Here is a 61,461-nt window from a genome sequence, read left to right as displayed (position 1 = left end):
TTCGAGCAGACTTTGACTGTGCTCTGCAGACGGTTTCTGTTCTGGACGCTGGCTGGAGTGGAACCAGCAGGTGATAGAGAATGTCATGATGCTCTCGATGAGGGAGTAGAAAGTCAGGAGGATGTTTTCTTGCTGACTCCAAAGGAATTGAGTTTACTGAGGTGGTATTTTGCAGCTTTCTTACGCTTCCCTTTTTTACGCTTATCATTCACCACTCTCTCTCTCTCTCCCCAAATGTAGAGTATCCACTGTCTCATTTCTAATTAAAGCCAAAATAAACCTTTGAAAAACCCAGCAATTTATGAGCAACAGAGAGAGCTAAAGGACGACAGACAGGGAGGCAGCGTGTGACTTTATTTGAACATTGTTTACCAGTGAAGTGTGTGAACGACGACTGCCGACTGCAGTAACTGATGAGGTCTAAATAATGCACAACAGTCAGGATCAAACAACTGCAAGAGATAAGCGCGCAAATCATTTATTTTTCTTTTCAAGGAGCAACAAGTGATTTCCTATTTTTAGTCCATGTGCAAATCGATGGCTTGTGCGCAGCAAGCAAACACATGACAATCACATGAAACATTCGTATGTACACAAATTATGAAAACCACATGGCCGCCTGGATTATAGCTCTCTGAGCGTGTGTTTCTCGTAGAAGTCTGCCACAGTAATTTATGTACATTAAGGGAGCTCCAAGCTACTAAAATTGCTTGCTGGCATCCAGCCAGTGTCCTGGTTTAAACTCTGCACCCTGTCAAACCGAGAGGGGGTGAACATCCACTGTGGGTGTTTGTACGAGGAACATTTCAAAAAGGATCTTGTTCGTTCTGACTCAACATTTGGCCAGTTGTGGACTATTCCTACACATCTGGTAGACTTCATCTCAGGACATTTGTGACTAATAAACGATAAACAGTCATAAGCACCTTATAGGCAGAGCCTTGTACATCATCTTGATAGTGTACAAATAAGGTTGGATGGGTCATTCATCAAAACATGAATCATTTAGCAATTAATGAAATATGCTGCTTTAATAAATATTTAAATGAAAAATAATGACATCTTCGGTATGTCCTCTGACACATATGGTGGTAGTGGCACTGCCGTGATTTCAACTTGAGAGATGTGAGGTGGGTTCAAGAAAGAACTATCAATTTGTACAGTCATATAATTACATGTTTCTGTGGCATAATCTTAGATTATTCAGGGGCAGCAAGAGCCGCTCGTTCATGTCGCTGTAGGAAGCAACATGTGGAAATTTGGATTATTACTGCCTGGAGCGGTGCCAGTTGGCGCCATATTCCCTTGAGCAAGGCACCTAACCTCAACTGCTTGGGGCGCTCATTTGTTTGCAGCCCCTTAATTCTGACATTTTTTTCCATTAGTGCATGCCACAGGATCCTGTTAGTGCATGTGCATTTATATCTGGCCTATAGGCCTAAGCCTGCAAAGCATGTTCAATAACAGAGAGAACTTTTGAATTTCCGTCCAGGGGTTATTGAGGTATCTAATCTTCTTTGTTTCATTCTAACCTGCAGCCCACTGAAAATTCACATCTTAAAAACATCACAAGAGTAAGATAAGGCATGTATAAAGTAAGGTATGTGAGGTGTGTTCCTTTCATTTTAGTGTCTTTACTTGAGGGCCTCTAATAGAGTTTGAGCTATTTGAATCAGTGGAGAGGAGGTGCATCAGAATATTTTCTTGAGTCCTTAAAATAATAGATGTATTCATTTTGCATGTAAGGGGTCATGTGACTTTACCATGTCGTTGTTTGTAATCCTAGATTACACCCTATGTCCTAGAGCATCATCTTTGGCCCTTTAATACAGGCTTCCGGTATAGATTTTCAAATTAAAATTCTCTGATGCTTCTTTGGATTATGATTTGAAGAAATTCAAAACTACAAGGCGTTTGAGGTAATACATATGTATATGTATTACCTCATATATATGTGCTGGCATCATTGGGAAACATGTTGTTGGTTAACATTTGCGGCATCGCCTTTAAGAATGTGCGGCATGCTTTTATTCTGAAGTCCGTCCTCCTTCGGTCTACTTCAGGTTGAGTGTTTCTAATTTGACGCACCGCCCTGCAGGACCACAGCATCCTGCATCCAGAAGGGTTTGACAGGAAAAGGAGAACTGGTGAGTAAATAGAACATTGAAATGTTTGAACACGTTGTTTCGTAGTTTTACGCGGTGTTAATTGAGTGGAAAAATTAACCTTAGTAGTGGACACGATATTTTTTTATATACGGGGGGGCTGTGTAATATGACACCGACACCTGCTTCTGTCACGATTTGAAAAGGTTGAATGAATTATGAACCAAATTAGAAATGTGTTCGACAAATATTCAGTTGTTCGTATGTGTTACATAAAGCGGACATGTTGGGTGTGATAGAGGAGGAGACAGATGCTCGCAGGGAGCTGCAGGCCGGACTCCGGCAGCATCATGGCGTCCTTGAGCAGTGAAGGGCAGAGCTGCAGCAGCAGGAAGGATGCTGCGACATCAGCGATGCTCCAACCTCTTACTCACACTTTCACAACTGGGGAATTAAAGTATCCTCCATTATGTACACACAGTTGATATTGGGGCGTTGAGGTCGTTGAGCTTGTATTTTGAAGGCTCGTCCATCCTTAGCCAATAGCCGTCATCCTCTTCTGTATTCATCTGCAGCATATTGCCGCCTACAGTAGCCTGAAGAAGGACTGAAGGATTATCCAACCAGACAGCTGTGTAGTGAGAATAGCCTTGACACCTTTGAATGGATTGATCACGATTTCATGACTAATCTTTACGTCCCAGGGCTCTTATTCTGAAGTGTCAGAATCCCACTGTTGTTTACATGGCTCTCACACTCATGCTTCTTATTCTGCTTATTAAGGTTAGATGTCAGATGTGTGAAAAGATCTCATGTAATGACATATATCACTGTTGGTCTGATCAATTTGAACCTAATGTTGTGTATCGTCTTTTCTCATGATCTGAGTGTGTCGTCGTCACACCCCGAGTAAGGATGTTTGGAAACTAATCTGAGCACTTTTACCCTCCTATCCTAGGTGCAGCATTTCTTTTGTAGTAGCTGAGACCGACTGCGGTTCTCATCATGGGGGAACTGTTCAGGAGCGAGGAGATGACCCTGGCCCAGCTCTTTCTCCAGTCTGAGGCAGCCTACTGCTGCGTCAGCGAGCTGGGAGAACTGGGCATGGTCCAGTTCAGAGATGTGAGTATGAATGTTTCAACTCCCTAAAAAGCCTCGATCTTAAAAACTAAAGCCTCGGGATAAAGGTGGGACGTCTGATAGTACATGTGGTATGGCTAAATAAAATCATAAATGGATAACTGGAGGTGTTTGGTTTTCTATTTCTTGTAAGTCTGAAAATCTTAGTCATTGTTTTAAAAATACTTGTTTCTTTCCCTCCACAGCTAAATCCAGATGTAAACGTGTTCCAGCGCAAGTTTGTGAATGAAGTGAGGAGATGTGAGGAGATGGACAGGAAACTGAGTAAGTCAAAAAAAATACTGTTATTAATCTCAGCCAAAGGCACCTTGCACTTTCTCCCCATGATCTGTGCAGCTGCAGTTTTTAAAATACTTCAAACAGATTCTATCACAGATCCACTTTGGTTCAGATTTGTAATTTGAGTTTTTGTAATCATATTTGTGTTCTTGTTGTTTTTTGTATCATTCGAATGCTTTATTGAAAGTACAAAAATGTGAAAAAAAAGTCAAAATTAAAATGATTCCAAAGAAATTAATTTGTACTGTAATTGTACTTTTTGTTCCATCTTGTTTGAACGTCGTCATGGAGATGATTTGTGGGCTCTTATAGTTCAATCTGAACGTCCTCAAAGAGAGTTGGGAATGTAACCATCTTTCTTGATCGCCGCCATCCGGCCGATATCCGATAGATAAATATTGTCATAATCAGACCTGATGTTGATATTTGATCATATCTTTCCCATCTCTGGATTCAAGGGGATACTAATCCAGTTTCTTATTTTGCCTTGTAAGACTCTGAAACGTATTCTCCGTTCTGAACAGGGTTTGTGGAGAAGGAAATAAAGAAAGCGAGCATCCCAACTGTGGACACTGGAGAGAACCCAGAGGTGCCTTTTCCTCGAGACATGATCGATCTAGAGGTGAGAGATCTGCAATCATTAAGACCCTCAACATCACAATGCTTCCTGTACATGGACCTTTCATTCTGTGTGAAGATGAGTCATTGGCTGAATGTCAAAGCCTTGGTGTTCAGCACAATCTCAAACAGTCTGCTCAGAGTAAAGTGTGTGCGGTGAATGTGACCGACAGGCCACCTTTGAGAAGCTGGAGAACGAACTGAAGGAGATCAACACCAACCAGGAAGCGCTGAAAAAGAACTTCCTGGAGCTGACGGAGCTCAAACACATCCTCCGACGAACACAGCAGTTCTTTGATGAGGTTTGCTTATTTTGGCTTCTCAGACAGACACACACACGCACACACACGCACACACACACGCATGCAACCACAATGGATAGTTGATGTATGTTTTTTCTGTAAATAATGTAACAAAAGTCTTTGTTTCTTTCTCGGACAGATGGAGGATCCCAACCTGCTGGAGGAGTCATCAGCCCTCATGGAGGGCAATGAGGGGGGCCGGGGAGCCCCTCTCAGACTGGGGTTAGAAACTCTCATCATTGGCTTGTTTGTTTGTGCCTTCTCATAAAGACAGAGCTCTACATACGTCTAACGTCTGTCTTTAATATCTCTGTGTCTTCTTGAAACTGTTGATTTTGCTGCTGCATAGAGTTGGGCTCTTCATGCGTTCGTGTTTTTTTGTGACCATCAACCTATGAAATCACCCCAGAGACCGACTGTACCGTCTTGGATCAGTGTTTTTGTTCTCGTTGCGATCTGCTCTGAGCTTCATGAGCTTGGTGCCGCCCGTTGCAGGTTTGTGGCGGGGGTGATCGGCAGGGAGAGGATCCCCACCTTTGAGAGGATGCTGTGGAGGGTGTGTCGCGGTAACGTCTTCTTAAGGAAGGCGGAGATCGAGGACCCTCTGGAGGACCCCGCCACGGTCAGCCAACGCAACAAACACAGAACACAGAGAACACAAAGCGACTGTTTTCACGTGCCGGAGAAAAAAGATGCACCATGTTCTTTTTCTCTTCCAACAGGGAGACCAGGTCCACAAATCAGTGTTCATTATCTTCTTCCAAGGTGACCAACTGAAGAACAGGGTGAAGAAGATCTGTGAGGGGTGGGTGTCAAAACATCAAATGAATAAATACATACATTGATTGTTTTTCTGCTTTTCCTGTCGCACATTATTGTTCAGTCTAATGCATGGAGTAACCTCTTTAAAACTGGAAAAAAAACAAAGCCAAGATGAGAAGAAATAGAGTTATGTTTGTTTGTGATGTGTTAGTGATTGTTGTTTCTTTCCAGGTTCCGCGCCTCTCTCTACCCGTGCCCAGAGACCCCACAGGAGAGGAAGGAGATGCTGGCTGGAGTCAACAGCCGCATCGATGATCTCCAGATGGTACGTTTGTCACAGTAATGCATGTTCACCCTCCAAGTACATGCACACACGTTTAATAAATACAGATCGGGGGCGCTGGTGGCAGCGTGCGCGGACCCATGTATCGAGGTTACAGTGCTCACGTCCGGCCTGTGGCTCCCTTCCCGAATATCGTTCCTCACTCTCTCCCTGATTTCCACCTCTGTCCACTGTCCTTCCTCTCTAATAAAGACAAACGTGCCAAAAATAAATCTTTAAAAAAAATAAATACAGATAGTTTAATGATGTCAAAAGAGAGTAAAGAGTGATTCTGATTTCACTCTTATTCATAAAAAAAACAAAACACTTTATGCACACTTTGCACAGGCGCCTTTCAAATCACTCCAGGTCATCTCATAAAGCGGCGATGAAAATGAACACCAAAATACATCAAATCAAAAAGAAAGTGTATAAAAATCATTGTGACAGGACAGATCATCGTCAGAATGTGCGAGATTAAAAAGATGTGTTTGAGACGGATTTAAAAAAGGAGAGAGAGAGTGGGTGTTACTGATGTTTTGAGCCCATGGTGTTCGACCTGTGGTGCACTGAGGTGAATGGAAGAAGAATTTCCACTCAACAAAATGGATCCTTCACGCCTGGGAAAGGAGGAAGTCGGGTGCATTTGAAATGTTTCCTCGAGGTCCAGCTGTGACACAACAACTTGTCCTGAATACACTCTTTGAAAGCTGCAACCCACCTGAACTGGGACGTGGTTATGGCGTTTGTATCTGCTCAATTTCTGGGCACATAATCAGTGCACTTCAGTTTTGATTGGATTTGATTAAAAAGGCCGTTGTGCTCTTTGTTAAGACAGAAACTTTGCACAACAGGAAGTTTAGTTGAGGCGGATTTTTCCTCCATATAATATATTTCCAATCAAATACAATAGTTCCAATACAGCGTGCAGGCAGCGGTTCTTATCTGTGACCTTTGTGCAGGCTCATGGTGTTTTGGTTTGCCCTTATTAAGCCTGGAAAAAAAAAGGTTCAGCTTGAGAGGTCTGAGCCTGCCAAGCAGATGTAATGAATTACTCTGGACTACAATGGAGTATTTTACTCAGGTTTACAAAGACAATCCAGTTCTGGGGATAAACATGCCTAGTACAGCACGCTGCACAATAAATGCATTGATCACGTTTGTGAACATGTTTACACACCAAATACTGCTCATTCTATTTGTTGAGCTTTTTTTATATTCCTAGAACAAAAAGGCACGAGCAGAAAAAAACAAATCATCCACAGAGAGAGAGAGAGAGAGAGAGAGAGAGAGAGAGAGAACAAAGAAGGGAGGAAAGAGCTTTTGAATAAACGGAATAAACGACTCTTTTCTCCGCTGCTCTAGGTGCTGAATCAAACGGAGGACCACCGTCAGCGAGTGCTGCAGGCCGCCTCAAAGACCATGAGGGTGTGGTTCATCAAGGTGAGGAAGATGAAGGCCATCTACCACACGCTCAACCTCTGCAACATCGACGTCACCCAGAAGTGTCTGATCGCCGAGGTGTGGTGTCCCGTGTCGGACCTGGACTCCATCCAGTTCGCTCTGCGCAGAGGGACGGTGAGCTTTTCTTCTTCTTCTTTGTCTGGTAATGTTTGTAGTCTTTCTAGCTGATCGGGGATGTTTACATCTTATATTCATTTTGTATGGTGACAGTGTGATGTGTTGTGCTTCACATCTGGAATTGGAATTTGTTTCAGCGTACAAACGTTCTTTGTCATTTCACTCAGTGCATTTTGATTGGTCAGCAACGAGCAAAGCCCAACAAACCACCAAAATGTTCAGAGTACAGAGTTCAACCTTAGAGACAGGCTGAGGAGGCCTCTGATTAGGATTCCTCCTGGACGCCTCCCTTTGGAGGTTTTCCAGGCAAAGCAATAGCGGTCAATAATATATGGTAACCTAACTGTGCTAAGCTAACAGTTTGAAAAATGAAGGAAGATCATTTTGCCTCAGGCTGGGGTTTATGTTTAACATATAAAACCTATTCTACAATAATGTAATCTTCATCAAACCAACAGACACCGTTTCATGTCTTATGTTTAATATTTGTCGAGGCATTATTTATGTTAAACATAAAAGATGACACGAGCGTCGTCTGGATGTTAAAATGATCAATGTGGTTAACATGCGGAACGTTTCATTGGACAGGAGAGGAGCGGCTCCACGGTGCCATCCATCCTCAACAGGATGCAGACCAAGCAGACTCCTCCGACCTTCAACAAAACCAACAAGTTCACGTCAGGCTTCCAGAACATCGTTGACGCCTACGGCATTGGGAACTATCGGGAAATTAATCCAGGTAATATTCAAATGAATAACTCTAAAGCTGTTATTTTGTCCCTCTTAGGCTGACTTCATGGCATGAGAGCTGTGTGAGTTTGGATCGTTGTTTGACATCCTGAATTGTGTGTGTTACAGCGCCATACACCATCATCACTTTCCCCTTCCTGTTTGCTGTGATGTTCGGCGACATGGGTCACGGCCTGCTGATGACCTGTGCTGCCCTCTACCTGGTCCTCCGGGAGAGTCGCCTCGTGGCCCAGAAGAGCGACAACGAGGTGCAGTGTGACACATAAGTGACCTCCCGGTTTACAAATTTAAAAACCAGGCAACATGTGACGTAAGGTGTTGTGTCTCCCCGCAGATGTTCAACATGGTGTTTGCTGGTCGCTACATCATATTGCTGATGGGGATCTTCTCCATGTACACAGGCGTCATTTACAACGACTGCTTCTCCAAGTCGCTCAACATGTTCGGTTCTGGGTGGAGCGTCAGGCCCATGTTCGGCCCCAAAGGAGCCAACTGGACGTGAGTCAACAACTCCTCAACGTTCTGTGTCTGATGTTTCTGGATCATTGGCTGCATCTTTTTGGTTTATAAAAAAGACCGAACTTGCATTCCTTCCTAAAACCAGCAGGGGGCAACTGCACTGACTACAAAAAAAAACCAGAAGAAGAAGATAAACTTTGTTAATCCTGTCAGTCTTACACTCTGTTATTGAACATGCTGCTCAAATACACAAACAGGATCCTATGGACATGCACCGATGGAGAGATGTCCAGTGCCTTGCATAAAGGTGCCTTGGTAGTGCTCCTACCAGACCAATTTCACAGATTTGGTCCACACCAGGACTTGAACCTTGAAACTCTCTGGTTTGAACCCAACACTGGCTGAGCTAGTGCCACAACAGGTCCAATCATATAAAGTCTGTGAGCACATGTGCCTGTCATCCTGGAGAGAGGTGCTGCAAAGTGTTTAAAGTGTGTAAAAAAAATGCTTTCTTGTCATGTACTCATTCCCTGTTTCTCTGCCCCAGGTTCGACACACTTGATGGAAATGCAGTTCTTCAGTTAGACCCAGCTGTCCCCGGTGTGTTCAACGGGCCTTACCCGCTCGGAATAGATCCGGTAAAAGCTCTTCACTTACCAAACAAACCATAAAAAAAAAAACCAAATAAAAAGCTCCAGTTGCAAACTTGACCTTTAGCGTGTAAACTTAAGAACCATGCAGAGTATAAGAGGAAAGGAAAAGACCCAAACTGCAGCTTTTCTTTTTATATCACATTTTCTTCCTGTTTCATATTGCTCCATTGTTGTTCAAAAACGATTAAAATCCCATCAGCGAGTCACATTGTTCGTGGGGTTACACATTCGTTCATTACACTGACAGATTGGAGTGTCGTTGCAGTTTTTACTTCATCCCACCGACACCATCAACATGATACTCATGATAGATAGATAGATTTATTTTGGATCAGAACCATAAAAACAGCCAATCCAAAGGATTACATGCAGAAGTACAATACTTATTTCCAGCATGGTCCTTGGATGTTGCACACACTCAGAAACAGACAAACCAAAAAAAAGAACAGAAAACATCACAACATATAACACAAACACATGGGCTATCATAATTAATCAATTAGTACTATCTACCTTAAATTAGAACACCACGTGAAAAATGCACGTCCATAGATAGATCGAATAGCACTCCCCTGTTTGTTTTATTTCATTCTATAGTTAAGCTCTTACTGTGAAATTTATTATATTATAATAATTATAATTATACTAATATTTTCAAGCTGTTTTAAATGTTTATCCTCATTAGTGAAATGACTGAATAAAACAATACCCATTAAGGAGTTTATGCTGTTAAGTTTACCACATTTTCTTTTGTAATGGTGCAACTTAAAGGAGATCTATTGTGCCGATCCATATTTAAATACATACACATAAGATTACGATGTTGGACGTCTATATTAAAACTCAGCAACGTTTTTTAAACACAACGTATGACAGTTGTTGGTGAATTCCCCGTACGTGGATTGCTGCTGCTCAGAATGAGACGTTAGGTGAACTTTGTGAGACTTGTACTGAATCTGACGTCGTGTTCTGCCGATTGAGTAGAGCAAAGTTGTAGGACACGCCCACCTCTTTTAAAGACACGCCATCTGAAGGCTCGCTCACACAGAGCTGGCCAATTGGAGAAAAGTTGGCGCACATGGAGGCCTTAAAGAGACAGCAGCTAAAATTAACCTTTTTTTTGCTCCACATCCGACCACACTACTGAATATTTGTCCCCGACGGACATCTTTCACGGTGACAGTCAGTGTATTGGATCTCCTTTAAACAAAGAAGAAAAATAAAGTTGTAAATGTCGGTTTTTAAGTGTGTGTGTGTTTTCTCTGCAGATCTGGAACGTTGCCACAAACAAGCTGACCTTCCTGAACTCCTTCAAGATGAAGATGTCTGTGATCCTGGGAGTCATCCACATGATCTTTGGAGTGTCTCTCAGTCTTTTCAACCACCTGTAAGTAGTCACAAAGTACTCTTTCACTTGAAGACAATCCAGTGGCGGTACCTTTTAACTAAGCTTGTCATTTATTGTATTGTTTTTATAAAAAGTTAGCCAAAGTCCTCCTGGCAGACCCTTAGTATCTTTGCAGTAGAAAGTGTGTGTGGTGCTGATGGGAGAATGCGGCAGGTTATAATCAGGAGGATACACCAGCAGGACGAGGTGTTGACGTTTATTCCCTGACTGTCTGCATGCGACAGTCGTGATCGCTGCGCACATCGTTTAAGAGCTGCATTAAGTTTTCTGTTTTCCGGTATGTTCCTCTCTGCTATTTGTTCATTCCAACTGCTGGCGTACGCCCCGTGTACGGAGGTTGCGGTCCTCAAGGCGGGCGGCCCAGATTCAGATCCCCCTCCCTGATTCTGACTCTATCCACTTTGCTATCACTATATAATAAAGAATAAAAATAGAAAGCTTGGCTGATCGATATTCGGGAGATATTGATGCATTAATAGTATCCACAGCTATGACATTAATGTTGTTCCTTATCCTGTATCAATAATGTTTCTCTTTATTGTCGAGCCGTTGAGTGTTTGGATTCCAGTCAACAGCATGTCAAACACGTCCTTTTGTCCAACTTCAGCACACAAGCTCTGGAGGTCTTCCAGTTTACAGGGGGAAACTGAAATTCACAAAGCAAAGAAGTAAATATTTCATGGATGAAGTGAGGAAAGCATCATGAAATGTCATTCCTACTTCGAGCTCACTCCTCTTCCTGTTATCTGCTGGTTGATAACATTTTACCTGCAGGCCTTCACTCCCCACACAGTTCAGTTCAGTTGTTGACTGATGACGTCGCCCCGCAGGTACTTCAAGAAGCCGCTGAACATCTTCCTGGGCTTCATCCCAGAGATCGTCTTCATGTCCAGCCTGTTCGGTTACCTCATTCTCCTGGTCTTCTACAAGTGGACGGCCTATGACGTCTTCACCTCCAAGGACGCTCCCAGTCTGCTCATCCACTTCATCAACATGTGTCTCTTTAACTACAATGACCCCACTAACAAGCCCCTCTACGCAGGACAGGTGCTCCCCCCCACCCTCACTCCTCCTCCCTGCTGCCTCTTCTTCCTTCTTAGCCCCTTCCTCTTAACACGCGCATGGTTGAACCCACGGTTAAGAGTTTCACAGCTTGTAGCTAATTATTGTATATTTCTATTTGGGAGGAGTTCAGTCTCAGGTATGGAGTTAACAGGGAGTAAGTGATGATCCTGCAAGAGTTATTCTTGCAGATATGAAGCTTGAACACGGGTCAGTAAGTCACAGGTCATGCTGACGCTGTAGCATCCTTAACTCTGACAAATAGTGCACTAGCAAATCATTGATTAATACATTAATACATCATCCATGTGGTTCTCCTGAGACAAGCTATTAAAAGAAACCACCAAAATGCTTTGCATAGCTGAGGCATTGGGACATTAAACATGCAGTCAGAAAGAGCACATATCTTAATAACAAATTGTTATTCTAAAAATACCAAATCCAACTGAAAGCAGGAAGACATTTTGCTAATTTTGAAGGCTGAACTTTACTATTCCCTTCCACGTCGTCTCTAAATGTTGACGGTTTCAATGTTTTTCTGGTTTATTTGCTGTCAGCTCAATTTAAACTCATCCCTGCTGTATGTCAAGCTTTCAGTAGCTAAACAAAAGCATGTGAGGTTCACAGCTGACTCAACCAGCCCTACCCGGAATATTTTTAGAGGTGGGCTGACTTCTGGATTTCAGTGGGGGATAGCTTTTCCTCTCTTTTACTTTGTGCTGTTGGTACATTATAAAGTATTAATCCTATCAGGGTTTCATTCTATTGTTTTCATCGCCCAGATCTCATCAGTAAAAAGACGTACTGAACATAGGGGAAAGTAAAAGTCAGCCAAAGGAAGGAGCAGCATTTTCTGTACTCTGTATTTTTTTCAAGCTGTTGCCAGGTGGAGTTAAAGGTCACATATTGTGCATAATACACAGACCCTGTTTTTATAACACTAATATGTGTCCCTGGTTTGTCGACAAACCCTCAAATTATTAGAAGAGTTCATCCTCTCTGGCTGTTTGGAGATTTTCCCTTTATGACATCACAAAGGGCAGTAACTCCTCCCACAGGTCGGTGACACTCCCACAGCTAGGTGGGTTTGTTCTGACCTCTGAGGCTGTATTCTTATCGTAAAAAAGAAAAGAAAAAAAGAAAATTGGGCATGGAGTTAAAAAGCTAGCGCCACCCAAGCCCTTCCAGAGAGGGGCGTGGTCAAACCCAGCTCCTTTGTATTTAAAGATACAGACACAGAAACAGCCTGTTCTGATCAGGGTTGAAATAGAGGGGTTTACAGACATGATCCAATACAGGATCAGAGTGGATATTTTGGAAGAAACTTCTAGGACATGTTTTGAAGAGCTCTGAGACTTATATAAACTGGTTGAAAAGGAGGAGAATATGTAACCTTTAACGATTGAAGCCACAAAAGACACTCTTACAGAAAAGTGTGCACTCAATTACCATAGTATCATGAAACGCAAAGATGAAGAGAATCATGTGTGTTTTTGTGTTCTCGCAGTGAGTTGTCGTACTCAGTATCTTCTGCCCACTGCTGCACATCACCAACTCTGTGTTAACCTCTCTCTGTTTGAATCTGTAGATGGGGATCCAGGTTTTGTTGGTGCTGATTGCCCTTGCATGTGTACCCTGTATGCTGATTGTGAAAACTATGGTGCTTCGGCGTCAGCATCTGTGGAAAAAGCACCTGGTATGTGATTCTGACCCCACCTTTGACCTTACTTCTACATCTGTTGAATAACAATTATAACCTTTTTTTTTCTCACTCCTACTCTGCCATTCATTTCAATGCACATTGTATTGTGTAATGTGGTTGGTTGTGCTGCCATGTAAAATGCTTAAAGCTCGCCTTGGAAACGCTCACCATTTGATATATATTACATATTCAAACTGAGGGCACCCTTAACAGCCTCGTAATCCGCCGGTTCCCTTCCGAAACATGTCAATCATGCTGATAGGAAATATCTTGAAATGCCTGATGAAACAGCGTGCAGCTCTCAGTGCTTGAACTCTTTTCTTAAATGTAAAAAAAAACAAACGCCAATCAGAAGAATAAAATGAGAAGATTCAATAAGATTCATTCACTGTTGTAGTTTTCCTGCACAGTCTCACGCCCAATTATTAAAAAGGGTTAGGTTAGTTTTTTCCATGGCCTTAGGCTTAAATGATCCAGTGAACCCCATCAACATTTGTTTGAAGAAAATAAGTGATATTAAAATATACAACTTTCATTTAGACTCTGAAAATAAGGCCATCAGGTGAGCCATAATACCTGTGTCACAAAGTGGCTCAAAGTCACTGACAAATAAGAGGATCACACATGCAACAAGGCTTAAAACAGTTCAAAGAGTCATAGTCATGTAAGTCTGATAAATCAGACTTAATACTGTGGATGAATGGATGAGTGTAGTGTGGTGCAAACAACCAAACCAAACCAGCTGGTGGAGTCCTGAGAGGGGGTGAGGAGAGAGAGATGATGAAATAAGATGAAGCCTGATTAACTCGGGTGTTCACACTTTCCTCATGTCCTTCTCGACTCTGCCCGTTGGCTGCTGAGCTAAGAAGTTAAACCAAACCATCCACATACGAGCAGAGAGGGCAGAATGTCACACTTTACATTCTTCAGGTCCACGTAGACAAACTTACACGTCTTACACGTCAGCTCAGATTTGTTGCTACCTATTAATTTATTTTATTTAAATTCTGCGTTTTTAATTTTTTTTTATCTCTTTGTTTGACAAGTGACGATGTTGATCATTTTTTGAAATGACAGCCGTCCCTTTCTGTGCTGGGTGCCCTGTGTTACGTAACAAATCAAAGTCAATGAAGAAGAAAGCGTTCAATCCAAGGCTTGCTTTAAGCTAGACACAGCTCTTGTGGCTTTTGTATCTAGTCCCAGAAGAGGGAAGAAACCCCTGCAGAGAATCTAGAGCAGTCTTTAGAGAAAACAGGCGTGTCCTCATCATCCACTGGACTCACCCAACAGGGCACGCAGAAGTTCGGAGGGGTGCGGGTGGGCAATGGGCCCACGGAGGACGAGGCTGGCATCATGGACCACGACCAGCTCTCGCAGCACTCAGAGGAGGGAGATGAGGTGAGCAGAGTTTTTTAATAAGATCCTGACAGTAAATGTGCTTTAAACATTACATTACAACAGTACTTAGATTTTCTTCTTGTTACCTGTTTGATCCAGGTGAACTGAGATGGTAAAAGATTTTGACTTAATGTTCTAAAAATAAACTAAACAACGGTTAAAGTCTGTGTGAAGAAAAAATAAAGGTGTTTACATTGATGTGCTATTAACCACCAGGCTGACTTTAAGGAATAAATTAAATCACTAAGTGTTCAAAATTAATTTTTAATATCACAAAACTTGGGCTCTGAAATGCTGTGGATGCATCCCTTGAACACACCAAACTACAGAAAGAGTAGTTACTAACACAGAAGCTACGTTTATGTTCACGTTGTCAGACTATGCAGAGTTACGGCAGAGTGTCTGCAGAATGATCTTTTATTGATAATCAAACACAGTAATTGTCTAAATGTGAGCAAATCAATGGATGGCAATTGTTTAAATTTACCGTAAAACTTCTAGTAATAGCCCAGGCTTTTATTTAGGAAAAACTGGAGAGACTATAAAACTGTAACTTTACACCAGAAAGAATCTTTCATGTCAGAATTCAATGAACTAATTAAATTACAAATTTGATCTACTTTATGAGTCAGTCCATCAGTACCAACCTGTTGCCCTGTCTCGTAGAGAGGGAGACACAGTGTGAATATATTTATTCAACCCTAACCACGGGGCCTCTTATCTTTATTTTTCAAAGTGTGCAGCAGCGCCAGGCGAGTTAAAGAGGCAGGCTCTTAGATTGGGATGGGCTATTATATGAAGTTTGACGATACTTTAGGAAAACATTCACAGTTTTAAGAACACTCCTTTATGTCCCGAAAAATCGGAGTAAAAGTAAAGTTAGCTTCAGGATTTAAAATTGAACCCGTTTTATAAAGTTTCAAATTTGAAACGTGTCATCTGTATCCGATACTTTTGAACTATGATCTTGTGTATTCGGGCTTCGTGTAGTTCAAGCAACAGAAACAATTAATCCCATTTGGGACTTTCTGACTCGGCTCATTCACCTGTATAGTGTTGTCTCCTGTGTAGTAATAAGAGATGAGGGTGATGAGGGCACAACAGAGTGCAGAGAGAAAGAGCGAGAGCAGGGATGGAGAGGAGCAGATAAGAGCTGGATTTTCCATTTCAGAAACATAAACAGCGAGGTGGTTTTCATGGGAAACAGCGAGTGGAATTTATGAAAAAAAAACACACACCCCTTTTTTTTTTTTCTGTGACTCATAGTTTTGGTGTCTCCCAGGTTTCCCGCATAATAAATCTCTCAGTGTTTATACTTTGATAACAAATTGCATAACTGTAACAAGACTGCCTTATTTCAACATTATTCCAAGCATATGATAGGCAACACAGACCGAACTTATCAGCGAGGATATGCAGTGTGATATTGTGTAACTTATCCAAGTATCAGGTGTAAAGCGTCGTATATGCAGGTTATTAAAGAATTGAAAGAAGTGGCGCTGTGGTCAAAGTTTGATTTCTGGTTCTTGATCTGAGACCTGAACCTGACGTTATCCCGCTGTAACCTTAAAACGACCAGTGAGGATTATTTCAAGTTTATCAAACTATAAAAGTAGGTCACAGATGGCCTAGCGGACATGTGGTCCGGAGGCTGGAGGGTAGTCCGGGTTCAAGTCAGACCTGCCATTCGCCACTCGGCCTGGTTTCCTCCCTGTCCTATCAAAATAAAAGCAAAAAGCCCAAACATTTATGTAAGGAAACATTTGAGCAATTATCAAATGACACGAGTTCTCGTCCAATTTATGCCCAAGGCTTCCAAAACGCACATTAAACAGGGAACATTTATCAGAAGAACCCAGAAAGATTTGTGCCTGTTAAAGCAGATACAGAAAGCGTCATCTGGATGAATGCAGTTCTTTAAATTCAGCCACTAACCTTTGACCTTTGTCTACTCTAAAGCACTCAGAGGAAGAGCCGGTAAGAACCCGTGTCTGGTATCATCCTACTGTAGCATGTGTGGATGCTGTCTTGTCTTTTCTGTTGGTGCATTTTGTTTTTTTGAACCTCGTGTACTCCCAAACTGTGTTCCCTCCAGTCCGAGGCATGTTTATGTGTGGCATTTTAAACCTGTATGTGTGTTTGTCTTTTTGAAAAAGAATTTGAAAGCCTCATTTATTTACAATGTCTTTTCAAAAATGTGGAAAAATGTATGATAATGAAAATGTGTTTTTCTTTTTTAAATGCTTGAGTTTTGAATGCCGTGTTAATTTTGACATGAAACAAGTGAAACTTTATTATCGTCCTGGCAGATGTCAGATTCACATGTACTATATGACACACAGATTTCTGTTATGTTTTCTTAAAGGGCACCACTTTCTCATAGTGTGCCGAATCTGTCTAATCTGTCGATCATGAGAAAAGTCCATCGTCTTCGTCTTTTGCCTGCTTGTTCGGCCCTCTCACGGCACGATCACACTGGCAATCCGTACTGTGCCGAGTCCAGGTCTGCACAGCGGAGAACAACACAAAGAGCATGACAGCTACTGTAATGACGCTGAGTCACTGTAATCAGATACTGCTATAAATTAACGAAAAAAACTAAAGTTCCTCGTGGTCATGTTGCCGTCCGCACATCGGAGAACGTGACAGTTACTTTGGGATTTACAGAAACAGACAGAACACAAAGGCCATGGCCAAAGAAGTGTACAATGCTGAAGCAGGTACGGAGCGACCCCACTGGTCAAACTGGACTTTAGCGCTAAAGCGTACTTTGGCACTGTAAGGATTGCCAGTTTAATCGCGCCCTCAAACCGCCTTTTTGAACAATTGAGCAAGAAAACCAGAGCCATGTCGATGTGACCTTTAAAGCTTCTTTACTGTTGTAAAATAATGCAAACGTAATTATTTAAAACATATTTTAAAGTATGAAACATTTTGACAACCCTACCTGGAGTACCTGGCACACGACATTTCTAACCACAGCCTCTTGTCTCTGTTTATTTAAGCCAGTACAGCATGTTAGCTGCTGTTGTTTTCATTAGCCACTCTGTCAGAGACCCTTTGAATTGAAACAATAAGTGCTACTTCCACGAACTCTGTTTCATGGGTCCAAGGACAAAAGACGAGCATGGAAAGAGGAAACCAGACCTGTGCCAAGCCAAACCATACAAGAAGTCCTCGGAACGATGTGCTCCCATGTTCCCCCCCCCCTCCCAGCCCATTACATACAGGAAAGGCTAGTCTTGCTCCAGGAAGGAGAGTATGGAGGAACAGTGTCGGCTTTACAATACACAAACATGTTTCTGCTCCATGATCCTGCAGAGGGAAAATCAGAAACAGACTCAGACAATCCAAACTCTTTGTGCCTGATCGGAGCTTCAGTAAGGGCTGTGGCAGGGAGTCAAAGCAGTCACTTATTAAGACGATGGAAACTCTTACTTCTGTTCGTTTTAACACTATAATGGTTAGTCGTAATCATTTGAAATCGCAGGGTTGTGTGATAATCTTCTCATCCTGGTGTTAAATAAAACTGTTTTTTTTTTTGTTTTTTTTTTTACATTTTTCAGTTGACAAGCTACAATGATAAATGTTCAATGTAAACATAACAAACTGAAAGTGTTGTTGTGGCTAACACTCTTCTCTGGCTATTATTCCCTTTGTATTCTTCCTAGCATCCTCAGAAGCACCTAAAGGGGATGTCTTTAAATGTTTGCACTAACACCACCTGGACTCAATGATTCATGTGCACTCAAAATGTATTTGGTTCTTTGATTACTTCGACCTACCTTCTTTCTTGTGGAGTGTAGGTTAACTTAAGTTGTGATGATTCCTGTTTCAGCCGTTTGTCAGTGTGAAACAGGACACTGAAGACCTGATTGTAAAAAAAAAAAGAGGCTGTTTCAATAAACGTGCTGTGTGCGCTCACCATCATGTCTCTCCACGACAGTTTGACTTTGGGGACGTCGCTGTCCACCAGGCCATCCACACCATAGAGTACTGTCTGGGATGCATCTCAAACACAGCTTCCTACCTGCGTCTCTGGGCCCTCAGCTTGGCTCATGCGCGTGAGTTAAAACATGCATACGCTTCTTATCGGTTTTTTTTACATGACGTTTTAGGGTGTAAACCCTGTTGTCATTGTTTTTCTTTCCGTTTGTGTACAGAGCTGTCAGAAGTGCTCTGGACCATGGTGATGCACCTGGGTCTCTCGTCAAGGAGTGGGGGCGGGTTCTTCGGCCTGTCCATCATCTTCTCGGCCTTTGCCACTCTCACGGTTGCCATCCTGCTCGTCATGGAGGGGCTGTCGGCCTTCCTGCATGCCCTGCGTCTGCACTGGTAAGACTCACACACACACACACACACACACACACACACACACACACACACACACACACACACACACACACACACACACACACACACACACACACACAGATTAAAGACGTACCAACACATTCAGCCTCCATGTATTCCGCTAAACGTGGTGCATACACTCTCTCGATTTACCTGCACAGTGCACATGGAGAAAGTGAATGTTCCAATATGTCAACACAGGGAATTCCTCACTGATAGTAAACACGCACACACACACGCACACACACACACACACACACACACACACACACACACACACACACACACAATCATCATCGAAAAGTCATTCCTCAGCCAAAACTGCAGCTGCACATGAGGAATGCTAGCACATGAAGCATTATGGACACGGAGTGTTTGACGGAGTGTACAGGACTCCAGATAACCTCACACTCTTCAGCTCCATCGCCTCCTAGCACCGCCTCCACCCTGCTGATCCATCCCGCACACATGTAAACTACACTGGCATGCGGGGAAGTCAATCGTTACGCAATTCAAACATCATCATCAGTTTTAGAAAAGACGCGAATCATCAGAAGCACACTGGGGAGATTACCATTGTGAGAGACAGGCATGTGGTAATTACTCTGTGAGTAACGTTTAAATCGTTAGACGATCATGAAGCCTATTAATGCATCCTGGGCGTTGTTATCTCAGTGACAGTGTGTTGAGAGGTGGATTCAGAAAGAAAGAAGGTTGATGTTAAAAGTAATGATGATGAATTAAGAATAAGATAAACTAAGAATCCCCGCTCAGCACAATGTAGATATTAGCATGTATGTTGTGGTTTATAAAATCACATAAGAACTAATGTTTAAACACACCGGGCTTCTTTGTCTCCTTTTTTTAGTAATTTAATGGTCCTGAGTTTTTTGTTTTGTTTTTTTGGTTTGACTAAAGTTACAAGGATGAATCCCTGACAATCTATAAAACTCATCAAAATAAAAATATTCTATTAAAAAAACATTTTTCACTGTGTTACAAAGGCCGGAATTACACTTGTACACAAACTTGCATTAGTGGAGAGGTGTCAGAGTGGGGCTGCTCCACAGGGAGTGCGCCAGAGCTTTTGGTGGGTTTGATGCCTTGCTCAAGAGCACACCGGCTGTCCTCTGGAAAGTATGTTATGGTGCCGCTGAAAAGGCCCGGGGTTCAAGCTCAGCTCCTGCAGCCACGTGTCCTATTTGTCTCCTTGGTGAAGACACTTCGTCAGAGCAGCGCTGATGTGTATGAATGAGGTTAGTTACTTCTAAAAGAGGCTTTACACAGCAGCCTCTGCCATCACTGTGTGAATGTGGAAGTGTGACATGTGACGCTTGGAGTAGACAGCAGACTAAAGAAAGTGTCAAACCAAACCCAATCCAAGGCTGACTAAATATTAGAAGCATTACATTTAAGGCCTGTTCTGTGGATAGGATGTGATTGATCGGCCTGGTCTGATAACTGCTTAGATGCTTTCTTTTTTCTACATCATCGAGCTGTTAGAACATTTTTTAATCAGCACCTACTCTTATTATCTTCATTCCCTCCGAACATGTTCCTGCTGCTAACACAGAGCCTTACATAATGGCTATGATGGATAAAGTGAGAGAGAGACCTCGTGTTTGTGTTGGACAGCGGAGGGTTCATAAGTGCTGCTCTCAGATTGTTGTCCGTCCGTCCGTCCTCAGCCTCTCTGTTTCTCCTGTAAACTCGTGAAAAGCAATCCGACCACCTTTTAAATATCAGCCCGTCTTCAAAGCAGTACTTCGTCCCACCTGTCTGCAGTACATATGGGCTGGCTCTAAGCTCCAGGCTTCAAGTCATATTGTACCAAGATGGGCGAAGACCAGACGATTATGAAAGAAGCTGTAATCCGACACGTAAGACCTGAACTAACTGAAGATAGACTCTGCAGATCAGCAGCTGAAGAAGATTTATTTATGAAAAGTTCATTCATGTTTTCATTTAGACAGGAAGAGGCATCAAGAAGAGCTATATTGGTTCAAAAAAAATTAAAAGTTGTCCAGAAGGTTGGGGGTTCGATCCCCAGCTCCTGCAGCAACATGTTTGATGTGTCCTCAGGTGAGACGCTGCTGCTGGGTCAGCGGCGTGTAAATGTGCATGAATGGATTATTTGATACTGATGGTTACTTCACAGTATGTGAGAGTGTGTCGGTGTGAGATGTAGTCGGAAAGTGCTTTGAGAAGTCCGAAGACTAGAAAATAACTATACAAGTATATGTAAGTTCATTTCCAGAGTCCAGTCCATCTGACAGATGTGACATTCATAGCAGAATACCACCTGGAAAAAAAAAGGTCACTTTCTGTGACAATGTTCTCACCAAATGTCTCACGAGCCGTACACAGTCCAGTTTGTACATGTACATGTCATACATGGTGTTTTCTTTAGCAGCGAATCATCATTTCAAAAGTACGCTGCAGACAGGCTGAGTGGGTTCTGGAGACTGACAAGAAGAATGTAACATATCACTACCTTACTAACATGGCAGCCCACGTGCAGCACTTCAGTCTCCGTACATGAGGTGCGACTTAACCACTCGGCCATCAGCACCCACTTAAGTTGTTTTCCACATTAATATCTGACAATATTCATTTCCAACCAGAGAATACACCCGCCCTGATGCTTTTATCTTAGGAGTGAGATCCAGACCCGTGTCTCTGCTGTCGATGACCTTTAAACCCATTTCAAAGGGCAGCTTCAGGGATTTGAATACCGAGTCAATGTGGATACTATTTGATAATATTTCAGATGTCTCATTTTTATTCCATTTTGTCCTGATTTAAAGAACTTCAGCAATGTGAAGGTCTGTCTTTGTCTTCTTTTTCTAAAATGTGCATAAAGGCAGAGCAGATGCAGGATAAAAGCATCAACTTAACCCGTAAGGTACCAGACCTGAGAAGACTTCTAGTAGGAGCCAAACGACCTGGAACAGGAAGAAAACAAGATTAAAGCAGCCAGGAAGCCAAAAAAAAAAAATGATAATCAGCTTCATAAATAAGTATTTGATAGGCTGAGTTTCTTAAGTAAAAACAGCTCCGGCTCTGTTGTGGCTCTTGGTCCATACAGCAGCAGCATGTCGGCTCAGCACGTCTCCACTAAGGTTAAAAAGAGTCTTTTTTACAGCGTTGTGTGAATGGAAACGTTCAAAGTAAACAGTCGTCAATCTTGACCCTCTGCTCTCCCGTCCACTCTTCACACACACATGCTGATGAGTTGTCCGCACACACGGTCCATCACACACACAAACACCAGAGTTAGTGGAGAGTACCGTGTACTAGGTACCAGTGCTTTTCCCCCCCACCTCCACAGCTGTGTGGAGAAACAGATGAGAGGATTTCTCTCCTCTCTTTACATGTTGCCCTCTCGCAGCTCGGCAGCCACAAATATTTGCCACGGCTGGGAGACATTCCTGGGCACTCCCCGTGCTCGATGAGGCCAGGAACCAGCAGGAACTGAAAGTCTGCTCCTATTGTTTTCCTCCTAAATGAAGTCATCAGAGGTTGTCACGTTGGAAGAATTACAATAAGCTCACTATGGGAGCAAATACAGATGGGATAATTAGAGGGAAACAGCAGATCATGGATTAGATACAGTGCAGTGCTTGGATAGAAAGGCCTTTAATGTTGTCTCCTTCTGAACCTGGTTTCTATTACTTTGAGCAGCTGCTTTAACTCATATTGCACTAAATGATCTTTTAGAAGGAAAGTAAAGCTGCATTTTTGTATCTCACAATCTTATGCTGACAAAACCTTTACGTGTGACGATGTGATCGTTCACGTCAGATTCTTGGGAATGAAGCGCTGGTTTAGCTCAGCTGGTAGAGCACAGAGGCTTCACTCCTCTTTGCACTGGTGCAGGGGCGTGTCTGGGGTGGCCAACCTGAGGCGCTGACTTAAGTTTGTTCACACATTTTATATATTTACCTTTTCTTTCCCTGTTTAATCCTCTGCACAAAGTCACAATTAAAATATGACATATGATCTGATCTCTGCTGGACATGCGGAGGTGACCTGACCGAGTTTGAAATGTTTTAACTTCCATGCAGCGCACACAAAGTTAAACGTGCTCAGCCCTCGCCGTGACATCCCCTGAGTGTCTGATTGAAATGAATTGGGTAACTGTCCGGTCTCAAAGTAGACTCAGTCTTGAGTTTGTTGCTGTTAAATCGACACATAAACTATCCCTTCTGTTGGTGTTCCTGTACTTTTCTCAATTTGATTGATTTGTTTACACGCCGGATCTATTGCAAGTAAAAATTGTACCGTCTGCGTTTCCGTCATCGACTGATGGTCACTGAGCTCATCGAGCATCGAGAGATACTATGACATACTAATGCTTGCAGAAGTTTCCTAGGTATGTATTGAAAGTGCATCAAGACGCTATTTTGGCTGAATTTGGAGCGGAAGCGGTTTGATGCAAATTGAGGCGTAAATACATTTATAAATACCTAAATACATTTCCAGCTATCGCTTCTTTTAGAGGACAGTTAGTGTGTGCTTAGCCTATGTCAGGTCCTCTGTGACCCACCAGACATCCCAAAGAACATGATCTTTGAAAAAGGTCATCATCAGTATTCATTGAACATCATTCTTCCTGAATGAGCAGACGGCACACAGTATTGGTGGAGATATTGGGGGGGGGGGGGGTCAGATACAGGCTGCTCTGGCTCTTAGTGGCCATATTTGGTCACGTAGCACTCTGAGCTGGAGCAGACCATCAGACTTTACTCTTCTTAAATGTCCCATCCACTGACTCTCACGCTTCTTCTCTGTGTACTGAGGTCACCAAACACTTTTCTAATAAAAACACTGAATACATAACACATAAGAACTCTTTGTTTACTTATTCTCTGTGGGCGTGATATGGTGGCTTCGTTGTTTGGTCTTAGTCGGGTTAGACCCTTTGTAAAACAATCAGCTGTTATATATTATTCCGTCTTCATGATGGGGCAGCATCGTATTATTTGCATAAAAAGCTTGTACGGAGGCTGTAGTTCCTGCATGTTATTACCTACACTCAATATTTATTCATTTAAAAAGTGCATAGAAAGTGTTAAATGTTAGACGTTCATCCTTCAAAAGAAACATGTAAGACACTCTCACAAACAGCAGAATACAGGAAGTAAAGGGTCTGACACTCACAGTTTCCAAAAGGTCAAACTGTTCTGATCTGTCACTGAGTCTCTCAGAGAGCTCGGCTGTTGTGTGGGAGGAACTTTGACTTTCTTTAAAGGAATGTGCCCTGCCTTAAAAACAATACAGCGTAAAGATTTGATCAACCCGGGTGATTTGGAGTCCTCACAAGAACTCGATTCACATCCACAGATGTGTCACAGTTTTTACACCGTACGTTCAAAGTCAAAGTGAACATCGGGGTTTCTATTGTAATCATCACCAGGTTAATGAAAATGTTCAATTCTTTGGTTGATAACAAAAACCTGCAGATCTAACCATATTCCCATCATTAACATCAGTTTTCTTTTGAAGGGCCATTTGGGGATTTTTAATCAGATAAATACAGGGAGTTGTTGCACGTCTTTTTTTTTTTTACTCTAACACATGTTTCATAAGGATTAAATCAAATTGATTGATAGTTTTGAAAAGTACAGAAGCTTTAAAAACAACAACAACATTCCTCAATTTACAGTGTCATTCTAGGCCAAAGCTGCTGTGAAAGAGAGAGAGAGAGAGAGGGAGCAGGGGTGGAGCATTCAAAGTCACAGATTGGCTAATACGGATGTTTCTCGAGTCCTTTTGGTATCTCTTTCGTTCGAATCATTGACAATGATGTGCAGGAGTTTGCTTGTAATACTTTGCTAATTAAGAACAAATGACCCAACATTGGGTGCAATGGACTTCCATTTGTGTATCAAAACAGATATTGTTTTCACTGACATCTCGTTTTCTCTCCATCCTCATAGTTCTGATAAATAACAACAACACTGATGGTATTTTTAACGTGTGATCTGTTTGTACTCATGTCTCCCTGCTTGTCGTCCTTCTTCAGGGTGGAGTTCCAGAACAAGTTCTACTGCGGTCAGGGATTCAAGTTCGTCCCCTTCTCGTTTGAGAGCATCCTGGAAGGAAGATTTGACGAGTGATCAGCCCCCCCCCCCCAATCTCCCCTCATCTCCTCTTGTGTTTGTGTGTGCATGAGTCCAAGTGCAGCCCTCTGACACCCTCTAGTGGTCATTTGTGAAACTATTATTGTGTGTGAGTGAAACTGTGGTCAGTGTAAAGGTTTTTTTTTTTTTTTCCAGTGTTCATGTGCCAAGCTGTACTCATACTGGAGCTTCTATTGCTGTGGCACAGTAGCATCTCTGTACGGTGAATACTGCTTTAGTAACATCTCGTCTGCCTGCTTTCCCCTCCAACAAATCCATCACTAAATACGACTGGCGAGGTCTGTGTTTATAGAGATGGATCAGGGTGGAAGGCAGACCCTAATGCGTCGGCATCTCGAAAGTACAAACCCCGACACACTGTACTGCAGTTTATATCACTGACTGCATTTTAATATGAGCATGTATTCATGTTTGAATAAAGAGTCAAGTTATTGTGTGAAACACATCGTAAATATCTTCCACCTATGAATTAGACATCTGATACAATACTGGATTTTTTTAATTTCGATACAATACTTGTACAAATCAAGTAATAACGAGACCTGTTTTAATTCCACAACATGAAATGCTCATACTTACTGATAAAATACGAGTAGAAATGATAACATGCGATACACACACAAAATAAGAAACAAGCTGGTTCAGATGCAAACACTTCTCAGCTCTTTCAGGAGAAACCCTCTGAGGCCCTTACACTCAATGGGTACAGTTGTTTAGGATCGGGGGGGCTCTGAAGTCGGTTTTGTTAGGCTGATGGTCAGATATACTAACTGTGTCCTGTGAAGTGATCCTGTTCATCTGTGCAGCTTGGTGCCGTGTGGTCGGGAAGAAAAAACCTTTAAAAATTCATCAGGCTTGTGATTTCAAAACTGTCAGAGCAGCTTTTCACCCCTCCTGTGAAATCAGAGTCAACTGACAAATCCCCTCGTTCACTCCGAGCTTTTGGTGTTTCTCCATTTTATGCTGAGTGGTAATATGTTGTTGTAGGCTCATGATTTCACCTCTGACGATGCCTAAGAGTGACGCACAGAAGTAATCTGGAGAATGCAGATGCTGACATGTTTTCCTCTGTGCTGTGACCTTTGACCCCTCTGTGCTCATTCGGTGTGAATCGTTGTTGTGAACCACTTGAAGAGCTGATAACTGATCGGTGTGATGTGATGTGTGAATCACCTCCAGCTGCTTCGGAAATGTGAGAGGAGTTGTTGAAAGGTGCTGTGTTTCTGATAAACACACAGTAATCATTCGACTTATCTGATGATGACTCATTCTGAAATAAAATGCAATTTTTGTTCCGCCACCTCTCATCCAAATGTAACAAAGGTGTTTATTCATTTGTTCTGAAACTGTTGTTTGATTTGAACAAAGGTGCAGAAACGGAAGTTCTTGATATCGTTCTTGAAGTGTTGTGACAACACGTGCAGCTGATGTCAGTCAGCGACTGTTAATGTGGAAGATGATGTGTCTGTGATCAATAAAAAACAGAAACCAAAGGAACATGCTCCTGTCATTTATGTATTTATTCAGTCATACTTCACGCCTTTTTTGTGACCAAATTTTCATTCGTTTGTATTTCTTTTTGGCAAATGTTGCAGGTGTACATTATTTTGTAAGTTTAAGTCAGTATTAATAAATCTACATCACTGTCAATGAATTAATCAGTCTATATTTTTATAGCACCATACAAAACAAATGAAATGTTCTCAAAACACTTAACAAAAGACAAAAATACTTTACTCTTATGTATTTTCTTTTTTAATAGTGTTTTTTGTTTTTGTGTTGTTGTTTTACAGTTAGGGCTCAGTCTGTAGTGAATTCACTTCCTGAGCACAGCAAAGGTGTCTTTGAGCAGTCTTTGTGTATTTCAAAATAAGAAAAGACACCAAAAGCACTTTCGTTATGAAGTCTGCTAGTGTTTGCTGGGCGTTAGAGCTTTGTTCAGTGTTCCTGACAAAAAGAACTACAGGACTGGATAAAACGGTGGCTGAAAGCTGACGAGAATGACCTTAAACAACACCGGAAGTATATGTCTTACAATTAAAGTACGACAGTTTAGAATCCTTTCCATGTGTTTGATGAAATAGCATGTACAACACCTAAAGCCAGGATGTATCAAACCTATGAAATGAGGAGGAAATATCTTACCTTAATCACATAATTTTCTTTAAGATGCTCAATACCAATTCATCCAATTGTATGTATTTGTGATTAATGAATGCATGGGAAATGGCTATAAAAGTTTTAGTTTTAGGGCTCTTAAATATACACTATTAATGTAATCAAACACTTTAAAATATATATAAATCGGTTGAAAAACAGAATAGGATTAGGGAAAAATGTAGCAAAAGGATGAACGATAGCAACAATGTGTTTTCCATTATACACCTTTAAAAAAAGCCCAAATTTAGAGACGAAAAAGTCGGAGAGTTGAGATTAAAGTCTATATTTAAATCGAGAATAAAGTGAGAATATTGGGAGTTATATTCCGTAGTCGTCTGTATCATGCCTTTATTTTGAAGGCTATGACCGGAAACGTAATGATAACAGATTCAGCTTGACAACACTACCGAAAGTGTTTTGCGGGATATTTATTTGAGGAATTAGTTGAAGCAGTCGGCCGAGGTGGTAGTGAAAGTTAACTTTTTTTTAAAGTTTATGTTTTTAAAACTCCCGAAACTCCCACGTATATCGATAATTGGCTCAGACGGCGGGAGAAAGAACGAAGAAGACGAGTCACGTCGGAACAAAAAGCCAGTTTGGTCACCGGTGGCTTTAAAGGTTAGCTGAAGTTAATTCAACATCGTCGATAGTTTGTTCTATTTCGATAAACGTGTTGCCGTGGAAACTTCATGTTTCCATAGGTTTCCTGAGTGACTTCAGAGACGTAAAGTTTGGAGGAAAGACGTCACATGTGTCCTTTTAAAAGTTGATGGTAAGTTTCATGAAGCGACCTTTCTTTTTCTTTCTTTCGTCCGTCCGTCGAGATTTAAACTCCCCAAACCAAACTCCACCTGGAAAATCTTTAATTTAAGAGTTACTGTTGATTCACACTTTGACTTCATCGTATCATAAAACTAGATACAAGAAAATACTTTTCTTGTATTGGACTATTTTTTAACCGAACTCTACTTTAGTGCTGCACATCTTTAAACAGTTACCACATGTAAACATGGATAAAAGCACAATAGAAAATGTTTGGTAAATTACACGTTAGCCGAATTAAACATAGGTCCTCATAGCCCCCAGAAATAAGCTGGTTATTTAATGTAAAGTAACTTTATATATTAATAAATGGATGCAAGTTATTTTTTGACCAAACAGTGGTTTGGTACCAGAGCAATCAGGTCTGTTTTGTCTGCTCACTAACTCCTTGTCTGATTTAATTTAACCTGTACGGATCTTACTCTTAGAGGTCTTTGTGTTTAATCCTTCATAAAGTTTTATTCGTAATGTATGTAAAGATACAAAGGGGGCATTATTTTTGAACAAATGAAAAAAATATAAAATGGGCAATTAACATTTGGATCTTAAATTCATCAATTTATAAGAACATAAGTCCATTTGATTAATTTATTTTGGAAAGCAGTGCTCGTTTGCTTAAAATGTTTGGTATTGAATGCGATCAATTCATACAATCGCGATACTTTTATTGTGAAATTTTATATGACGCAGCTATAAGAAGAAAAAAATTAAATGGTTAAAGATAAAATCGTAACTCAAGTTAAAGCAGCAGAAATAATGCACTTGTGTAAAGCAGACTGGCGCTTATTGAGTGACAGTCCTGACTTGATTTCAAAGTACCTCGAAGAATGTCGTTCCTGTGCCTTTATTGTGAAGAAGCAATCAAAGAGCAGTAAATGAAGCATGAAACTCCCTGTTGTCTCTGGTGACTGTTTGACCCCCAGCAGGGAGATTCATGCCATATGGCCTTTTCTAACAACCAGAACTTCTCTCTCCGCCTTGCAGAAAGGCCTGCGATGCAGCTCGTGTCTGCACTCTGTTTTGCTGAGTTGAATTCATGGAAATCTTCCACTGTCTTCTTGCAGGACTTCTCGTGATGGTGTGACGATGAGACAGGGTGGTGCTGGCGGCGGCTGCTGCAGCCCTGGAGGCTGATGAAGCCGCTCCATCGGCTGGTCAGGATGCACATAGCCTCAGTGGGTGTCAGCAAGTTCTGCTTCCTGCTCTCCCTTGCTTTCTGCGGCCTCCTGCTCCTTCTCATCCCCGCCCTCCAACCCCCCGCACGCCAGGTGGACCTGCCTCTGCCCCGACCTCAAGTCAGACCTGCACCGGTGGGCCGAGCAGGGTCTTACCATGAAGAGGAAACGTACTCTACATCAGGGCTCAAAAGGAGCTCAGCAGGGCGGGGGGAATCCACAGAGACTGACGTTGTCAGGAAGGGTCCCAAAACGGGCGCTCTTCTCGTAAGAAAGCCTAATTTACTTTCAGGGTCAAGGACTCAGGACCTTTTGCAGTTAAAAGACATTTTTATCGCAGTGAAAACTACCAAAAAGTACCACAAGTCCAGACTGGGGCTGCTGACTCAGACCTGGGTTTCCCAAGCTCAAGAACAGGTGAGTAGGTTTCTTCAGTTTAAAAAAACGTGTGTGATTGTTTGACTTGTTTTAAAGTTTAACAGCTGAAATAATCATCTGAAATCATTAGATGAGTAAGTGTGTAACTCCCTCCTGATGCAGCTCTTAAATTTGTGTAGTGCAACAACAACATGGCAGAGTACTTAACTGCTCCTCCCAGGTCTTTCTCTCCCCCCCGTGCTGCGTGGCAATGTGATTTGTACAACAAAACAACTCGTGACTTTGCGTTACCTCATATATTCATGATGTAATGTTAAACACGCTCAGACACATTCATCCAAACTGACCCGCGTGTAGAGACAGTCCAGGACATAACCCAAGCGGCAAACTTGGGCGTTGGGAAAAATGACGCCAATATGGAAGTGCAGAATCCTGCAGTTCATCAAGGGTCCGCTCGAGCCGGCACCAAGACCCCCGGAAGTCACTTCGACACCACGTTCAAGAACGCCAAATACACGTTGACAGCCTGCGACTAAAAACAATCCCCTGCACGATCTCGCCATTTAATACTCACACGCTCTGTGGAAAAGATCCCTCCAACCAGGCAGCACTGTATTGAACGCTCACAGACCAATAAATCATTTCAAATGATCCGACAGTTAGGAAATGCATGCAGCTCCAACCCTTAGTTACCCAAGACCCAAACCACCCAATCCGTCTGCCATGGGGTGTGGTGCAAGAGCCCCCCCCCCCCCCCATAAATTCTCAACTTGTGGTCAGCGATGTTATCATCCGGATACTGACAGCCACCCCGTCTCTTCCAGAAACACATTCCTGCTGCATGTCCTCGCTGACACTCAGTGGAACCGCAGGACGTTTATAAGAAAATAAATCTCGACTTCGCCCCTTATCTGCTCCGACAGAATCCCCGCCATCATACCGAGTGCTTTACTGAGCTCGTTTAGGGGGATGATTGAACAGACGCAGGCTGCTCCGGCTCCAAGAGTTAAAATTCAGTTTTTACGTGTAAAGCCCAAAAAGCCCTTTTCTTTGTTTGAATCCTGACGGCATGTCGACAAAGGACGCTGATAGAGCAGACAGGTTCCTGTTGTTTATCATGGAGACAGGCAGCATTAATACTGAGCAATGAAAAGACATTTTCACATGCACTCATCATTTGAGGACTGCTCCAGAGATTCTCCTGACCGAGCTCACAGCAGGAGGCCATCCTGCTCAGAGAGGGGGGGGCGGGGGGGGGGGCTCCTGAGGTAAGATGTGATGTAGACAAAACACAGAAGTAGCCGATGAAGTCCACTATAAGAGTCTGTAATGATGCCTGTGTATGAATGCTACGTGTAGTTTAATGACATTACAACAACAAAAGAGTGGAGAACAACAGAAAGTCTAATGCAGCAGTTTGATTACTCTCACAGATATCAGAGCGGCCGTGTGCAGACACGTTATATTATTCTAATGTCGTGCAGCTGTGAGGTAACCTTTGCGATATGTTGAACAGAAGTTTTTACACAGCAGGAGAAATATCCGCTCCTCTCACTTCAGACCATGAAGAGCCTGGAATAGAGTGTCTGATGTTTGCAATGTTTAAAAAAAAATCTGAGAAATCAGGTCAATCCTCTGAACGTCTCCGAGTCCTGACAGTCTACAGTGAGTGAGAAGTGTGAGTCCAGCCGGCTGTGTTGTTGTTGTTAGAGCCGTGTTTACACGGGCGGGGCGGCTTTGAGTGTGAAGCCGTTTTAGTCCGTGAAAAAAAGAACAAAGTCACTGCTGATTTGGACGTCACAGAAGTGTGTTTAGATCAGTCATTCCCTTTCAGTTTGCGTGCGATGTGACAACTGCAGCTCGAGCAACTTTAGTCCGCCGCTTGTGCTCAATGCTGCTTCATGGAGGTGCGTTCTGATTGCCGCCTGCTTGGTGTGGACGCGGTGACAGAGGGGTTAGATGTCTCCGGATCGGTGAGGTGTCACCAGATTAGTTTTGGGTTTCATGCTGGTGCTCTGAAGGGCGACGTCCGCTGGATCTGAAAGTCTCACATTCTTCCTTTAAATGAAAAAGGGATTATTGACATGGAAATCAAATCATTTGAAACTAGTGAAAGGCTACTAACCTAAAGACAAAATGACTGCGTTTGTAAGGGCTCATAAAAAGACTTTTCATAGCCTGTTTTAACACTGCGGGTTTTTAAGGAGTCTATAAAGTCTTAAGTGTCCGACACACACAGCACTGTGAGCGGCTCTGTGTTGAGAGCCATTTAAGCAATTAGTAAATCCTTCTGTGGGACAAAAAGCCCCTCAGTGTGAAGAGAACGAGGTCGCCCCACTTCACTCCCAAATGTCCCAGTGACAGAGGACGGAGGAGCTCCAGTTCTCCCAGTATGAGCAGCTGGGCTCGGAGTCCAGGTCAGCACTTTAACACCTGGAGCCGTTTGAGGTCAGACGTGTAAAATAAAAAAGTAAGTACAGCAGTGCTCAGTGTGAGTGAGCGGGTGGAGCTCGTCCCCTGCAGCAGTCAAAGGTGTCCTCACATGAAGAGACACACGGCTGTTAGAGTTAAAGATACTCTTTGACTGCTTCATTATACGCTGTGTCTGTGCAGGCTGAAGAGCGTCTGGAGGTCACCGACTCAAACTGTCTGTCAATCACTCGACTTTTTTCAGCAGATGACATCACTACACTTGGGTTTACAGTACAATATGATTTTGTAAATATCCCATTTTATATATTTCATTTTCACCTTTCAGGTTGTCAGTCTGTGAAACCGGTTGTTTGTTGGAGCTGCTGAGACGTGGAAAAAAATATTAATGTAAAAATCAGGATTCTTATCTTCTAAGATTTGAAATCAATTGATAACTTCCAATTTTTTTTATTTTTTTTTGGGAGGGGGGGCGGTAGAAAGTAGTTTCCTGCTAAGTGCTAATGCTCGCTCTTTGACTCATTAGAATGCCAAATGGAGCAGCAAGAAATTCAGTCAGTAGATCTTGAAGGACTAATTCATAAACAGATCCAGAATCAACTTTGAATTGAAAATCGATTGAGTCGAATCAGGAATCGAACTCGAATCCAAGCGAGAGACTCTCGGATTTTTCCAGCCGTGATGCTGCCGTCTCAGTGTCTGCTGCTGCCTGCTCACTGTGACAACAGGTCACAGGTCTGGTCTTCAGTCATCACTGTAGTACAGCTGAGGTCATGTGTTTATCAGTGGGAGTTTTCAATGCTCTCTTGAAAAACGTTTTTATAGTTGAGCAGGTGGAAAATAGAAAACAAGAAATTCAGATTTTAGATTTAGCAAGAAAAGGTGCAGATCAGGGGTGCCGGATGGCCTAGCGGTGATGGCTCACACCCCATGAACAGAGGCTGAAGCAGCGGCCGTGGGTCCATTTACTGCTTCTCACTCTCTCCTCCCATCGTGTCCTGTCTCTCTACAGCTGTCCTCTTCAATAGACTGGTTTAGTGATGATGTATTTTTGTAGGCCAACCTGAAAAGATGGCGCTGGTGGTTCCTACGAAAGTTCACCTATGGGATTTTTGCAGAAAATAAGCTCTGTGTCAAACACACGCTTCTGATGCGTAGCTGTTTTGTTCAGCGGGATAATATTTACAGATGAACATCATTTAGACGACGTTTGAAGAGTTAATGCAGCCCAGAGAAGTAAAAAGCTAACATTATGCTACAAGCTAACTACACCGCGGTTTGTTTATTATGACGTCGCAACCGTTATGCTTCATCGATCTAATCAGCGGACCAGCTAGCTAAAAGTTAGCTTAATAAGTTGTTTATTAACATATTTGCAAGAGCACTGAAAGACATGACTAGAGTCTGTAATGAGGATTAGGGAGAGAGTTCCCGGCGTGATGACGTGTAATGTCTGCAACAACCACTGTAGTTTCAGTTAGCTACTCGTTAGCAACCGCCGTTAAAAGTCGGGGTCTTAGCTAAGTCTTAGCTTAGTTTATCTCGTCAAACAAAACATCAACATCTCTTCAGCTTGTGTTAACCACAGACCTTATTTCAGGCGTCTAACTACAAACCCATTCAAAATCCACATTGACTTTTAGAGTTAGGAACCCATGGCGCTAAAATGCTAACTCACTTCCTGGTTTTAAGACTCAAAACTACACCAGTCTATAAAGATAAAGTCCCTTACAGACCTCTATTCTGTCTACTCAGTTTGACTCCACAGCAGAGTCTAAAGAGAAATATCCCATCGATCTCTCACAGTACACACACGTGGAAACAGTGGAGCCCTTCATGCTGCCTCGTGTGTGTGTGTGTGTGTGTGTGTGTGTGCTGAACAGTGTGTGTTTGTGTTGTTTCAGACCTTCATATTCACTGACGGGGAGGACAGAGAGCTGCAGAAGAGAACGGGTAAGGAGCCATTCTTCGACTGTTTCCTCCTCTTGTTTTGTCTTCAGTGACGTCACGGGTTGGAACGCCTTCTCCGTTATACTGCTCATATACTCTCACAGTGTGTGTGAGGTCACCTGCATCATATCAATGTGCTGGCACGGTGATCGTTTCATCAGTCTGCTCAGTTTGCCTCCTGCAGCCGAGCCGAGGATTCAGGTTGGATTGAACTTGATCTATCACGGACACATTTGGGCATTTTGCTTTCGGGAAGCCTGTATTCAAAACGCTAACACAACCCCGACCTTCAGTCCGTCCAATAACAGGCAGACAGTGAAGTTTAGGCTACAACACGGCTGCCTGGTTTATCATCTCAGTCTGCACTCCCCGTACAGAATGAAGCGAAAAAGCCGATTTATTTCTGCTTTAAGAATGAATATTTAATAAAGACATTCATGAAGACTTCACTGAAGGAACTGAAGCTGACTCATTTCACTGTGCCAGCAAACAAGGAGAGTTTAAAGAGAGGGAGAATCTCTCATCTCCTGGTGTACAGGCAGATTATTTCAGTCAGCTGTGCCAATCTGGAAACTGAATATTTGCAGAGTTTTTGTGTTCACAGCAGCATTGAGCTAAACTCTGCTTCTTTCTCTCCTCTCCAGGAGCGAACATCATCAACACCAACTGCTCAGCGGCTCACACCCGACAGGCTCTGTGCTGCAAGATGTCTGTGGAGTACGACAAGTTCATCGAGTCCCAGAAGAAGTGAGCGAGCGAACGCAGATCTGAGCGGGACCATCGGCTCAGCTCAGCGACTGATCTGTGTGCGTTTGTCCCACAGGTGGTTCTGTCACGTCGACGACGATAACTACGTGGTCCTGCCCAGCCTGCTGCGCCTGCTCTCCTCCTACCACCACAGCCAGGACGTGTACCTGGGCCGGCCCAGTCTGGATCATCCTATCGAGGCTGCAGAGAGGGTCAAGAGTGACGGATCGGTCAGTCAACGTCGGCTGTCAAATAAACCAAATGCATTTCTTATTTTTTTTATTGAATACACTCCTCACATCTGGCTCATCTTTTCTTTTCGTCGGGTCTCGTCTCAGGTGTCTGTCAAGTTCTGGTTCGCCACAGGTGGAGCAGGTTTCTGCATCAGCCGAGGTCTGGCACTGAAAATGAGCCCGTGGGCCAGGTAGGTCACAGACTCCCCTGCTGTTGTACCCTCTGAGGCCAGGCTGCTCGCCCTGTATGTGATCAGAGGACGTGCCTGGACTTGTCAGCAAATATGACGCAAATCATCCAAGCAATGAGAACACGTGTCGTCCTTTGCGTTTGTTTTTGAGCTGTCAGAGAAATGCCCCCCTGACCCTCTCTCCTATTCCTTAAACGTTAAAACGTTATGTGAGCTCGTTGATATAATGAGCACACTGATGATGGATGACCTGAAATACACAAAGCAAAGTTCTGTGATTTGATATTAATTTCTGTTTTTAATATTTGTCCATTACTGAAGTAAAGCACTTTAAAACCCTCAGTAGGTTTGCTTCAGACAGTTGTGTTTGAAAAAAAAAAGTCTAAAAAGTGCAGGTTATTTATTTTCGTGGAGCAGGTGAGGTTAGAGCTGCTTTGGCTGAAAGTGCGCCCTCTGGTTTCAGTTTGGGGAATTTCATCAGCACGGCGGAGAAGATTCGGCTGCCGGACGACTGCACCATCGGCTACATCATCGAGGCGCTGCTGGAGGTGACGCTGACGCACACACACCTGTTCCACTCTCACCTGGAGAACCTACAGAAGCTACCAACAGACACCGTGCTGGACCAGGTGTGTGTGTGTGTGTGTGTGTGGACAAAAGAGGAGAAAGCAGGAGACATTTTCAGAGCCACGCGGCAGTGGATGCAGCTCTTTTGTTGATACTTCGCTCCTCTCAGACTGTGTGTGTGTGTGTGTGTGTGTGTGTGTGTGTGCGTCATCTCTGGTGTTGAAATGTGCGTGTTCTGTGTTTGTGTTCAACAGGTGACGCTGAGCTACGGAGGTTTCGAGAACAGGAGGAATGTGGTCAGCGTAGTTGGAGGTTTTACGCTTTACGAGGACCCCACAAGGTAACCTGTTCAACCTCTTATTGTGTATTACATGTGGGGGACTTAAAGCCGAGGTTAGAAGGAGGCAGTCAGGTAACCAATGGAGTCCAGTGTACCAGGGCAGAGTCCTTAAGGTAGCCTAGGGAACATTTCACTTCCCCCTCTCCCTCCGCACTGGGCCTGTAGCTCTTCAGCTTATTGGTGTTCAATAACTAACTGCAGCTTACACTTCATGGATCTAAGATGAGGCACCATGGAAACAAAGGTAGAATCCATGGTGATCTGATTGTGTGTGATTGAACACGTCTGTACGGGGCCTTCAGAGTCCCCTCACATGCTCGTCTTTTATTCTTATGTTTGATCTCAGGCTTGTTGATGGTTATTATCCAACTTTTGAGTTCGACAGGGGAATTGTTCTCCTCCTACAAACGTCTAAAAAAAAAATCATATTTCTGTTTGCTCCACGATATGACGATGTTTAATCACTCCTGTCTTTTATCAGACTACAAACACTAAGTCACATCATTTTAAACATTATTTTTTTATTTTATTTTTTTGTCAAAAAAATTTTCAGGAACTTTTTTTCTCCTAACAGATGTTTGTGAAGGTTTACACTCTCAGTGCTTGAATGAGATCTGAAAGTGTCTCCCTCTCCTGCAGGTTTAAAACTGTCCACTGCCTCCTGTATGCAGATACTGACTGGTGTCCGAAGCTCAAAGTGCGCCACAAACACTGAACGCCTCGGCGTTCTCACCCTGCAGCCCTGGTACTTCCAAACCTCTCACGGACGATCTGAGTCAGCATCACCACCTGCGACGCAGAACTCCTCCTGTCAATAATCCTTCGAGCCAAAGAAAGATGGCAGAACGCTGTCGAGCTGTTTCTGCTGAGAGTTGATCATTTACATGAAGGGTCACAGAGAAAACAGTCTCTGTGTGGTCACAGACTCTGTGATGATATGAAGTGTTATTACGTTCAGTTTCTCTCCACAGTGAGCTTCAGTGGGACAAAGTGCTCATGTCAGCCTTGTTGTTTGTTTTTTTTGCTTAAGGGTTGATTTTTTTTTTTTTTTGTAGTTCAACATGTGCAGCAAGAGTCCTTAAGCTGTTCTGGGTCAAGATATGAAAACTTAGATAAGATTCAAGTAACAATCAAAAAACATCAATGCCTGTTTTAATAATAGGGCAACAGCATGAGAAGTCCTGGGCACCCAGTGTTTGGTCATTTCTGGTTGAAAATGCAGGAAAGCTCCTGCCAGTGTCTAAATTGCACAAACATGTTGGCAATGTTTTTTTGGTTTTTTTTGTTGTGCAGTTTCTGACAGTGCTCTCTTTGTCTTTTCACCCTTGGCCGAGTGTTTTACAACAAGAGTTCTGGACGTTTTAGACGTGACTATTTGAGCGTGCACGCATAATGTAGCGGAAGAGTTATTCACTAATCAGAAACAGGAATCTCAAGCTTCTTAAAAAGGAACCCTCCACAGGAGCTAAACGGACTCGCCTGCTGTCACAGGCAGGAGATGTAACGGCCCCCGAAATCTGAAGCTGAAACAGAGACCCTGTCTTTGAATTCACAAACTTGTGACCCGGGCAGTATTACTTAAACACACTCTGATAAAGAGAGAGAGGCAGGATGTCTTGATGTCTCAGCCTTAAACCTACGACTCTCCTTGAAAGGGGATTTTACTGCTTAGTAGTTCAGTTATTTTCCCCTAATGAAATAAAAGGAGAACTATTTAAAGGATGTTTTCTTAAGTGTTTTAGCCACAGGAGATGGAGATAATCTCACCATGTAGAAAACCCGACCCTACGTCAGTGTTCAGGTTCAGTGTGAGTTGCTTCGTCTCCCCAGGCGCTGCACTGATCAGCTGTTTTGGGTCGGCAGCTTAGACAAAGGAAACGAGTTGTCAGAGCACGTGGCCCATGTGCAGAGGCTGGACTCCTCCAAGGTCGGCAGCCCCGGGTTCAAGTCCGACCTCTGGTTCCTTTCCTGCATGTCAGCCCTGTCTCTCTCTCTCTCTTCCTGATATCTGACTCTAATCTTTATCCACTATCCAGTCTCTTTGAAAAAGGCCGAAAAAAAATCCCAAATATAAATCTAATGGAAAAGAGAGACAACAAATACGACCAAGCTAAAATAAAGAAGTGGTTTAAGAGTGCTGTGAAATGAAGAGTACTGTTGTGTGTAGCCAAGATACCAAGCCGGGACTTCATTGGTTACCTCAATCCCCTGTGAGTAAAACACTTACTGTGTCTTATCCAACCCAAGAAAAACAGAACTATCCTTTAAAAAACAAGTTGAGATGAATTTATCACAAAATGACAGAAGAGATTTAAAGAAATCTTCTGTTAACACTTTAGTTCAGTGTGTTGTCATTTTTCAGATGCTTTCACATTCTGAGCTGAATACCTTCTCCATGTGTTACCCTGTTATTTTTGTAATTTTTTTAAACAGGCTCATCTGTGCTGTTTTGCACTACTTTGATCGATTTCTGTTTGTTACTGTGCTGGTGTAAATATGAGTGAAGGTCAGCAGCTCTTCTTTCTCTCTGTGGGCCGTGGTGATGACTTCACTGGAGCCAAATGCATCAAAACATTTGTATTCCGTTTTGTTTGGATCTTCATGTCCTCAGAGGATGGTTTGTAATCTTTTTACTGACCTGGGAACTTAAATGTACCACCACCGCTCTCTTTTGCTTGCCTGCAAGAGTTTAGAGTTCATGAGCTAGGACTTAAAATTGAAGGTTTTTTTTTTAATGTTCCTGTACTTTCCTATACTATGTTTGTGCTGTTTTAAAACGCATGGTATGAAAAAAGTACTGACATATCAAACATTTTGACAAGCTTAAGTAAATGGTACTCACCAAACAAATGGACGACACATCATGGACTATATATTAATGGATGAAGCCTGAGTGACGTCATCTGTTACAGCAGGAGGCTCATTTACGGCCGCTGCCAGGCTGGAAATATCGTCTCACATTTAATTTTAGACAGACAAACCGCAGGCCGAGAGCTGGAGCTGAGGTTACATCTTCCCCCTGTGTTTGTCTTTTCGGGCTCTTGGAGCCAGCCCCAAGTGGACACCGGAAGAACTGCAGTTTTATGCACTTCACGCATTTGTTTCATTTTTTTCAAAACTAGAGGTTGCACTGACTTTATGAGACCGATTCAAAACACAGGCGTCACAGCCAACACTGCTGTTTCAGGCCTATTTTTTCATCTTCTCTATAATAATACATGTCACGATGAAAAGTTAAACACTCTTTAAAATGCTATTGTTTAATTAAGAGGAGAGTTTTTATTTTGGCTCAATGAAACTTCTTTTTTCTGTTTCCTTCAGCATCAGTATTTCTGCCTGTAAAGTATTTGTCTTAAACTTCTGTCTCTGTCTCACACCAGTCGAGGATCCAAACGCCCGAGTCTGTCCTACTGCAGGTCAGTGGACCAGACTGAGTGACATGTTTTTGAAAATCATTGACCCCTGATGTATTATTCTGTTGTTTTATAAGAATAAACTTTTTCTGCATTCTTGAACATTTGTCTGTTTCTATTGTTGACATGTTTCACACGGTGTGTGTGTGTGTATATATATATATATATATATATATATATATATATATATATATATGGTTTTGTCCCAAGAAAACTGAAACCCACTAAAAATGGCTCCTTGGTCCACTTTGGGTCCCGACCCAACAGCAAGAAAAAAACAATGTGTGATTTATTTGTATTATCTTGTTGCACATCAGTATGCTGATAAAGCATTTCATTCAAATTAGGCTAAATTAGTCTAATAATACTTGAAAGAAAAAAGTTCTATTGAGTTGTACAATCGATGTTGGTAACATTATTCATAAAAACAAAGTTATTCATAAAAAGTGCTCATTGAGACTTAAGTGTGTTTGTTCAATGATTTAAAAATTTTTTTTTTTTTACAATAGTCGCTGATGTCTGATCAGTTTTACGAGTCCTCGTCTCCACTTTGTTGTATTTCTTGTGCTTTTAAATTAATTGACCGTGTAAGACAAAGTCCACGGTGACTGTGCAGACTAGCCTGGAACAAAAAACAGCTTCTTTTTTTTTCACGTCAGTGGAAGTTTAACTTTTGCCTTGAGCAGAACTTTGTGTTCCGCTTCCTGCAGCCTGCAGCCCGGACCGAGCAGCCGACAGAGCGCCCTGCCTGCAGCACAGCCGGTAAATCACAGTACACACAATAAACATTTACATTATAAAGGTTTGCTTTTGACAGTTTAAGAGAGAAGATCCACACGACAAACGTGAAGTAGTCACGTGACTTTTCCATGTGATTTATCTTTTGATCGCTTCCTGTAGTTGATATGTCGTCCACTTTTTCTTCTTCGATTATTGATCATTTCTCTCCAGCTGACTTTGGACCTGACAGAACATGGAGATTTCTTTTGCAGGCAAACGAGCTCTGGTCACAGGAGCCGGAAAAGGTAAAGACGTCACTGAACATAACACAAAAGAAAATTCAAACTGCAACATGCAAGCAAGAACAGACACGTCAGCCAGTGTCGTGCATAACATGTAAATGTATATGAACAATAAAGGAGTTAAATTGCATGTAGTTCACAACTCCCCCACACTGCACACGGCTGCACCGTGTGTCCTGCATGAATGACTCAAGAGGTGGAGATGTGTTTGCAGCCTGTTGGTGTCAGCTTCAGCCAAACTAGATTTCTCCTCTTGTAAATTTTGCCATAATTCCACTTCAACCAACATGATGGGTTTTTTTGTTTGTTTGTTTTTTTTTAGCTTGCATGGTTATGTTTTTAAATTCCCTTCTGCAACACAGATTACCCAATTGGAGTCTATTCTCTTGTTAAATTAAATTGTTGCCAAAACTAATCCCACACTAATCCTACATCTCTCTCATCTTTATTCCATAATTAATTTTTCCACATTGAATTTATTCATATGATGAGATCTTGACCATTTCATCAGTCCATTCCTCCACAGCGGGACAGCTGGGGTCCTTCCAGTTTTGCTGTTAAAATCTTGCGGCTGTGATAAATCCAACCTGTTAAATGCTAGATTTGTGTTTTCTTATGTTAGCTCGGCCTACTAATGTCTTGTTGCTAAGGAGGCAAAGTCATGGATGCACTGGTAGAGTGGCACCAATCCACTCCCTCAGCATCTCCAAATGATTACACCAGAATGGATGCACCATAGCACAATATCTCTCCCAAATCTATAACTCTATCCACTGTCCTCTCAAATAGAGGCATAAGACCTCCTAGAATAAAAGTTTTTTTTCCCACATCACTAAGAATAGGGCCCGGCCTCCTAGAACTCCCATTAAAATTATTACAATTCAAAACTAAATGTGAGTGAGGCTTGTGAAAACACTGAATGTGACTAATGAAACGTTGCACGCTCCCTCAGAGAGAGAGAGAGAGAGAGAGTGGCGATTAAAGAGCTCCGTTGTTGATGTGGTGCAGGGTATGTCAGAGTCTCAGACGTGTGGAATGTGTGTGTGTGTGTGTGTGTGTGTGTCAGCTCTGGTGTCACAGCGGCACCTCGCTCTCTAATGAGTCTTTGTGTTTATGGATGTTTGGCGTCTCAGGGATCGGCAGGGCCACGGCTCTGGCTCTGGCACGCTGCGGGGCAAAGGTCACGGCGGTCACACGCACGCAGGCTGACCTGAGCAGTCTGGTGCAGGAGGTAAGAATGCCCCCCCACAAACACACAAACACACACACACACTGTTCAACTTTGACCTCTCCATACTCGCTTCTGTTTTATCTTTTCAATTGTTCCACCACTCCATCTCTCAACTCATCGTGTGACGTGTCCACTTAACCCTCCACTCTGCTCTGTTCTTCCTCTATCTCCTCTTCAGCTTCATCGCTGCATGTGGAGATGAAGAGCAGACTGGTTTTATATTTTTTTTCACATGAAATAAAAACAAATGTTCATGTTTGGTCATGATAGACCATTCAGGAGCAGAATCTTAACTTAGAAGGAGGACATACTGGCGTGGTTCCTTAATGTCTGATGAACTAGTAAGGACATTTTATTATTCAATCTAGTATAACATATGCCTCCTTGAAATATAAAAAAGTTTGTACTACTGAAGCCCTGAGAGGAAAGTGAGAGAAGGGAACTGTTGATTCTTTTTCCAACTTATTTTTTCATGGTTTTTGTTGATGACTTAATAACTAGAAAATCATTGTCTTCACAGTTGTTCTCTGTTATCTGCACCAACGTGTGTGTTGTTGGCTCTTCCTCTCACAGTGTTCTTCTATAACCCCGGTGTGTGTGGACCTGGCAGACTGGGGGGCCACGGAGGCGGCCCTGCAGGACGTCGGCCCCATCGATCTGCTGGTGAACAACGCTGCCTATGCCACCTTACAGCCATTTCTGGAAGTCACACCTGACCAGTTTGACCAGTAAGAAATATGACAGGATACTAAAGACCAGACATCAAGAGAAGCAAATAAAATGTGTTTTGACCTATACTATGTATTCCTATCCAGGTCATTTAATGTGAATGTGAAGGCTGTGCTGCAGGTCTCACAGGTAAAATCCTCTGTCACTGCTCAAACATTTTATAATTGATCTTTTTAGTGTTTGTTGGCTAAATTATAAATGTTTGAATACTTCCAGCAACTGATGAAATCTGACAGAATTCAGCAGAAATTCAACCTAAAACTCCAAATTTGTCAGGGCTTTGCGTTGCGCATGGACCCTACCCTGCCCACCCTCATTTAACCCCGCCCGCCCTCATTTAATCCCGCCCGCCCCCATTTAACCCCGCCCATAAAAAACTTCAACCTAAAAGTGTTAAAAAGAAAAAAGTCAGCCTAAATCCATGAAGTTCCGACTCTTTTCGCATGTTCACATCAACTTCCTTTCTACCATATGTTGATTGTTTGGAGACCTAGTTTCTGATTTAGCCTGACGTAGACTTTAACCATTAAGTCTATTTATGTGTTTATGTGAAAAACAGATAGTAGCTCGTGGTATGAAGGCCAGAGGATCTGGAGGCTCCATCGTCAACGTGTCCAGTCAGGCCTCACAGTGCGCACTCAGAGACCACTCTGTCTACTGTGAGTTAACACAAGCTGCTTTCTGACAAGGGTAAAGGAAAGGCAAGGTTCCACTTTTGTTCACTGATGAGGCGTTCACTTGGCTGAGTACGGTTTGTAAACAGGAAGTGCTTCTGTTCTGTACTGACTGGGATCCTGTTCTTGTTCAGGTGCCACTAAAGGAGCCCTGGACACGTTGACTAAAGTGATGGCTCTGGAGCTCGGACCCTATCAGGTACACTGTCACAGCGTGTGGACATGAAGATCACAATTTGGACCAATCTTTGATAAGATTTGTGTACATCGGGGAGATTATATTGGAGTGATTACAATATTAAGAGTATAAATTACTGCAAGTCAAAAGATAAGGAAAAAAGGATGTTTGATTTCTTAGAAGATATTTTACATAAAGAGTGATGTCATTGCCGACATCTCTGAAGCTTTCCCTGCTCTCTTTACTGCTCTGCTCTAAGAGCCATTCTCGTTCTTACAATACAATTACATGTCATCATGTGAAGAAGATAAATGATGACAAAATCCAAAGAGTGTGTCTCGTTTGTTTAGGAACACTTAGGTGTGTAATCACACAGGATGGATGTTAATGTTGCTGATGTTGTGATCAGATCCGTGTGAACGCCGTGAACCCCACCGTGGTGTTGACAGAGATGGGTCGTCTGGGCTGGAGTGACCCTGAAAAGTCCAAGACCATGATGTCCCGCATCCCCCTGGGCCGCTTTGCAGGTCAGACACTTTTTTTCACCGATTGAAAGACACATTGACTGAAAGGATATATTTAAGATTAATTTTTTTAATCTGATGCAAGGCTACCGATTTCCTCTTTTATCCGGGAAATCAGAACCTTGAGATCTGCTTTCTGAGTCTGAAATAAAATGTCTTTGTCTGTCTCTCCTGTATTTATAACGCCACGACAGGTGGAAAATAGTGTTGTGAAAATGTTTGACACTTCAATACTTTCCGATACAGACTACAGATCCTTAGTCGCATTTTGAACCCAAAGCTGCTGCTGGAGAACGAGCACTGTGTAAATACACTACCAAAGTATTTGTGCACTTTAGTACCAAATGTACAATTTCAGTATCAAAAAGCTGCCAACATATTCGTGCAATTGAGACAATAAGCAGGAGTTTGCTGCTGTATCTGTTGTTGAGTTTAATATATTTTAAAAGTGGGCATTGCAAATTAGCTTAGCTTAGCTTAGCTCAAATACTGGATCAGAGTTGATCCGTTACAATAAACTTCACAGGCGTGTTTTGGGGAGCTCAGAGACGTCTTTAAACTTGGAGACAAGGAGGATAATATGTGACAGTTAATCATTATTGTTGCTTTACATCCACATGATTCTCAACGAGCTTTCACTTTTAAAATCTGACTTAATGTTGGATATTCATCATTTTTTGCTTTCTTAATGGAGGAGCTCCGAGATTCTTCCTCTTGTGAATGACTAGATAAAGCTGCCATGGATGCTGATGTGGGAAACACACCATGATGCACTTACATCGTGTTTCAATGGATTCTTTTTTTTTTTGAAGTGAAGGTCGCCCTCCTCTTCACATGACAAATGGAGAAAGTCCTCAAACTGCCGTGCCTCCTCAGAGAGTTCATGCGGGGTTGCTGACAGGGAGACGGATGGTTTATTGAGATTCAGGAATGTTGATTCATAGTTGTGAAACAATGGAGCGCCTCTTCCCCCACGCCTGTGTTCTGTGGAGGGATTAACATGTCCTCTTATATCTGGTGGGAGAGCTGTGTTCTGGGTGGGCAAACAATAGGGCTTAGTCATCACTTGTGTTGATTGTTTACGTTATTACCAGTTATAATTCAAGCTGCAGCTAATCAAATTAAAAATCTGTTTGACTTCCAGCATGGCCATCATCCATAGACGGTGTTTCTTTCTCGAAGTGAAACCAGAAAATTTAGAAAGCCCCGTATATTTATACAAATAATGAAATCAGATGTATAGAGTGCAAGAGGAGGCAAAACAAAAACAAAGCCAGGAACAATAATGAACGCTAACACTCCAGTCACCAAATGATCCAAAACTGTGACTGTCTGCTCCAAATCAAGACGAGAATCTGTTCTGTGAACTCTCTATCCGCCTGCGGGATGTTTAATCTGTAAGTTCAGTGTGTGTTTTCTTTAGTAGAAGTGGCTTAATCAGCTGATCTCAGCCGCACAGACTCCAGCTTTAAATGAGCAACATGTCCGAAGCTGTCTCGAGGGTATTTTGGTTTCATTGTTGAACAACAGAAGGAGGTGGACAGTGCTGCAGTGCATGAACGCACCTACACATTTATTTATATGTTAATGTCTATTGTGTGTGTGTGTGTGTGTGTGTGTGTGTGTGTGTGTGTGTGTGTGTGTGTGTGTGTGTGTGTGTGTGTGTGTGTGTGTGCGTGTGCGTGTGCGTGTGTGTGTGTGCGCGTGTGTGCAGAGGTGGAGGACGTGGTGAACAGCATTTTATTCCTGCTGAGTGATAAAAGCAACATGACCAATGGAGTCACTCTGCCGGTGGACGGAGGATTCCTCTCCTGCTGACCCGCCTGCCCTGTCGCATCCAATCTATGTACACATACAAAGTCATTAAACTTGACTTAAATAGAAATCATTATTGTTGTTTGTTCTCATCAGTGTGAAATATTGGACTTCTTATTCCTTCTTTGCTATTAATAAATAAAACAAACATGCTTGTACATGTTCATGTTTTATAGGCTCATAAATAACATAACATTTGTCATGAAGGTTGTTTTTGATGTTGGACTACTTAAAAAATGTGCACATTAACTGAGGTCTGCAAACTGTAAGTATGTCTACTGGGTGACTTTACTATATGATCAGACGTGAAAAAAAAAACATGTTATGTTGAAGTTCTGGCTTCTCTGTCAACAACGCAGCAGCCAGTATGTCCTCCTCCTGAGTTTTGATTCCAGTCCTGAATGGTCTGTTAGTGTTTTGACCAGAGGATGGAGGCGGTTTGAAGGCACGCCCACATTCGACTCTGCTATCCAGGCAAACTGTAAACCAGCAGGCGTTTCAGCGATGGAAGGAGGTAAACTGGATCAGATACACTGATTCTACCTGAAAACCGGCCGGCATGTTTCTTATAATCTCTTTGAAAGTAAATGTGGTAAAACTAGGGTAAATATTGGGGATGATTTTGAAAAATGGAGAGAGGTTACAGCACAGACGGGTTAAAAAGAAACTGACGCAGAAGTGGCTCTTGTCAACGTTTTGAGTATGATTTTAAATGCTACCAAGGACGAAGGGGGACCAATGAAAAAGTTTGTTCATCTGCAACTTTTTTGATGCAGAAAAAAAGCAATCAAGAACTTTTTTTGCTCCCTGCACCCCCGCAATCCGTACCTTGCCCAGGTAGGCCGAGGGAACTTTTCCCTTGGGATCAATAAAGTATCTATCTATCTGATCCCCAAAGTCCAGTTTGCCTAGTGTGAGTGCGTCTGAATATAGAGTTTCAATGCTCAGCAAAACATCACATTCTATTTTTATTGACATTCGACACAGAGTCCCCACTCTGAAGGAATCAGGGTTGTACGTGTAGACTTTAGACTTTATTGTCCCGGTGGGGAAATCCTTTTTCACAGCCTTGTTTCTGTCCAATAGACAATTCCCACCAGAGACCAGTCCATACACATAACACAGTGGATAAAACGAGCAATGTGAAACAGAAATCAAAAGTTCCCACTGTGGCCTGTTCAGTGAGGCCTTTTATTTAAGGCAGCTATAACAGCAGGGATCGGGCTTTTCCCAAGGCGAGCCCTTCTGCACCCCTGAAACACTTACAAACACTTACCATAGAATACATACAGGAGTTAACGATCATTTCGTCATCATTTTCTCATTTATTGTATCGTATTCACCTGCTGCCACTGATGCACTTTGATTCCTTCATGTTTACAAAGAGGTTGTTGTGTAAGTAAGAAAAGAAGAGAGAGAGAGAGAGAAGTGTAAGTGAGGAACAAACCACAGCAGAGCGCAGACTTCCTTACATATACATTTGTATTTAGTATACAAAAAATTGAAATATTTCACCACACAGACATGTGAAGTAATAAAAAATAAGACAAACAGTTGGAACAAGTATACAAGTCATCTTACATTACATACATACATGGCCAATGCATTTCATCATACAGCCTCTCCTAAGAATTACAGTGGGTCAAATAACCAGAGAACTTCCATGCAATAGTAGATTAGAATTTTTCGCTGCGTTTCTCAGCTACATTTGGACACCTCAGCTAGTAGGCAGGACCACAACACACGAGTCGACCACACACTTTGCTATGCCAACCAAAGACAGCGTGACGGAGTGGACTGCAGTGCTGCGTCTCGCCACAGGGGGGAGACAGACACACTGCAGGCCTGCAACCATACAGAAATGCATTTCATAAAGGTGCAATCTGCACTGTTTGCCCTGCGACAAACTCCACAAAGATTGGCCCCTTTATTGTACACTGTTAGCAACACTTCTAACTTCAACATGAGCGACTATAATCCCTTTAGTTTGAATTGTTTTTAGTTTTAAAAGCTAAATATTCAGGTACATGTAGATAGATATTCATAACGCATTCCTTTTCTAAGGATTATTCTGTACATCACTAGATGTCATTAATATCCATTTTTTCTTTCTGTGTGTCCACAGATTATTGAAAAGGCTTGTGTATTACTACATTACAATATGAAATTGTACCAAAAACTGGACACTAAAAAACTTGGCTTAAAACAATACTGTCATTATGCACCACCCCCAAACTGTCGAACGGAGCCGTCTCACTGATACTGACATGTGCTCATCCACACACACACACACACACACACACACACACACCAGTGTTTGTAAATACGCCTGTGACACACGCACACACACACACACACTCATACACACATACACACACACACACATCCACACACACACAAACACACAGGAACAGAGACAAGATCTAAACAATGGGATAAATTAAGACAGAATATTTTAAGACCCATGCAAGCTCCTCCACCCACACGAGGCAGAACTCAGGCAGCAAGGTTGTACAAGCCCCCACGTTTGGCATGCTCGTCCGTCACATGTTCACAGTTAGATGAAGTTACCCAAAGACACTTGACTGAGATCAGATGTTTGACTTTTTTTTTTGGTGTGAAAACCTTATTAGAGGAATCAGCGGGGCTGCAGAGGGTCACAGCAGTGACAAGTATCATGTTAAATCATTCTGAATTCCCGGTTCAATCTGGAAACCTCGACCACATCTCACGGCCCACTGACAGTTTTTATCACGTTATTGTATTTGTCGATTTATAATGGAGCAGTTTTCAGATGCACACTGAGCAGACTCCTCTAAAGGTCAGACTAAAGGCTCTGGTATGATAAGATCCATCTTCACATTTTAAGAATGATCACACTTATACTGAAGGTCATTTAAGGAGCAAGGATTCACGCTAAAAGAGAGGTTAAAATCCTCCACTCATACTCTATCCTCAGTTTCTTACATAAAATCCCTTTAAGAGGAATTTGTTTATAGTCAATCAATAACATTGGACTCATTGAAGTAACTGCCTGAACGTCTAAACCAATGGAACACAACTGTAAATACACTGAATCCTTTTTTTCTGGGGTCACATTTAATTGAACAAAATATCAAGTAAGAAGTAGATTTTGATCATAGACTGCAAAAAGAAGTGGACATATGTCTGGTTCTGAAAAGAGGAGAAAAGTGTGTCTTCTCTTTAATGGCCACTAGGGGGCAATTTGACTGGAATCGCTTTCTGTTCTTAGGAATGTAAACCTTCTTCTTAGTTAATTAATCACCTGATTAAATATTTTCCATGTTTATGTTCTTAGTGTTTAGTTTCTCATCTTTCTGAAACAAAAAGATGACTTATGTTGTATTTTTCTTTTGGACTAAAAAAGATCATAAAACACGGCGTGCTTTGAGATTCTCAGGTTTTTCTTTTTTTTAACTTAACGAGCTCAGTTCATCAGTCGGAGTGTTTCTTTACGCTGTTTTTAATTTACTACACAAATAATCATCCCAATTAATTTCAGTTATGTCGATAAAAAAAAATGCTAGCATTAGCTTCTAAATTAGCATTCTCTAGTGTGTTAGACTTCACATGCCTCATGATTCCTGGCCGCTCATGGCTCCGAATAACCAGGATGAACGCAGCAGAAATACTCGAATTTACCTGACAACGACAGAAAGGTGTTCAGTCGCTGTCTTGTCAGTACAGAGGTGTTTCGAACCTTTCATCAAAATGTGGAGACTTTTGACTTCAAGGAAGAAAAAGAGGGCGACGACCACGGTGTCAAATTCAAGCCTTAAAATCTGGAGTCCATGAACCAGTCGGTGACGTCAGGGGGAAATGTCCAGTTCTCAGTTACAGTCTATGACTTTGACAGCAAAGAAGGCTTGCTGTGACTCACCAGGTGTTAAAAAAAATACAGAACGAAACGAGGACGAGAAGGAGAAAAAACTGTCTTATTTATTCAAACCTGTCATATTATGTCTTCTGTAGCTGGTATAATCTTTTGTTCGAGAGCTGAATTATTCCCGTTTAAGACTGCGTTCTCTCTTTTTGTGAAATGTTTAAAGTCGTGGTACCTTTTTCTGTCCGTTATGCCAAATCCCTGTGTACATGCCACAAGTTTGTGTTAACATGCTGATCACAGAACGGGAGCTGAGGGTAACTTCAGACCTGAAGGCCATTTTCACAGTTCACTTTCTACTTAGTCAACACTGCATTAAATCAAGCAAGCATGGCTGAGAAAGAAGAGATGTGGTATGAACACAAGTAATAGAAACCTTTGTCAGCCCTCATGGCAACTTGTAGTTCTATGAGTACAAAGTAGGTGGACAGTAAATGTCTTTCACAGAGAACCTTTGAACCTATTCGGTAATGGTAAAAAAATCCAATTAAGTATTGGTTCTGGTCACCAATATCGCTTTGAAAAAACATCAATATAAAGAAAGCAATCTCAGCAGTGCACACTCACGCTAGTTTTCTTTCTCATCCTCTCAGAGAAGTAGTGGTTGTTGTTCATGGTGATGTTGTGAAGTGTTTAAGCAGTGTTTCCTCCTCAGAACATGGTGCACCTTTTTCCCCTCTTCTTCACTGGTGGAGGGCAGAGCACGGCTCGGATGGCCTCGTCGAATACCGTCTTCAGGCCTCGCTGGGTCAGCGCGGAGCACTCCAGGTACTTCACTGCCCCTGTAGAAGGAAGAGTGCATGATGGGACGACGCTTTACACGTGGCTTCTAACGGGTAGGAACACAGGGCCTGATTCACAAAAGAATTGCAAGATACCAAGTTCTCATTCCCAAGGACTTTAAATGTGCTTCAAACTGCGCCGCAGCGCAAAAAGCTGAACTTTTATTAAAGGGATACTTCACCCATTTACATGAAGCTGTGTATCATTAGAAACATGGTAGTAGTGTTGAATGGTTGTGAATCCAGCCCTCATTTTGCCCTGAGACGAGAAAAATGTGTTTTTCTTTGCTTGAAAGTTTTCTTCATGTGATGCAAAAAGCGTCATGTTGCATCACATGAAGAAAACTTCCAGGCAAAGAAAAACACATTTTTCTCGTCTCAGGGCAAAATGAGGGCTGGATTCACGACCATTCAACACTACTTCCATGTTTGTAATGATACACAGCTTCATGTAAATGGGTGAAGTAGCCCTTTAAATGATCCACTATGCAGCACTTTTTTTTATCGGGACGGGAACAGGCTCCTTTCTATGCAAATTCACTTCACTGCAAAAAAAAAAAAAAAAAGTCGAATTCAAAAAGGACAGCCTTGGGGCGCATTGATTAGTGCACATGTATGTAAGCTGTACTCCTCCAAGCGGGCGACCCAGGTTCGAAACCAACCTGTCGCTCCTACTACTGAATGTCAATCCACTCTCTCCCTCTGATTTTCTGACTCTCTCCACTGTAATATCTCTACAACAAAAAAAGGGACGACAGCACCAACATACACGGACAGTCAGGGTGAAATAATCACTATCTGTTGGTGGTTACAGTATCATAGCCTATGAAGAGACATCATGCCAGACATCAGCCCCTCAGTATAACTTCAACATGAGTTATCTGTTAAAAGGTCACTTTAAGTCTGTGCACTTATGGGCGGTGGGATGTGAGCGTTTTTATATGCATGAGGAGGCAGCACTGTGCAGGAGCAGCTCCTTAATTAACAAGGAATGCTATGCTGAATATCTGTATGAAACTCCTCAGATTGACAGCAACATGACAAGCACAAAGGAGATGTCTTGTTGCACAAGTCAACAACACTTTTGTTTTCGGGAGATTTTGTTCGGAAACCTTCAAATTAGTTTTGTTGACCGGGAATTTTTGAATTAAGGAATAAAAAAAATCAAAAGGCGACTATGTTAGTTTAAGGGAAAAAGTTGTTGACACCATAAAAGTTTTCACTTTTAGAGGACAATGTTTGTCCCATGTGCATCAGAAAACCCTTTACTGTGATGTGTTTTTAGAAAGTCCCACGCCTAATGCTCAAGCATAGCAAGGATCAATTAGAGATGTCTAAAAGCAGTCTCAGGCCCTGTTGGATCCTTTTTTTACTATGTGAAACACCATCCTGATATTGGATATTCACACAATCGTGCACAGCCTCACCAATCTCTCTGGCCATGGCCAGGCCTTGCGGGTAGGTGATGGGGGAGAGCTTCTTGTCCCTCAGTCGTTCGATGGTGTCCTTGTCATCTCGCAGGTCCAGCTTGGTGCCCACCAGGATGATGGGTGTGTTGGGGCAGTGGTGTCTCACCTCAGGGTACCACTGGGGCACCGCGCACACAAACATACATGCGAACGTGTGCGTGAAACGAAGGACGATCAGTGAGAGAGGAGAGGGAGAGCAGTTAGCGCCTCGACATGACGACATTCAACAAACTCTGAGCAGCGGAACGAGAGAGAGTAGATTTGAATAGATCAGTGTGAATAGATGCACAGTGGTATGGAACCAAAACATCCTCAGGCAGAGAAACCCCCGATCACATGAGATGATGAGAGAATCCCGTCAGACCCTTCAGCATTCAGACTCTGCAGAGCGAGGTCAGACCTTCAAAAAAGTGCGATTTCATCTGTGAGCGTCTCATGATGCTCAGCAGACCAAACCGCCGCCGTCGTCCCGCCCCCCCACCTCCCTCTGCAGAGTGTTTGACTCGTTCAGACCTCGCCTCACAACGCGTCTCTGTACCGACGCCCCACAGGGTGTCAGTCCAAATCCGGGACCGTTCTAAGTCGAGGTCAGAAAGGTTTAGGTCAGCGCTGTGAGAAGCCAGGTGGAGCAAAAGATGTGCCTCCTTGTGGTCAGACTCGGCATGGAAGGGGGGGGGAGGTGGTCAGTCAGCGTACTGACCTTAGCTCGGACGTTCTCAAAGGAGGCCGGACTGACCAGGGAGAAGCATATCAAGAACACATCCTGGGAGAGAATCAGAGAGACGGCTAGTTGAGATCCAGCTCTACGTGTGTGTGTGTGTGTGTGTGTGTGCGTTTGTGTGTGTGTGTGTGTGCGTTTGTGTGTTATCCCTGAAAGATACAAACACTTCTTTAAGGGACTGTAGATCTTACGTGTATTGAATAATTAGTTAAATACACTGCTGAGGGATGACAGCTTACAGGATTTTTTAAATGTTATGTCCTTTGATTTCCTATCTATGATCAAATTATCTTTGTGAGTTTCTTAAATATTCCTGACATATACGATAGCTTCATTTCATCGTTAAATACGTGTGTTCACCTTAACATTCTAAACATTAATAATACATTTATTTTGTATTATTAATGTTTATAATGTTAAGGTGAACATTGTGATTTCTATTTCTTATTGAACAAACATCCATCCATTTTATTTTACTCTGCTTGTCTACGATAAGAAGTATATTTTGTTGTATTCTCAAGGCCTCGGCTTCTTGATCTCATCATCCCGGGGTAACAACGGCAGTTTTTTGTGTTGTGACTACGAGATGAGGTCTTTAGAATAGTGTTTAAATAAGTCCTGTTGAAAGTGTTGTTTGCACAGTTGTTTGTTTTATTTTGAGCTGCAGATCTTCAGTGGTCATCGTAAACACACGTGTTTCACTTTAACACATGCGTTGGCGGCGCCCGACGCTAATACGAGATATTTTGACTTTACTATTGAACTCACTGTACTCTCTGATTGTTCATACATTTGTTTTCATATTGAACGTTTTTGTGCTTTTCACTGAAATATCTTATTTTTTCTACAGACCCCTTTTTATACAAAATATGGACATATTCATATTTTTAATTTGTTGAGCGTCTTGAGCCAGAACTCTGTTGTGTACTGGTCTGGTCTAGTGTCTGAATGACAAAGGTCTTGGCTACTTTTTTACAAGTGACTTATTTAAGTCAGTGTGCTCAGTCTTTGAGATAAATCGCAGCAGCAGCTACAGGTTCAGAGTTTTTTTTATGTAGTGCTTTTGTGTGTGTGTGTGTGTGTGTGTGTGTGTGTGTGTGTGTGTGTGTGTGTGTGTGTTCTGGGGGGAAAGGGTTTGAATACCGTCTGTGGGTAAGACAGTGGTCTGAGCCTATCGTAGTCCTCCTGTCCTGCTGTATCCCAAAGGCCCAGATTCACTGGTTTCCCATCCACCATCACATTGGCAGAGTAGTTGTCAAAGCTGCAGGAAGGCGGATATCAAACTGAGTGAAACAATTTTAGGCAAGAGAGTATGCAAATACCTGCACAGGATCTGGACCCACTACGGCACACTGTACTGATGCAACACAAGGACAAGTTGATGAAACAGTTTTACATTTCGAGAGATGACTGAAAAGTCAACATTGAATGGAAAATGTTTTTTTTTTGCTTCCACACTTAAAAGCAGGGTTGGTAATTCAGTAAAGCTTACAAGGTTTGAAAAGAAATATTTACATGTAAAACAAGCAGCAACCTTCGAAGAAGAAGAAGAAGAAGATGTGGAAGTGCAAAAAGTGCCGCCTTGAAGCGGCCACCGAAAAGACCCAAAGTCCCATTCACTCATATTTAAAGGTATGTTTTAACAGCAGGAAATAACATGTTTACAGCCTGGTACAAGAGAAACAACTGACTGACTGCAAGCAGCTGCTTGAGGAGGCTTAAAACCTGCCTCAGCTCCAGCTCGTTGCATGTTGAGGTCAAAACTAAAGGCTGAAAGATCAACTTTATTTACAAATCAGATCAACGCGTTTCCACTTGTGGCCTTCATCAGGGTCATCCGTGGACCGCCTTCAGAAACCAATGAGTGACGTCACTCAGGCTTGAGCCATTATTATTCACAGTCTATGGTTATAACTCCTCCCCTTCCTTCTGGGCGCCTTCAAAGGCCACGCCCCCCCCCCCCGACACAAATGCACGAGCGACGCTGAACCAATTCAACTGATTCGCAACGCGTAAGAGAAAAGGACGTCAGCACATCGCTCTCAGCGTGATTCAACATGCTGCTTCATGTCTCATTCAGCCGTTTGAAAACACAGAAGACTATTATACTGGATGTCATAAAACAAACATGGCAACAGAAAATCGGCAGCACTGTGTCACTTCTCAGACCCTTCACCTCCCTCAGTTGTTGCGAAAAAGCTGGATGAATATTTCCTCGGGTGTCCTGATGAACTCTTTCTTACCACAGCCTTCTCTGTTTTTTTCCCTTTCTATTTCGTACACTGTTTAGCACGGTGAGATTTATAAGTAATCCTGGCGGTGGACATTTGAGGTGAGCTTTCTCTGTCCTTCTCCGGTAGATGTGGAATACCTCCAGGGGTGGTGAAGCGTTTTGAAAGCAGGCCGATGCATGGCAAGGGTAGGAAATGCAAAGGGAGGCCATGGAGGCATTTGATTGGTTCTTCCCATCCGGACCTCACGTCAGTGATAGGTCAGAGTTTTTACAGGATTACAGAAGCGATCGATTACGGCTTTGTCAGCGCAAATGATTGAATGGTTTCTGTAGGGCTGTGAAGACCATTTCAATAATTGAAAACAAATAGTGTGGTACTGGATAAAACTACCAACCCAACCTTTAAGAATACATTCTTCAGCAAACATGAATGACAAGACTTTTTCAGCAAATTAAATACCTGAAAAACCAAAGCTGGATTCAAAACATTTCACAAAATTCTCATTTTTCAGCAGCTCCTGTAACTGTGATGCAATCAAGTTTACTTTGTTTTACTTCAGTGATAACACGTTAAGACTCAAAGTCTGATGATTTATGTTTTTAATGACCAATTTGTAATGGCCCTTTAAGATGAAACCATGTTTATATCTGTTTGAGCATGTGCAGTGTGTGGTGCTACTCACACGGTGGGGATGTATTCACCGGGGAAGGCATTGGTGGTGTAGCTAATCAGCAGACAGGTCTTACCAACAGCCCTGAGGAAGAGGAGGAGGAGGAGGAGGAGGAGGGACAGCAGATTATACAGAATTTATAATACAGTTCAACAAAGTATTTGCGTACAGTATGAGTGCAACTATGTGTATTCATGAATGTTTGCGAGAGTTCAAAAGCAGGCTGCGAGCCCCTCTCACTGTTTCACTGTGCCACACAGACACTGGCCTACATTCATGTTGCCTGAGGGACATAGTATCCCCTCTATGATACCCCCACCCTCCCCCACACACACTCACACTGACACACTCACACACTCACATGCTCAGGCCGGACCTACCACTCCTACCCACATAAAGTACTCATAACACCCCCCCCACACTCCTCCTGTACTGCTGCAGAGCACTGACAAAAGCTGCAGGGAGCCGCACAGATAGGTGGTGGCATGGATGGGTATTGGCTGCGCGCTCATGCATGAGGTAATGAGCAGTTTTGTGTGTGCGTTTCCATGGATACCACCATTGGTGGTTACACACACACGGTGTCAATATGTGTGAGGGACCCATTAGACAGATTTGAGGTCAGTGAGGGAGTTTTACTGGTTGGGATGAAGCACATGACTGAGAGCAATAAAAGACCAGAGGGAAGGCCATGAATGAATGTGGGCACAACACATTACAATGGTGTTTTCCTTTTTAAGTAAAAAAGCCATAAGCTATTACATTCAAATTGAAGGCATGCTTTTGTGATTTGGCATGACACTTCCATAAAACTATTGGACTAAAAAGACATGTTAAAGGAAAAATGGATATAATAAATGCAGAAGGTGAAATAATTAGTGCTAAAAGCCTGCAGAAGAGGAAGTGCAGGATTCAGATGGGGAATTGGAACGGGGAAGCAGTAGCAGTAGCTCAGTCCGTAGGGACTTGGGTTGGGAACCAGAGGGTCACTGGCTCACATCCCGATGCAAAATTCCACAAGTCAGAAGTTAGTCTGGTGGCTGGAGAGGCACTGCCCTCGGCACCCCTGAGCAAGGCACCCAACCCCTCCTCCCGTTTGTTATAAATCTTGAGTAAAATTGCAGTAAAATACAAAATCTTTCCACAAGAATAGAAACATTTATCCAGCCTGTCCTCCAAATACATTCACTTGTGGCTCCAAAAAAGAAAAGGGGCCAATCAAAATGCAGAACTTCAGTCTTTTAATCGGGCGCTAACTATTTGGTAAAATGATGATGTCATCTCCTACTTCTTATAAACAGTGTATGCCTGTGAGAACTTTGGACCGGAACACTACACCAAAAATGCTCAATTCCTCAAAAACGGAACCAGAGTCCATAACTCTAGTTCGCATGTTGTAATGAAGTGTCGTACCTTACAATGAACATCATATCAGTGATATGTATCATGCAGCACATGACAGCAAAAGGATAATTTGGTTAGCAGCGATTTGATAATTGTATCACATGAGTCAGGATGAGGATCTATTGCTATGAGAGGAGCACTTTTCAACACTGAATTGTCCTTCTTTAGCAGCCTTCCCAAGATTCAACACGGAGAGTTTCTCGTCCTGAACTTCGCTCTCTGGGAACTACCCTGGACGCTAATATTTCCCAAGCAACATAAATGGAAACAATTATACAAAGCTAACTGTTTTATCAGAGCCTAACGATTCGAATGGTCTTTAAAATACATGTTGAACATTGCCAGCTAGCAGCTGCTCATATGTGTGGATAGGATCCCTTTGACTTTTAATATTTGTATTTGTAATAATAGGAAACCATGAGTGATACTTATAACACCAGAAGAACCCACTAAATCATTCCAGCGTGCCTATAAATCAGTATGACCAGCATCAGGACCCTGAAGGTGAAGCAGCTGAAGGGAATTCAGCGATCATTTATCTTAGTGTCTGCATCTGTGCTTTTCACAATGCAACAGTCAAAATGTCTGCTGTGAGAGAAGGCCCAATGTTGGCTGATGGGAGAATAACAATGCCAGATACAGTCAGGCAGCGACGGGGGCTTACAGCAACAATAAGTAACTTTTCCTCCTCAAAGTACGAGTTTCAAATGCCAATTTAGGAGCACAATTCAAACGGGATGAATGGTATCTATCATGTCCACAGCACGGCTCGATCGCCTGTTTACTGATGTGTGACTTCAGTAAGAGGCCGAGGTCGTCTGGGGAGAAGTGCGTACAGCTTTACGCCACGAGTCCACACACAAACCTTCATGTATTAAAAAAGTAGGCCAGTTAAGTAGGTGTATGGTTTGATACAATAGCTGAGGCTAAGAGGAAGAGCAGAGTGATGGATGAAGCAAAGGACATTAAAAAAAAGAGCAAGAAGCAGAGAGTACATCTCTGCAGACGTTATTCATTACAGATTTCATTTGCATTTGCATTCCTCGTTGATCTTTAAGTTAAATTCTTTTACATGTTTGGAACCTTAAAAATCTACCACAACTAGTGTAAGAAATGACCCTCTCCAAATGAAGCCATTTAACCACAGCCTATAGACGTCATGGTAACTGTTGAAAACACATTCACATTCTCCACATGCAAATAGTTAGCAAAGAACGGGCTGTGATGGTCAAGCTAAATGTGGCTAGCTGTTAGCTGAGAAATCCATCGCGGGAAACATTTTGGTCCAACTCCGCTCCAGAATTTATGACATCTATTTAACTTTATGCTTCGTGTTTGCTGTCGTCGCCATGGTTATGGCTGTAATGCTTCCTGCTTCAGTCAGCTTGCTTCCTTATTGGCTATTCCGTTCCACATGAACATTTACAGAGTCCGTGCTCTGCTTTCCTCAGTGTTCTCCACACACAACAGCATTTCTGATTCTGAATAATGAAACCAAGGCAACGACTGTCAAAAGACTGCTGTTCCTTACATGGCCACTCGAGGCTGACTCTAAAAGTAAGCCAATCTCCATAGAGCCAAATGATAACCAGACAAAATGAATGACTATTAAAAAAATATATTTTTTTTCTACGGACTGGTATGGAAACACACTTTTGGTCTCTTTTGGTAAATTCCTTTTTAATGAATGTGTCAAGAGTTAAATTGTATTATTATTAGATCTGTATAGATAAGATAGATGTCACTCCCTACTCTCTTTGACCCTTATTTCAAAACTCTATCCACTGTCTTATCGCTACATAAAGGCACTCAAAACTCAGTTTTTCAGTTGTGTTCTGAGTCAATTTTATTTTTCAATGACAAAAAAGGCAATCTGTATCAGTATCATAGTTTTAATGAATTTATGGTGGCAGCTCATAACTTAGTGTTCGCACACCCCTCTCTTTCTCCTGAAACTCCACCACCAACTCTAAATTAGGTCACCTTTGGCTCCAAAACAACAAGATGGCTACAACTAAAATGCCCATTTTAAGGCTTAGATTTCCTGTAGTAACCTCTGGAGTCTGTAGCATGTATTTTACAACAATCAACACAATTTTAAAACTCACTTCTGGACCTTGTACCTCTTAAAAACACAACTCTTTTAGACTCCAAACCCCCAGTTTGCAGGCTTTTGTGTTCCCAAGCCTGATGACATCACTGAGGTTGTTTTTCAGACCTCAGAAAGCTCCCTCCAGAGCAGGACTCAACATTACTAACTAAAGAACTAATTGCACGATATGAATTCAATTTTGTGCACATTTTTGACCACAACATTGATTTCCTTTTTTATATCAATCTACTTCACTGCTAGAAGTATTAAAGTTTCAAAGTTTTTAGAGTTCCTACATTAATTAAAATGAACATAAGTCAAATTAATCTATTAAAAAATAGCAGCATAGTAGCATCTAACTAGCAGTAAGAATAGTATGGCATTTCAATTAAAACAGAATAGGCTATGACCCTTTTCTAAAGCCTGTTTTTATATAAATATATATATCTAAGCACTGGAAAAAAATGGGAGGGATTTAATCTACAGCGAGCGATGATATCATTATTAGGTAACAGAATAGGGAACACCCTGCAACATATAATAGCCCATAAAGAGGTTTGGATGCAGTAAGAATTGCACAGTGTGAGCAGAACTAGGCAGCGGGGCCTGTTTGCCACTGACAGGGCCACAAATTCCTCAGCGTGCATCAGCACTTCAGCCTGCCTCCAGTGGCCTACGAGGCGTGTAGGTGTTCCCGGATAGCATCCCGAAGCGCATCGCTCATGCGGTCTCAACGAACCGGAGAGATGCCACGGTGTGATCAATGCAATCCCACTGAGGAAATATAACCGTCTGCAAAGGGGGGAACAGAGGACTGAAAAGCAGGGCGAGCGACAGATCGCTGAGCCCCAGCCCATTTTCCTACATAGCATCCTCCCATCATCCATCCATCCGTGGACTCTCCACTGAATCCCCGTGAAAAAACGGGTTGCTGCAGCCGTGTGTGTGTCTGTGTGTTTGTGTGTGTGTGTTCTTACCCGTCGCCCACCACCACACATTTGATCGCCTGCATTTGGACTGCAGCTGGACGCTTTCAGGGAGCCGGTGCTGGTGCTTCAGTAGATCCGACAGTGTGCACTGAGGTCTCGGATGAGAGCAGCGGGGCCAGTCCGCTCGGCGATGGAGCCGCAGTGAAAGGGGTCTAGGACGAGCAACGCCGAGCGATGACGGAAACTAACGAAAAAATTTAAAGGGACAGAGTCCGAGCAGAGCCAGAGATGACTCGCTGCTTGAGCTTCCGGCGTCTACGCTTAATTTCTTATACAATATTAGACCTATTCTGGGGTTTACACTGACATTTTGAAAGAATAGAAGGAGAAATAGAATAGAAATCTCTCTCTCTCTCTCTTTTTTTTTTTAGAATAAAAAAAATGTTATTGACAAATAGCTACTTTTCTTAGCAGGACATAACACTTCCACAAACACTACGTTCATTTTTAATATACCCCATCCAAAAGTGAACATGAAAACATTATGGCTAATAAAGCTACAAATAAATAGAGGAACGCACATATTAACACAACTGAAAGGCATTTCTTCAGTGTTTTTGACACATTTAGATCAGAGATTCTCAACTGGTCTCGTCTCATCGCCCACCAACAACTCCTCATAAAAAATCGAATCAAACCAAATTTCTGATATTTTTCAACCGATCTGATCATATATTTATCTCTGAATGTACAAAACGTAACAGAAAAAAAAGGAAAGGAATAAACCGTACATTTAAAACGAGCTTTCAAGAGTTTTTGACATATTTGTTTTCTAGGAACAAATTTGTGAAATACAGAAAAAAAGCTTCCTATGTCTAAAGTCACTATTTTAAATAAAAACCGAAATGGTCTACATTGAAATGCAAAGGAAGCTATACCAGCAGTTGTAAGAGAGCCAAAATGGTTGAGATGAACACAAGCCTCTGAATAAAGCAAACGGGCCTAGTTCAAGATTCTGTGGTAATAATGAGACTTGGAGAGTGGCCCTGAACACCCCTGGATACACTCCAGGTAATAAAGTGCATGACGATTAACGACAGATAATGTTTCACAGGTTTTGAATTTCATTGAACTCTCTTGACAGTAGATGATCTTTGGCTGTATTGTGAACATCCAGTGACCTCATACATCCCCACCCAACCCCCGCACTGAACACTCTGAATATACTGAAAATGGTATATTAAAAACGTTAATCCAGATCAACCAAAATCAACAACACATTAAGAAGTATAATTTATGTCACTATAATAAACAAATTCAAGTAAATGAATCATCAGCAAAATATGAAAAGTAAAAAAATAAAATAAAAACCTGCATTTCTGACAATGTCAAGATCACACTGTCCTAGTCCACTGTCTCATTAGATGGCTGTCCATCACGACCTAAATTTCGTTCTCTCTCTCTCTCTCTCTCTCTCTCACACACACACACACACACACACACACACACACACACACACACACCTTCGCCTGCATTTGTGATCTTCCTATGTCTGTTCTGTTCCTCATATAGGATGGAGCTCAGCAGCCTGCCTTTCTTGAATTTATTCTGAGTTGCTTCTCCAGCCTGCTGCATGG

The 61,461-nt window shown here is 42.4% G+C and overlaps 4 protein-coding genes across 8 annotated transcripts; 3 read left to right on the top strand and 1 right to left on the bottom strand.

Annotated features, from left to right (window-relative positions):
- Nucleotides 1-2,055: 2,055 nt before the first annotated feature.
- On the top strand, nucleotides 2,056-26,533 carry atp6v0a1b (ATPase H+ transporting V0 subunit a1b). Of its 4 annotated transcripts, none has more exons than XM_079334173.1 (22): nucleotides 2,056-2,147; nucleotides 3,064-3,227; nucleotides 3,431-3,509; nucleotides 4,049-4,146; nucleotides 4,316-4,444; nucleotides 4,584-4,666; nucleotides 4,940-5,066; nucleotides 5,167-5,249; nucleotides 5,438-5,531; nucleotides 6,894-7,106; nucleotides 7,698-7,848; nucleotides 7,968-8,107; nucleotides 8,194-8,357; nucleotides 8,866-8,956; nucleotides 10,240-10,358; nucleotides 11,210-11,426; nucleotides 13,030-13,137; nucleotides 14,434-14,541; nucleotides 16,501-16,518; nucleotides 18,488-18,605; nucleotides 18,705-18,876; nucleotides 24,923-26,533. In XM_079334173.1, the coding sequence occupies exons 2-22, from the start codon at nucleotides 3,111-3,113 to the stop codon at nucleotides 25,014-25,016; spliced, it is 2,523 nt and encodes an 840-aa protein (XP_079190299.1). In that variant the 5' UTR covers nucleotides 2,056-2,147; nucleotides 3,064-3,110; the 3' UTR covers nucleotides 25,017-26,533. The 4 variants fall into 4 exon arrangements, with proteins under 4 accessions (XP_079190299.1, XP_079190297.1, XP_079190300.1 ...); XM_079334171.1 differs by having other exon boundaries at nucleotides 14,341-14,541; XM_079334174.1 differs by lacking the exon at nucleotides 16,501-16,518.
- A 1,032-nt stretch (nucleotides 26,534-27,565) lies between these two features.
- Nucleotides 27,566-39,548, top strand: rfng (RFNG O-fucosylpeptide 3-beta-N-acetylglucosaminyltransferase). Its single transcript, XM_079372072.1, has 9 exons — nucleotides 27,566-27,972; nucleotides 29,087-29,614; nucleotides 33,910-33,958; nucleotides 34,600-34,702; nucleotides 34,779-34,932; nucleotides 35,041-35,126; nucleotides 35,590-35,755; nucleotides 35,948-36,033; nucleotides 36,673-39,548. The coding sequence occupies exons 2-9, from the start codon at nucleotides 29,156-29,158 to the stop codon at nucleotides 36,746-36,748; spliced, it is 1,179 nt and encodes a 392-aa protein (XP_079228198.1). The 5' UTR covers nucleotides 27,566-27,972; nucleotides 29,087-29,155; the 3' UTR covers nucleotides 36,749-39,548.
- A 395-nt stretch (nucleotides 39,549-39,943) lies between these two features.
- dcxr (dicarbonyl/L-xylulose reductase) lies at nucleotides 39,944-45,689 on the top strand. 2 transcript variants are annotated; one of them, XM_079334522.1, is made up of 9 exons: nucleotides 39,944-40,208; nucleotides 40,398-40,471; nucleotides 41,602-41,699; nucleotides 42,273-42,427; nucleotides 42,515-42,557; nucleotides 42,988-43,087; nucleotides 43,237-43,301; nucleotides 43,690-43,807; nucleotides 45,519-45,689. In XM_079334522.1, exons 2-9 carry the CDS (start codon nucleotides 40,420-40,422, stop codon nucleotides 45,620-45,622), a joined length of 735 nt encoding a protein of 244 aa, XP_079190648.1. In that variant the 5' UTR covers nucleotides 39,944-40,208; nucleotides 40,398-40,419; the 3' UTR covers nucleotides 45,623-45,689. The 2 variants fall into 2 exon arrangements, with proteins under 2 accessions (XP_079190648.1, XP_079190647.1); XM_079334521.1 differs by having other exon boundaries at nucleotides 40,376-40,471.
- Nucleotides 45,690-46,921: 1,232 nt separating this feature from the next.
- On the bottom strand, nucleotides 46,922-60,065 carry rac3b (Rac family small GTPase 3b). The gene is made up of 6 exons (XM_079333865.1): nucleotides 59,873-60,065; nucleotides 55,412-55,483; nucleotides 53,639-53,756; nucleotides 52,475-52,537; nucleotides 51,733-51,892; nucleotides 46,922-50,305 (listed from the first exon to the last, which is right to left on the bottom strand). Exons 1-6 carry the CDS (start codon nucleotides 59,905-59,907, stop codon nucleotides 50,175-50,177), a joined length of 579 nt encoding a protein of 192 aa, XP_079189991.1. The 5' UTR covers nucleotides 59,908-60,065; the 3' UTR covers nucleotides 46,922-50,174.
- Nucleotides 60,066-61,461: the final 1,396 nt, after the last annotated feature.

This window comes from Symphodus melops, assembly GCF_947650265.1.
Source record: "Symphodus melops genome assembly, chromosome: 21".
In the NCBI taxonomy this organism is placed as follows: domain Eukaryota; kingdom Metazoa; phylum Chordata; class Actinopteri; order Labriformes; family Labridae; genus Symphodus; species Symphodus melops.
The sequence above is the reverse complement of the archived record's forward strand: the minus strand, read 5'-3'. Positions and strand labels throughout refer to the sequence as shown.

Coding starts and splice junctions, on each gene's coding strand:
- dcxr (XM_079334522.1), top strand. CDS start 40,420: ATGGAGATTTCTTTTGCAGGCAAACGAGCTCTGGTCACAGGAGCCGGA. Junction 41,700..42,272: donor TGAGCAGTCTGGTGCAGGAG/GTAAGAATGCCC, acceptor TTCCTCTCACAG/TGTTCTTCTATAACCCCGGT. Junction 43,808..45,518: donor CCCCCTGGGCCGCTTTGCAG/GTCAGACACTTT, acceptor GCGTGTGTGCAG/AGGTGGAGGACGTGGTGAAC.
- atp6v0a1b (XM_079334171.1), top strand. CDS start 3,111: ATGGGGGAACTGTTCAGGAGCGAGGAGATGACCCTGGCCCAGCTCTTT. Junction 5,532..6,893: donor GCATCGATGATCTCCAGATG/GTACGTTTGTCA, acceptor CCGCTGCTCTAG/GTGCTGAATCAAACGGAGGA. Junction 7,107..7,697: donor TCGCTCTGCGCAGAGGGACG/GTGAGCTTTTCT, acceptor TTCATTGGACAG/GAGAGGAGCGGCTCCACGGT.
- rfng (XM_079372072.1), top strand. CDS start 29,156: ATGAAGCCGCTCCATCGGCTGGTCAGGATGCACATAGCCTCAGTGGGT. Junction 29,615..33,909: donor TTTCCCAAGCTCAAGAACAG/GTGAGTAGGTTT, acceptor GTGTTGTTTCAG/ACCTTCATATTCACTGACGG. Junction 36,034..36,672: donor CTTTACGAGGACCCCACAAG/GTAACCTGTTCA, acceptor CCTCTCCTGCAG/GTTTAAAACTGTCCACTGCC.
- rac3b (XM_079333865.1), bottom strand. CDS start 59,907: ATGCAGGCGATCAAATGTGTGGTGGTGGGCGACGG. Junction 53,757..55,411: donor GGTGAATACATCCCCACCGT/GTGAGTAGCACC, acceptor GCCTTCCTGCAG/CTTTGACAACTACTCTGCCA. Junction 50,306..51,732: donor GGCCATGGCCAGAGAGATTG/GTGAGGCTGTGC, acceptor TTCCTTCTACAG/GGGCAGTGAAGTACCTGGAG.